This window comes from Hydractinia symbiolongicarpus, chromosome 6 (genome assembly GCF_029227915.1).
Source record: "Hydractinia symbiolongicarpus strain clone_291-10 chromosome 6, HSymV2.1, whole genome shotgun sequence".
Classification (NCBI taxonomy): domain Eukaryota; kingdom Metazoa; phylum Cnidaria; class Hydrozoa; order Anthoathecata; family Hydractiniidae; genus Hydractinia; species Hydractinia symbiolongicarpus.
In genome coordinates this window covers 32039107-32111195 of record NC_079880.1, presented here as the reverse complement: position 1 = coordinate 32111195, position 72089 = coordinate 32039107, and the positions used below count along the sequence as shown (strand labels likewise).

Genomic DNA, 72089 nt, shown 5'->3' with positions numbered 1-72089 from the left:
ACGTAAGGCCTTCATTAGGCATGTAAGAAGCATATTGTAACCTTTAGAGGCCTATGCATGTAGTTGACGGCGTTGTAAAGCCATAGTGCCAAAGAAAACGACTTAGGACGCAGTAGTCCATTGAGAGTTGAAGGAGTAGTCCAATGGTAACCTGCACAGCCACGTAGAACCACGTGACTTACGTTTCAAGCCTTTATTAGGCATATAAAAAGCATAATGCAACCTTTAGGGGCCTGGGCATAAAGTTGACGATGTTCTAAACCCATGGCGCTGCGGAAAACGACTTAGGACGTCGCAGTCCATGGAGAGTGGAAGGACTAGACCATTGATAACCTGTGCAAGAGCGTGGAAACACGTGATTTACACGCAAGTCCTTTATTAGGCGGCAAAACGCCATATTATGGCTTTTAGAGGCCTGTGCATGTAGTTGACGGCGTTGTAAAGCCACGGTGCCAAGGAAAATGACTTAGGAGGCAGTAGTCCATTGAGAGTTGAAGGAGCAGACCAATGGTAACCTGCACATGCACGCGGAACCGGGAGATTTACGTGTAAGGCCTTTATTAGGCGGCAAAAGCCACATTACGGCCTTTAGAGGCCTGTGCATGTAGTTGACGGCGTTCTAAACCCATGGCTCTGGGGAAAATGACTTAAGACGTCGTAGTCCATTGAGAGTGGAAGGACTAGACCAATACTAACCTGTGCAAGAGCGTGGAAACACGTTATTTACGTGTAAGGCCTTTAATAGGCGGCGAAAGGCCATATTACGGCCTTTAGAGGTCTGTGCATGTAGTTGACGGAGTTCTAAAGCCAAGGTGCTAGGGAAAACGACTTATGACCTTGTAGTCCATTGAGAGTGGAAGGACTAGTCCAATGGTAACTTGTACAAGCACGCGGAACCAGGGGATTTACGTGTAAGGTTTTTATTAGGCGGCAAGAGGCCATATTACGGCCTTTAGAGGCCTGTGCATGTAGTTTACGGCGTTCTAAAGCCATGGTGCCAGGGAAAACGACTTATGACCTTGTAGTACATTGAGAATGGAAGGACTACACCAATGGTAACCTGCACAAGCACGCGGAACCGGGGGATTTACGTGCTAAGCCTTTATTGGGAACAAAAGGCCATATCACAACCTTTAGAGGCCTGTGCATGTAGTTGACGGCGTTCTAAAGCCATGGTGCCAAGGAAAATGACTTAAGACGTCGTAGTCCATGTAGGATGGAAGGACTAGACCAATGGTAACCTGCACATGCACGTAGAACCGGGGGATTTACACGTAAGGCCTTTATTAGGCAACAAAACGCCATACTACGGCTTTTAGAGGCCTGTGCATGTAGTTGACGATGTTCTAAAGCCATGGCGCTTGCGAAAACAACTTAGGACGTTGCAGTCCATTGAGAGTGGAAGGACTAGACCAATGATAACCAGCGCAAGAACGTGGGAGCACGTTATTTACGTGTAAGGCCTTTAATAGGCGGCGAAAGGCCATATTACGGCCTTTAGAGGTCTGTGCATGTAGTTGACGGAGTTCTAAAGCCAAGGTGCTAGGGAAAACGACTTATGACCTTGTAGTCCATTGAGAGTGGAAGGACTAGTCCAATGGTAACTTGCACAAGCACGCGGAACCGGGGGATTTACGTGTAAGGTTTTTATTAGGCGGCAAGAGGCCATATTACGGCCTTTAGAGGCCTGTGCATGTAGTTTACGGCGTTCTAAAGCCATGGTGCCAGGGAAAACGACTTATGACCTTGTAGTACATTGAGAATGGAAGGACTACACCAATGGTAACTTGCACAAGCACGCGGAACCGGGAGATTTACGTGCTAAGCCTTTATTGGGAAAAAAAGGCCATATCACAACCTTTAGAGGCCTGTGCATGTAGTTGACGGCGTTCTAAAGCCATAGCGCTGGCGAAAACAACTTAGAACGTCGCAGTCCATGGAGAGTGGAAGGACTAGACCAATGATAACCTGTGCAAGAGCGTGGAAACACGTGATTTACACGCAAGGCCTTTATTAGGCGGCAAAACGCCATATTATGGCTTTTAGAGGCCTGTGCATGTAGTTGACAGAGTTCTAAAGCCATGGTGCCAAGGAAAACGACTTATGACCTTGTAGTCCATTGAGAGTGGAAGGACTAGTCCAATGGTAACTTGTACAAGCACGCGGAACCAGGGGATTTACGTGTAAGGTTTTTATTAGGCGGCAAGAGGCCATATTACGGCCTTTAGAGGCCTGTGCATGTAGTTTACGGCGTTCTAAAGCCATGGTGCCAGGGAAAACGACTTATGACCTTGTAGTACATTGAGAATGGAAGGACTACACCAATGGTAACCTGCACAAGCACGCGGAACCGGGGGATTTACGTGCTAAGCCTTTATTGGGAACAAAAGGCCATATCACAACCTTTAGAGGCCTGTGCATGTAGTTGACGGCGTTCTAAAGCCATGGTGCCAAGGAAAATGACTTAAGACGTCGTAGTCCATGTAGGATGGAAGGACTAGACCAATGGTAACCTGCACATGCACGTAGAACCGGGGGATTTACACGTAAGGCCTTTATTAGGCAACAAAACGCCATACTACGGCTTTTAGAGGCCTGTGCATGTAGTTGACGATGTTCTAAAGCCATGGCGCTTGCGAAAACAACTTAGGACGTTGCAGTCCATTGAGAGTGGAAGGACTAGACCAATGATAACCAGCGCAAGAACGTGGGAGCACGTTATTTACGTGTAAGGCCTTTAATAGGCGGCGAAAGGCCATATTACGGCCTTTAGAGGTCTGTGCATGTAGTTGACGGAGTTCTAAAGCCAAGGTGATAGGGAAAACGACTTATGACCTTGTAGTCCATTGAGAGTGGAAGGACTAGTCCAATGGTAACTTGCACAAGCACGCGGAACCGGGGGATTTACGTGCTAAGCCTTTATTGGGAAAAAAAGGCCATATCACAACCTTTAGAGGCCTGTGCATGTAGTTGACAGAGTTCTAAAGCCATGGTGCCAAGGAAAACGACTTATGACCTTGTAGTCCATTGAGAGTAGAAGGACTAGACCAATGGTAACCTGCACAAGCACGTGGAACCAGGGGATTTACGTGTAAGGCCTTTAATAGGCGGCAAAAGGCCATATTACGGCTTTTAGAGGCCTGTGCATGTAGTTGATGGCGTTCTAAAGCCATGGTGCCAGGGAAAGCGACGTACGACCTTGTAGTCCATTAAGAGTGGAAGGACTAGACCAATAGTAACCTGCACAAACCCGTGGAACCGGGGGATTTACGTTTAAGGCCTTTATTAGGCAGCAAAAGCCATATTACGGCCTTTAGAGTCCTGTACATGTAGTTGACGGCGTTCCAAATCCATGGCTCTGGGGAAAAAGACTTAAGACGTCGTAGTATAGTGAGAGTAGAAGGACTAGACCAATGGTACCCTGTTCAAGAGCGTGGAAACACGTGATTTACACGTAAGGCCTTTATTAGGCAACAAAACGCCATACTACGGCTTTTAGAGGCCTGTGCATGTAGTTGACGATGTTCTAAAGCCATGGTGCCAAGGAAAACGACTTAAGACGTCGCAGTCCGTGGAGAGTGGAAGGACTAGACCAATGATAACCTGCGCAAGAACGTGGGAGCACGTTATTTACGTGTAAGGCCTTTAATAGGCGGCGAAAGGCCATATTACGGCCTTTAGAGGTCTGTGCATGTAGTTGACGGAGTTCTAAAGCCAAGGTGCTAGGGAAAAAGACTTAAGACGTCGTAGTCCAGTGAGAGTAGAAGGACTAGACCAATGGTAACCTGTTCAAGAGCGTGGAAACACGTGATTTACACGTAAGGCTTTTATTAGGCACGTAAGAAGCATATTGTAACCTTTAGAGGCCTGTGCATGTAGTTGACGGGGTTCTAAAGCCATGGTGCCAAGGAAAACGACTTAAGACGTCGTAGTCCATGTAGGATGGATGGACTAGAAAAATGGTAACCTGCGCAAGAACGTGGGAGCACGTAATATACGCGTATGGCCTTTAGTGGCCGGCAAAAGTCCATATTACGGCCTTTAGAGGACTGTGCATGTAGTTGACGGAGATCTAAAGCCATGATGCCACGGAAGGCGACGTACCACCTTGTAGTCCATTGAGAGTGAAGGGGATAGACCAATGGTAACCTGCACAAGCACGTGAAACCGGGGGATTTACGTCTAAGGCCTTTATTAGGCGGCAAAAGCCACATAACGGCCTTTAGAGGCCTGTGCATGTAGTTGACGGCGTTCTAAACCCATGGCACTGGGGAAAATGACTTAAGACGTCGTAGTCCATTGAGAGTGGAAGGACTAGACCAATACTAACCTGTGCAAGAGCGTGGAAACACGTGATTTACACGTAAGGCCTTTATTAGGCAACAAAACGCCATACTACGGCTTTTAGAGGCCTGTGCATATAGTTGACGATGTTCTAAAGCCATGGCGCTTGCGAAAACAACTTAGGACGTCGCAGTCCGTGGAGAGTGGAAGGACTAGACCAATGATAACCTGTGCAAGAGCGTGGAAACACGTGATTTTTACGTAAGACCTTTATTAGGCGGCAAAACACCATATTATGGCTTTTAGAGGCCTGTGCATGTAGTTGACGGCGTTGTAAAGCCATGGTGCCAAGGAAAAAGACTTAGGAGGCATTGTCCATTGAGAGATGAAGGAGTAGACCAATGGTAACCTGCACATGCACGCGGAACCGGGGGATTTACGTGTAAGGCCTTTATTAGGCGGCAAAAGCCACATTACGGCCTTTAGAGGCCTGTGCATGTAGTTTACGGCGTTCTAAAGCCATGGTGCCATGGAAAACGACTTATGACCTTGTAGTACATTGAGAATGGAAGGACTACGCCAATGGTAACCTGCACAAGCACGCGGAACCGGGGGATTTACGTGCTAAGCCTTTATTGGGAACAAAAGGCCATATCACAACCTTTAGAGGCCTGTGCATGTAGTTGACGGCGTTATAAAGCCATGGTGCCAAGGAAAATGACTTAAGACGTCGTAGTCCATGTAGGATGGAAGGACTAGACCAATGGTAACCTGCACATGCACGTAGAACCGGGGGATTTACACGTAAGGCCTTTATTAGGCAACAAAACGCCATACTACGGCTTTTAGAGGCCTGTGCATGTAGTTGACGATGTTCTAAAGCCATGGCGCTTGCGAAAACAACTTAGGACGTCGCAGTCCATTGAGAGTGGAAGGACTAGACCAATGATTACCAGCGCAAGAGCGTGGGAGCACGTTATTTACGTGTAAGGCCTTTAATAGGCGGCGAAAGGCCATATTACGGCCTTTAGAGGTCTGTGCATGTAGTTGACGGAGTTCTAAAGCCAAGGTGCCAGGGAAAACGACTTATGACCTTGTAGTCCATTGAGAGTGAAAGGACTAGTTCAATGGTAACTTGCACAAGCACGCGGAACCGGGGGATTTACGTGTAAGGTTTTTATTAGGCGGCAAGAGGCCATATTACGGCCTTTAGAGGCCTGTGCATGTAGTTTACGGCGTTCTAAAGCCATGGTGCCAGGGAAAACGACTTATGACCTTGTAGTACATTGAGAATGGAAGGACTACACCAATGGTAACTTGCACAAGCACGCGGAACCGGGGGATTTACGTGCTAAGCCTTTATTGGGAAAAAAAGGCCATATCACAACCTTTGGAGGCCTGTGCATGTAGTTGACGGCGTTCTAAAGCCATGGCGCTGGCGAAAACAACTTAGGACGTCGCAGTCCATGGAGAGTGGAAGGACTAGACCAATGATAACCTGTGCAAGAGCGTGGAAACACGTGATTTACACGCAAGGCCTTTATTAGGCGGCCAAACACCATATTATGGCTTTTAGAGGCCTGTGCATGTAGTTGACGGCGTTGTAAAGCCATGGTGCCAAGGAAAATGACTTAGGAAGCAGTAGTCCATTGAGAGTTGAAGGAGTAGACCAATGGTAACCTGCACATGCACGTAGAACCGGGGGATTTACGTGCAAGGCCTTTATTAGGCGGCAAAAGCTACATTACGGCCTTTAGAGGCCTGTGCATGTAGTTGACGGCGTTCTAAACCCATGGCTCTGAGGAAAATGACTTAAGACGTCGTAGTCCATTGAGAGTAGAAGGACTAGACCAATGGTAACCTGTGCAAGAGCGTGGAAACAAGTGATTTACACGTAAGGCCTTCATTAGGCATGTAAGAAGCATATTGTAACCTTTAGAGGCCTGTGCATGTAGTTGACGGCGTTGTGAAGCCATAGTGCCAAAGAAAACGACTTAGGACGCAGTAGTCCATTGAGAGTTGAAGGAGTAGACCAATGGTAACCTGCACAGCCACGTAGAACCACGTGACTTACTTTTCAAGCCTTTATTAGGCATATAAAAAGCATAATGCAACCTTTAGAGGCCTGGGCATAAAGTTGACGATGTTCTAAAGCCATGGCGCTGGGAAAACGACTTAGGACGTCGCACTCCATGGAGAGTGGAAGGACTAGACCAATGGTAACCTGCGCAAGAACCTGGGAGCACCTAATTTACGCGTAAGGCCTTTATTAGCTAGGAAAAAGCAATATTACAGCCTTTAGAGGTGTGTGCATGTAGTTGACGGCGTTGTAAAGCCATGGTGCCAAGGAAAATGACTTAGGAGGCAGTAGTCCATTGAGAGTTGAAGGAGTAGACCAATGGTAACCTGCACATGCACGTAGAACAGGGGAATTTACGTGTAAGGCCTTTATTAGGCGGCAAAAGCTACATTACGGCCTTTAGAGGCCTGTGCATGTAGTTGACGATGTTCTAAAGCCATGGCGCTTGCGAAAACAACTTAGGACGTCGCAATCCATTGAGAGTGGAAGGACTAGACCAATGATAACCAGCGCAAGAACGTGGGAGCACGTTATTTACGTGTAAGGCCTTTAATAGGCGGCGAAAGGCCATATTACGGCCTTTAGAGGTCTGTGCATGTAGTTGACGGAGTTCTAAAGCCAAGGTGCTAGGGAAAACGACTTATGACCTTGTAGTCCATTGAGAGTGGAAGGACTAGTCCAATGGTAACTTGCACAAGCACGCGGAACCGGGGGATTTACGTGTAAGGTTTTTATTAGGCGGCAAGAGGCCATATTACGGGCTTTAGAGGCCTGTGCATGTAGTTTACGGCGTTCTAAAGCCATGGTTCCAGGGAAAACGACTTATGACCTTGTAGTACATTGAGAATGGAAGGACTACACCAATGGTAACTTGCACAAGCACGCGGAACCGGGGGATTTACGTGCTAAGCCATTATTGGGAAAAAAAGGCCATATCACAACCTTTAGAGGCCTGTGCATGTAGTTGACGGCGTTCTAAAGCCATTGCGCTGGCGAAAACAACTTAGGACGTCGCAGTCCATGGAGAGTGGAAGGACTAGACCAATGATAACCTGTGCAAGAGCGTGGAAACACGTGATTTACACGCAAGGCCTTTATTAGGCGGCAAAACGCCATATTATGGCTTTTAGAGGCCTGTGCATGTAGTTGACAGAGTTATAAAGCCATGGTGCCAAGGAAAACGACTTATGACCTTGTAGTCCATTGAAAGTGGAAGGACTAGACAAATGGTAACCTGCACAAGCACGTGGAACCAGGGGATTTACGTGTAAGGCCTTTAATAGGCGGCAAAAGGCCATATTACGGCTTTTAGAGGCCTGTGCATGTAGTTGATGGCGTTCTAAAGCCATGGTGCCAGGGAAAGCGACGTACGACCTTGTAATCCATTAAGAATGGAAGGACTAGACCAATAGTAACCTGCACAAACCCGTGGAACCGGGGGATTTACGTTTAAGGCCTTTATTCGGCAGCAAAATCCATATTACGGCCTTTAGAGGCCTGTACATGTAGTTGACGGCGTTCCAAATCCATAGGTCTGGGGAAAAAGACTTAAGACGTCGTAGTCCAGTGAGAGTAGAAGGACTAGACCAATGGTACCCTGTTCAAGAGCGTGGAAACACGTGATTTACACGTAAGGCCTTCATTAGGCATGTAAGAAGCATATTGTAACCTTTAGAGGCCTGTGCATGTAGTTGACGGCGTTGTGAAGCCATAGTGCCAAAGAAAACGACTTAGGACGCAGTAGTCCATTGAGAGTTGAAGGAGTAGACCAATGGTAACCTGCACAGCCACGTAGAACCACGTGACTTACTTTTCAAGCCTTTATTAGGCATATAAAAAGCATAATGCAACCTTTAGAGGCCTGGGCATAAAGTTGACGATGTTCTAAAGCCATGGCGCTGGGAAAACGACTTAGGACGTCGCACTCCATGGAGAGTGGAAGGACTAGACCAATGGTAACCTGCGCAAGAACCTGGGAGCACCTAATTTACGCGTAAGGCCTTTATTAGCTAGCAAAAAGCCATATTACAGCCTTTAGAGGTGTGTGCATGTAGTTGACGGCGTTGTAAAGCCATGGTGCCAAGGAAAATGACTTAGGAGGCAGTAGTCCATTGAGAGTTGAAGGAGTAGACCAATGGTAACCTGCACATGCACGTAGAACAGGGGAATTTACGTGTAAGGCCTTTATTAGGCGGCAAAAGCTACATTACGGCCTTTAGAGGCCTGTTCATGTAGTTTACGGCGTTCTAAGGCCATGGTACCAGGGAAAACGACTTATGACCTTGTAGTACATTGAGAATAGAAGGACTACACCAATGGTAACTTGCACAAGCACGCGGAGCCGGGGGGTTTACGTGCTAAGCCATTATTGGGAACAAAAGGCCATATCACAACCTTTAGAGTCCTGTGCATGTAGTTGACGGCGTTCTAAAGCCATGGCGCTGGCGAAAACAACTTAGGACGTCGCAGTCCATGGAGAGTGGAAGGACTAGACCATTGATAACCTGTGCAAGAGCGTGGAAACACGTGATTTACACGCAAGGCCTTTATTAGGCGGCAAAACGCCATATTATGGCTTTTAGAGGCCTGTGCATGTAGTTGACAGAGTTCTAAAGCCATGGTGCCAAGGAAAACGACTTAAGACGTCGTAGTCCATGTAGGATGGATGGACTAGAAAAATGGTAACCTGCGTAAGAACGTGGGAGTACGTAATATACGCGTAAGGCCTTTAGTGGCCGGCAAAAGTCCATATTACGGTCTTTAGAGGCCTGTGCATGTAGTTGACGGAGATCTAAACTCATGACTCTGGGGAAAAAGACTTAAGACGTCGTAGTCCATTGAGAGTAGAAGGACTAGACCAATGGTAACCTGTGCAAGAGCGTGGAAACACGTGATTTTCACGTAAGACCTTCATTAGGCGGTAAAATGCTATATTATGGCTTTTAGAGGCCTGTGCATGTAGTTGACAGAGTTCTAAAGCCATGGCGCTGGGGAAAACGACTTAGAACGTCGCAGTCTATGCAGAGTGGAAGGAGTTGACCAATGGTAACCAGCACACACACGTGGAACCACGTTATTTTCGTGTATCGCCCTTATTAGGGGGCAAAAGGCCATATTACGGTCTCTAGATTCATGTGCATGTAGTTGACGGCGTTCTAAACCCATGGCTCTGGGGAAAAAGACTTAAGACGTCGTAGTCCAGTGAGAGTAGAAGGACTAGACCAATGGTACCCTGTTCAAGAGCGTGGAAACACGTGATTTACACGTAAGGCCTTTATTAGGCAACAAAACGCCATACTACGGCTTTTAGAGGACTGTGCATGTAGTTGACAGAGTTCTAAAGCCATGGTGCCAGGGAAAGCGACGTACGACCTTGTAATCCATTAAGAATGGAAGGACTAGACCAATGATAACCTGCGCAAGAACGTGGGAGCACGTTATTTACGTGTAAGGCCTTTAATAGGCGGCGAAAGGCCATATTACGGCCTTTAGAGGTCTGTGCATGTATTTGACGGAGTTCTAAAGCCAAGGTGCTAGGGAAAAAGACTTAAGACGTCGTAGTCCAGTGAGAGTAGAAGGACTAGACCAATGGTAACCTGTTCAAGAGCGTGGAAACACGTGATTTACACGTAAGGCTTTTATTAGGCACGTAAGAAGCATATTGTAACCTTTAGAGGCCTGTGCATGTAGTTGACGGCGTTCTAAAGCCATGGTTCCAAGGAAAACGACTTAAAACGTCGTAGTCCATGTAGGATGGAAGGACTAGACCAATGATAACCTGCGCAAGAACGTGGGAGCACGTTATTTACGTGTAAGGCCTTTAATAGGCGGCAAAAGTCCATATTACGCCTTTAGAGGCCTGTGCATGTAGTTGACGGAGATCTAAAGCCATGATGCCACGGAAGGCGACGTACGACCTTGTAGTCCATTGAGAGTGAAGGGGATAGACCAATGGTAACCTGCACAAGCACGTGGAACCGGGGGATTTACGTGTAAGGCCTTTATTAGGCGGCAAAAGCCACATTACGGCCTTTAGAGGCCTGTGCATGTAGTTGACGGCGTTCTAAACCCATGGCACTGGGGAAAATGACTTAACCCTATTCGGTCCGGGGGGGGGCGGATTCCGCCCCCCCTGACGGTTTTTTTTTAATAACTCCTGATTGCTTTGTTACATGGCTATAATACTTACTGAGTTTCAACATTTATCTATTAGACACCTGCATGCTAATTTTTTAGGTCCCATACCTTTCAGAGGCTTTGATATTGGCCATTACTCGAAACTACCCTTAAAAATCTCTATGAAATCCTTATAATGGAGAAAATATAATAACTCCTGTTAGGATTATCCTTAGAATTTGAAACTTGCAACACAACTTTGTTTCATTAGGAAGAATCATTTTGAATAATTTGAACACGTGACTAATCCGATTTCCCGATTTTGTCGGATTTTACCCGAAAATCGGAAAAAAACGGATTTTCGGGCAATTTTTGGCAATTTTTTATCCGATCCATGTAAAAACCGGAAGATATGTTAAATAACTTTTATTTAGCTTTCAGAAACTTCAAACAGAATGTAAAAATTCGCTCTAGAACAAAAGTAATTATATTTTAAGCAGATAGTGGCATTTTTAACAATTTTTAAGCTTTTGATGACGTCACAGAAAATGTGCTGACGCAAGCAAATTTTTTTTGGCGCCATTTTGTTCCTCTTATGACGTACTATAAGTGTGCCAAGTTTGATTCAATTTGAACAACCCTATGAAAAGTTATTGAGGGGGGGCGGAATCCGCCCCCCCCCGGTCATAGTATGTTCGAAAAACCCCGGACCGAATAGGGTTAAGACGTCGTAGTCCATTGAGAGTGGAAGGATTAGACCAATACTAACCTGTGCAAGAGCGTGGAAACACGTGATTTACACGTAAGGCCTTTAATAGGCGGCGAAAGGCCATATTACGGCCTTTAGAGGTCTGTGCATGCATTTGACGGAGTTCTAAAGCTAAGGTGCTAGGGAAAACGACTTATGACCTTGTTGTCCATTGACAGTGGAAGGACTAGTCCAATGGTAACTTGCACAAGCACGCGGAACCGGGGGATTTACGTGTAAGGTTTTTATTAGGCGGCAAGAGGCCATATTACGGCCTTTAGAGGCCTGTGCATTTAGTTTACAGCGTTCTAAAGCCATGGTGCCAGGGAAAACGACTTATGACCTTGTAGTACATTGAGAATGAAAGGACTACACCTATGGTAACTTGAACAAGCACGCGGAACCGGGGTATTTACGTGCTAAGCCTTTAATGGGAACAAAAGGCCATATTATGGCTTTTAGAGGCCTGTGCATGTAGTTGACGGCGTTCTAAAGCCATGGTGCCAAGGAAAACGACGTATGACCTTGCAGTCCATTGAGAGTGGAAGGACTAGACCAATGGTAACCTGCACAAGCACGTGGAACCAGAGGATTTACGTGTAAGGCCTTTATAAGGCGGCAAAAGGCCATATTACGGCTTTTAGAGGCCTGTGCATGTAGTTGATGCCGTTCTAAAGCCATGGTGCCAGGGAAAGCGACGTACGACCTTGTAGTCCATTAAGAGTGGAAGGACTAGACCAATAGTAACCTGCACAAACCCGTGGAACCGGGGGATTTACGTGTAAGGCCTTTATTAGGCAGCAAAAGCCATATTACGGCCTTTAGAGGCCTGTACATGTAGTTGACGGAGTTCCAAATCCATGGCTCTGGGGAAAAAGACTTAAGACGTCGTAGTCCAGTGAGAGTAGAAGGACTAGACCAATGGTACCCTGTTCAAGAGCGTGGAAACACGTGATTTACACGTAAGGCTTTTATTAGGCATGTAAAAAGCATATTGTAACATTTAGAGGCCTGTGCATGTAGTTGACGGCGTTCTAAAGCCATGGTGCCAAGGAAAACGACTTAAGACGTCGTAGTCCATGTAGGATGGATGGACTAGAAAAATGGTAACCTGCGCAAGAACGTGGGAGCGCGTAATATACGCGTAAGGCCTTTAGTGGCCGGCAAAAGTCCATATTACGGCCTTTAGAGGCCTGTGCATGTAGTTGACGGAGTTCTAAAGCCATGATGCCAGGGAAGGCGACGTACGACCTTGTAGTCCATTGAGAGTGAAGGGGATAGACCAATGGTAACCTGCACAAGCACGTGGAACCGGGGGATTTACGTGCTAAGCCTTTATTGGGAAAAAAAGGCCATATCACAACCTTTAGAGGCCTGTGCATGTAGTTGACGGCGTTCTAAAGCCATGGCGCTGGCGAAAACAACTTAGGACGTCGCAGTCCGTGGAGAGTGGAAGGACTAGACCAATAGCAACCTGCACAAACCCGTGGAACCGGGGGATTTACGTGTAAGGCCTTTAATAGGCGGCAAAAGGCCATATTACGGCTTTTAGAGGCCTGTACATGTAGTTGACGGGGTTCCAAATCCATGTCTTTGGGGAAAATGACTTAAGACGTCGTAGTCCATTGAGAGTGGAAGGACTAGACCAATACTAACCTGTGCAAGAGCGTGGAAACACGTGATTTACACGTAAGGCCTTTATTAGGCAACAAAACGCCATACTACGGCCTTTAGAGGCCTGTGCATGTAGTTGACGATGTTCTAAAGCCATGGCGCTTGCGAAAACAACTTAGGACGTCGCAGTCCGTGGAGAGTGGAAGGACTAGACCAATGGTAACCCGCACAAGCACGTGGAACCGGGCGATTTACGTGTAAGGCCTTTAATAGGCGGCAAAAGGCCATATTACGGCTTTTAGAGGCCTGTGCATGTAGTTGACGGAGTTCTAAAGCCAAGGTGCTAGGGAAAACGACTTATGACCTTGTAGTCCATTGAGAGTGGAAGTACTAGTCCAATGGTAACTTGCACAAGCACGCGGAACCGGGGGATTTACGTGTAAGGTTTTTATTAGGCGGCAAGAGGCCATATTACGGCCTTTAGAGGCCTGTGCATGTAGTTTACGGCGTTCTAAAGCCATGGTGCCAGGGAAAACGACTTATGACCTTGTAGTACATTGAGAATGGAAGGACTACACCAATGGTAACTTGCACAAGCACGCGGAACCGGGGGATTTACGTGCTAAGCCTTTATTGGGAAAAAAAGGCCATATCACAACCTTTAGAGGCCTGTGCATGTAGTTGACGGCGTTCTAAAGCCATGGCGCTGGCGAAAACAACTTAGGACGTCGCAGTCCATGGAGAGTGGAAGGACTAGACCAATGATAACCTGTGCAAGAGCGTGGAAACACGTGATTTACACGCAAGGCCTTTATTAGGCAGCGAAACGCCATATTATGGCTTTTAGAGGCCTGTGCATGTAGTTGACAGAGTTCTAAAGCCATGGTGCCAAGGAAAATGACTTATGACATTGTAGTCCATTGAGAGTGGAAGGACTAGACCAATGGTAACCTGCACAAGCACGTGGAACCAGGGGATTTACGTGTAAGGCCTTTAATGGGCGGCAAAAGGCCATATTACGGCTTTTAGAGGCCTGTGCATGTAGTTGATGGCGTTCTAAAGCCATGGTGCCAGGGAAAGCGACGTAGGACCTTGTAGTCCATTAAGAGTGGAAGGACTAGACCAATAGTAACCTGCACAAACCCGTGTAACCGGGGGATTTACGTGTAAGGCCTTTATTAGGCAGCAAAAGTCCATATTACGGCCTTTAGAGGCCTGTGCATGTAGTTGACGGAGATCTAAAGCCATGATGCCACGGAAGGCGACGTACGACCTTGTAGTCCATTGAGAGTGAAGGGGATAGACCAATGGTAACCTGCACAAGCACGTGGAACCGGGGGATTTACGTGTAAGGCCTTTAATAGGCGGTGAAAGGCCATATTACGGCCTTTAGAGGTCTGTGCATGTAGTTGACGGAGTTCTAAAGCCAAGGTGCTAGGGAAAAAGACTTAAGACGTCGTAGTCCAGTGAGAGTAGAAGGACTAGACCAATGGTAACCTGTTCAAGAGCGTGGAAACACGTGATTTACACGTGAGGCTTTTATTAGGCACGTAAGAAGCATATTGTAACCTTTAGAGGCCTGTGCATGTAGTTGACGGCGTTCTAAAGCCATGGTTCCAAGGAAAACGACTTAAGACGTCGTAGTCCATGTAGGATGGATGGACTAGAAAAATGGTAACCTGCGCAAGAACGTGGGAGCACGTAATATACGCGTAAGGCCTTTAGTGGCCGGCAAAAGTCCATATTACGGCCTTTAGAGGCCTGTACATGTAGTTGACAGGGTTCCAAATCCATGTCTTTGGGGAAAATGACTTAAGACGTCGTAGTCCATTGAGAGTGGAAGGACTAGACCAATACTAACCTGTGCAAGAGCGTGGAAACACGCGATTTACACGCAAGGCCTTTATTAGGCGGCAAAACGCCATATTATGGCTTTTAGAGGCCTGTGCATGTAGTTGACAGAGTTCTAAAGTCATGGTGCCAAGGAAAACGACTTATGACCTTGTAGTCCTATGAGAGTGGAAGGACTAGACCAATGGTAACCTGCACAAGCACGTGGAACCGGGGGATTTACGTGTAAGGCCTTTAATAGGCGGCAAAAGGCCATATTACGGCTTTTAGAGGCCTGTGCATGTAGTTGATGGCGTTCTAAAGCCATGGTGCCAGGGAGAGCGACGTACGACCTTGTAGTCCTTTAAGAGTGGAAGGACTAGACCAATAGTAACCTGCACAAACCCGTGGAACCGGGGGATTTACGTGTAAGGCCTTTATTAGGCAGCAAAAGCCATATTACGGCCTTTAGAGGCCTGTACATGTAGTTGACGGCGTTGTAAAGCCACGGTGCTAAGGAAAATGACTTAGGAGGCAGTAGATTATTGAGAGTTGAAGGAGTAGACCAATGGTAACCTGCACATGCACGCGGAACCGGGGGATTTACGTGTAAGACCTTTATTAGGCGGCAAAAGCCACATTACGGCCTTTAGAGGCCTGTGCATGTAGTTGACGGCGTTCTAAACCCATGGCTCTGGGGAAAATGACTTAAGACGTCGTAGTCCATTGAGAGTGGAAGGACTAGACCAATACTAACCTGTGCAAGAGCGTGGAAACACGTGATTTACACGTAAGGCCTTTATTAGGCAACAAAACGCCATACTACGGCTTTTACAGGCCTGTGCATGTAGTTGACGATGTTCTAAAGCCATGGCGCTTGCGAAATCAACTTAGGACGTCGCAGTCCGTGAAGAGTGGAAGGACTAGACCAATGATAACCTGCGCAAGAACGTGGGAGCACGTTATTTACGTGTAAGGCCTTTAATAGGCGGCGAAAGGCCATATTACGGCCTTTAGAGGTCTGTGCATGTAGTTGACGGAGTTCTAAAGTCAAGGTGCTAGGGAAAACGACTTATGACCTTGTAGTCCATTGAGAGTGGAAGGACTAGTCCAATGGTAACTTGCACAAGCACGCGGAACCGGGGGATTTACGTGTAAGGTTTTTATTAGGCGGCAAGAGGCCATATTACGGCCTTTAGAGGCCTGTGCATGTAGTTTACGGCGTTCTAAAGCCATGGTGCCAGGGAAAACGACTTATGACCTTGTAGTACATTGAGAATGGAAGGACTACACCAATGGTTACCTGCACAAGCACGCGGAACCGGGGGATTTACGTGCTAAGCCTTTATTGGGAACAAAATGCCATATCACAACCTTTAGAGGCCTGTGCATGTAGTTGACGGCGTTCTAAAGCCATGGTGCCAGGGAAAATGACTTAAGACGTCGTAGTCCATGTAGGATGGAAGGACTAGACCAATGGTAACCTGCACAAGCACGTGGAACCAGGGGATTTACGTGTAAGGCCTTTAGTGGCCGGCAAAAGTCCATATTACGGCCTTTAGAGGCCTGTGCATGTAGTTGACGGGGTTCTAAAGCCATGATGGTAGGGAAGGCGACGTACAACCTTGTAGTCCATTAAGAGTGAAGGGGATAGACCAATGGTGACCTGCACAAGCACGTGGAACCGGGGGATTTACGTGTAAGGCTTTTATTGGGCGGCAAAAACCACATTACGGCCTTTAGAGGCCTGTGCATGTAGTTGACGGCGTTCTAAACCCATGGCTCTGGGGAAAATGACTTAAGACGTCGTACTCCATTGGGAGTGGAAGGACAAGACCAATACTAACCTGTGCAAGAGCGTGGAAACACGTGATTTACACGTAAGGCCTTTATTAGGCAACAAAACGCCATACTACGGCTTTTAGAGGCCTGTGCATGTAGTTGACGATGTTCTAAAGCCATGGCGCTTGCGAAAACAACTTAGGAGGTCGCAGTCCGTGGAGAGTGGAAGGATTAGACCAATGATAACCTGCGCAAGAACGTGGGAGCACGTTATTTACGTGTAAGGCCTTTAATAGGCGGCAAAATGCCATATTATGGCTTTTAGAGGCCTGTGCATGTAGTTGACAGAGTTATAAAGCCATGGTGCCAAGGAAAACGACTTATGACCTTGTAGTCCATTGAGAGTGGAAGGACTAGACCAATGGTAACCTGCACAAGCACGTGGAACCAGGGGATTTACGTGTAAGGCCTTTAATAGGCGGCAAAAGGCCATATTGCGGCTTTTAGAGCCCTGTGCATGTAGTTGATGGCGTTCTAAAGCCATGGTGCCAGGGAAAGCGACGTACGACCTTGTAATCCATTAAGAATGGAAGGACTAGACCAATAGTAACCTGCACAAACCCGTGGAACCGGGGGATTTACGTTTAAGGCCTTTATTCGGCAGCAAAAGCCATATTACGGCCTTTAGAGGCCTGTACATGTAGTTGACGGCGTTCCAAATCCATGGCGCTGGCGAAAACAACTTAGGACGTCGTAGTCCAGTGAGAGTAGAAGGACTAGACCAATGGTACCCTGTTCAAGAGCGTGGAAACACGTGATTTACACGTAAGGCCTTTATTAGGCAACAAAACGCCATACTACGGCTTTTAGAGGCCTGTGCATGTAGTTGACGATGTTCTAAAGCCATGGCGCTTGCGAAAACAACATAGGACGTCGCAGTCCGTGGAGAGTGGAAGGACTAGACCAATGATAACCTGCGCAAGAACGTGGGAGCACGTTATTTACGTGTAAGGCCTTTAATAGGCGGCGAAAGGCCATATTACGGCCTTTAGAGGTCTGTGCATGTAGTTGACGGAGTTCTAAAGCCAAGGTGCTAGGGAAAACGACATATGACCTTGTAGTCCATTGAGAGTGGAAGGACTAGTCCAATGGTAACTTGCACAAGCACGCGGAACCGGGGGATTTACGTGTAAGGTTTTTATTAGGCGGCAAGAGGCCATATTACGGCATTTAGAGGCCTGTGCATGTAGTTTACAGCGTTCTAAAGCCATGGTGCCAGGGAAAACGACTTATGACCTTGTAGTACATTGAGAATGAAAGGACTACACCTATGGTAACTTGAACAAGCACGCGGAACCGGGGTATTTACGTGCTAAGCCTTTAATGGGAACAAAAGGCCATATTATGGCTTTTAGAGGCCTGTGCATGTAGTTGACGGCGTTCTAAAGCCATGGTGCCAAGGAAAACGACGTATGACCTTGTAGTCCATTGAGAGTGGAAGGACTAGACCAATGGTAACCTGCACAAGCACGTGGAACCAGAGGATTTACGTGTAAGGCCTTTAATAGGCGGCAAAAGGCCATATTACGGCTTTTAGAGGCCTGTGCATGTAGTTGATGCCGTTCTAAAGCCATGGTGCCAGGGAAAGCGACGTACGACCTTGTAGTACATTAAGAGTGGAAGGACTAGACCAATAGTAACCTGCACAAGCACGTGGAACCAGGGGATTTACGTGTAAGGCCTTTAATAGGCGGCAAAAGGCCATATTACGGCTTTTAGAGGCCTGTGCATGTAGTTGATGGCGTTCTAAAGCCATGGCTCTGGGGAAAAAGACTTAAGACGTCGTAGTCCAGTGAGAGTAGAAGGACTAGACCAATGGTACCCTGTTCAAGAGCGTGGAAACACGTGATTTACACGTAAGGCCTTTATTAGGCAACAAAACGCCATACTACGGCTTTTAGAGGACTGTGCATGTAGTTGACGATGTTCTAAAGCCATGGTGCCAAGGAAAACGACTTAAGACGTCGCAGTCCGTGGAGAGTGGAAGGACTAGACCAATGATAACCTGCGCAAGAACGTGGGAGCACGTTATTTATGTGTAAGGCCTTTAATAGGCGGCGAAAGGCCATATTACGGCCTTTAGAGGTCTGTGCATGTAGTTGACGGAGTTCTAAAGCCAAGGTGCTAGGGAAAAAGACTTAAGACGTCGTAGTCCAGTGAGAGTAGAAGGACTAGACCAATGGTAACCTGTTCAAGAGCGTGGAAACACGTGATTTACACGTAAGGCTTTTATTAGGCACGTAAGAAGCATATTGTAACCTTTAGAGGCCTGTGCATGTAGTTGACGGCGTTCTAAAGCCATGGTTCCAAGGAAAACGACTTAAGACGTCGTAGTCCATGTAGGATGGATGGACTAGAAAAATGGTAACCTGCGCAAGAACGTGGGAGCACGTAATATACGCGTATGGCCTTTAGTGGCCGGCAAAAGTCCATATTACGCCTTTAGAGGCGTGTGCATGTAGTTGACGGAGATCTAAAGCCATAATGCCACGGAAGGCGACGTACGACCTTGTAGTCCATTGAGAGTGAAGGGGATAGACCAATGGTAACCTGCACAAGCACGTGGAACCGGGGGATTTACGTGTAAGGCCTTTATTAGGCGGCAAAAGCCACATTACGGCCTTTAGAGGCCTGTGCATGTAGTTGACGGCGTTCTAAACCCATGGCACTGGGGAAAATGACTTAAGACGTCGTAGTCCATTGAGAGTGGAAGGATTAGACCAATACTAACCTGTGCAAGAGCGTGGAAACACGTGATTTACACATAAGGCCTTTATTAGGCAACAAAACGCCATACTACGGCTTTTAGAGGCCTGTGCATGTAGTTGACGATGTTCTAAAGCCATGGCGCTTGCAAAAACAACTTAGGACGTCGCAGTCCGTGGAGAGTGGAAGGACTAGACCAATGATAACCTGCGTAAGAACGTGGGAGCACGTTATTTACGTGTAAGGCCTTTAATAGGCGGCGAAAGGCCATATTACGGCCTTTAGAGGTCTGTGCATGTAGTTGACGGAGTTCTAAAGCCAAGGTGCTAGGGAAAACGACATATGACCTTGTAGTCCATTGAGAGTGGAAGGACTAGTCCAATGGTAACTTGCACAACAACGCGGAACCGGGGGATTTACGTGTAAGGTTTTTATTAGGCGGCAAGAGGCCATATTACGGCCTTTAGAGGCCTGTGCATTTAGTTTACAGCGTTCTAAAGCCATGGTGCCAGGGAAAACGACTTATGACCTTGTAGTACATTGAGAATGAAAGGACTACACCTATGGTAACTTGAACAAGCACGCGGAACCGGGGTATTTACGTGCTAAGCCTTTAATGGCAACAAAACGCCATACTACGGCTTTTAGAGGCCTGTGCATGTAGTTGACGATGTTCTAAAGCCATGGCGCTTGCGAAAACAACTTAGGAGGTCGCAGTCCGTGGAGAGTGGAAGGATTAGACCAATGATAACCTGCGCAAGAACGTGGGAGCACGTTATTTACGTGTAAGGCCTTTAATAGGCGGCGAAAGGCCATATTACGGCCTTTAGAGGTCTGTGCATGTAGTTGACGGAGTTCTAAAGCCAAAGTGCTAGGGAAAACGACTTATGACCTTGTAGTCCATTGAGAGTGGAAGGACAAATCCAATGGTAACTTGCACAAGCACGCGGAACCGGGGGATTTACGTGCTAAGCCATTATTGGAAAAAAAAGGCCATATCACAACCTTTAGAGGCCTGTGCATGTAGTTGACGGCGTTCTAAAGCCATGGCGCTGGCGAAAACAACTTAGGACGTCGCAGTCCATGGAGAGTGGAAGGACTAGACCAATGATAACCTGTGCAAGAGCGTGGAAACACGTGATTTACACGCAAGGCCTTTATTAGGCGGCAAAACGCCATATTATGGCTTTTAGAGGCCTGTGCATGTAGTTGACAGAGTTATAACGCCATGGTGCCAAGGAAAACGACTTATGACCTTGTAGTCCATTGAGAGTGGAAGGACTAGACCAATGGTAACCTGCACAAGCACGTGGAACCAGGGGATTTACGTGTAAGGCCTTTAATAGGCGGCAAAAGGCCATATTACGGCTTTTAGAGCCCTGTGCATGTAGTTGATGGCGTTCTAAAGCCATGGTGCCAGGGAAAGCGACGTACGACCTTGTAATCCATTAAGAATGGAAGGACTAGACCAATAGTAACCTGCACAAACCCGTGGAACCGGGGGATTTACGTTTAAGGCCTTTATTCGGCAGCAAAAGCCATATTACGGCCTTTAGAGGCCTGTACATGTAGTTGACGGCGTTCCAAATCCATGGCTCAGGGGAAAAAGACTTAAGACGTCGTAGTCCAGTGAGAGTAGAAGGACTAGACCAATGGTACCCTGTTCAAGAGCGTGGAAACACGTGATTTACACGTAAGGCCTTTATTAGGCAACAAAACGCCATACTACGGCTTTTAGAGGCCTGTGCATGAAGTTGACGGAGTTCTAAAGCCAAGGTGCTAGGGAAAAGGACTTAAGACGTCGTAGTCCAGTGAGAGTAGAAGGACTAGACCAATGGTAACCTGTTCAAGAGCGTGGAAACACGTGATTTACACGTAAGGCTTTTATTAGGCACGTAAGAAGCATATTGTAACCTTTAGAGGCCTGTGCATGTAGTTGACGGGGTTCTAAAGCCATGGTTCCAAGGAAAACGACTTAAGACGTCGTAGTCCATGTAGGATGGATGGACTAGAAAAATGGTAACCTGCGCAAGAACGTGGGAGCACGTAATATACGCGTATGGCCTTTAGTGGCCGGCAAAAGTCCATATTACGGTCTTTAGAGGCCTGTGCATGTAGTTGACGGAGATCTAAAGCCATGATGCCACGGAAGGCGACGTACGACCTTGTAGTCCATTGAGAGTGAAGGGGATAGACCAATGGTAACCTGCACAAGCACGCGGAACCTGGGGATTTACGTGCTAAGCCTTTATTGGGAACAAAAGGCCATATCACAACCTTTAGAGGCCTGTGCATGTAGTTGACGGGGTTCTAAAGCCATGGTTCCAAGGAAAACGACTTAAGACGTCGTAGTCCATGTAGGATTGATGGACTAGAAAAATGGTAACATGCGCAAGAACGTGGGAGCACGTAATATACGCGTAAGGCCTTTAGTGGCCGGCAAAAGTCCATATTACGGCCTTTAGAGGCCTGTGCATGTAGTTTACGGCGTTCTAAAGCCATGGTGCCAGGGAAAACGACTTATGACCTTGTAGTACATTGAGAGTGGAAGGACTAGACCAATGGTAACCTGCACAAGCACGTGGAACCAGAGGATTTACGTGTAAGGCCTTTAATAGGCGGCAAAAGGCCATATTACGGCTTTTAGAGGCCTGTGCATGTAGTTGATGCCGTTCTAAAGCCATGGTGGCAGGGAAAGCGACGTACGACCTTGTAGTCCATTAAGAGTGGAAGGACTAGACCAATAGTAACCTGCACAAACCCGTGGAACCGGGGGATTTACGTGTAAGGCCTTTATTAGGCAGCAAAAGCCATATTACGGCCTTTAGAGGCCTGTACATGTAGTTGACGGAGTTCCAAATCCATGGCTCTGGGGAAAAAGACTTAAGACGTCGTAGTCCAATGAGAGTAGAAGGACTAGAGCAATGGTACCCTGTTCAAGAGCGTGGAAACACGTGATTTACACGTAAGGCTTTTATTAGGCATGTAAAAAGCATATTGTAACCTTTAGAGGCCTGTGCATGTAGTTGACGGCGTTCTAAAGCCATGGTGCCAAGGAAAACGACTTAAGACGTCGTAGTCCATGTAGGATGGCTGGACTAGAAAAATGGTAACCTGCGCAAGAACGTGGGAGCGCGTAATATACGCGTAAGGCCTTTAGTGGCCGGCAAAAGTCCATATTACGGCCTTTAGAGGCCTGTGCATGTAGTTTACGGCGTTCTAAAGCCATGGTGCCAGGGAAAACGACTTATGACCTTGTAGTACATTGAGAGTGGAAGGACTAGACCAATGGTAACCTGCACAAGCACGTGGAACCAGAGGATTTACGTGTAAGGCCTTTAATAGGCGGCAAAAGGCCATATTACGGCTTTTAGAGGCCTGTGCATGTAGTTGACGGAGTTCTAAAGCCATGATGCCAGGGAAGGCGACGTACGACCTTGTAGTCCATTGAGAGTGAAGGGGATAGACCAATGGTAACCTGCACAAGCACGTGGAACCGGGGGATTTACGTGTAAGGCCTTCATTAGGCGGCAAAAGCCACATTACGGCCTTTAGAGGCCTGTGCATGTAGTTGACGGCGTTCTAAACCCATGGCTCTGGAGAAAATGACTTAAGACGTCGTAGTCCATTGACAGTGGAAGGACTAGACCAATGGTACCCTGTTCAAGAGCGTGGAAACACGTGATTTACACGTAAGGCCTTTATTAGGCAACAAAACGCCATACTACGGCTTTTAGAGGCCTGTGCATGTAGTTGATGGCGTTCTAAAGCCATGGTGCCAGGGAAAGCGACGTACGACCTTGTAGTCCATTAAGAGTGGAAGGACTAGACCAATAGCAACCTGCACAAACCCGTGGAACCGGGGGATTTACGTGTAAGGCCTTTATTAGGCAGCAAAAGCCATATTACGGCCTTTAGAGGCCTGTACATGTAGTTGACGGGGTTCCAAATCCATGTCTTTGGGGAAAATGACTTAAGACGTCGTAGTCCGTTGAGAGTGGAAGGACTAGACCAATACTAACCTGTGCAAGAGCGTGGAAACACGTGATTTACACGTAAGGCCTTTATTAGGCAACAAAACGCCATACTACGGCCTTTAGAGGCCTGTGCATGTAGTTGACGATGTTCTAAAGCCATGGCGCTTGCGAAAACAACTTAGGACGTCGCAGTCCGTGGAGAGTGGAAGGACTAGACCAATAGCAACCTGCACAAACCCGTGGAACCAGAGGATTTACGTGTAAGGCCTTTAATAGGCGGCAAAAGGCCATATTACGGCTTTTAGAGGCCTGTGCATGTAGTTGACGGAGTTCTAAAGCCATGGTGCCAGGGAAAGCGACGTACGACCTTGTAGTCCATTAAGAGTGGAAGGACTAGACCAATAGCAACCTGCACAAACCCGTGGAACCGGGGGATTTACGTGTAAGGCCTTTATTAGGCAGCAAAAGCCATATTACGGCCTTTAGAGGCCTGTACATGTAGTTGACGGGGTTCCAAATCCATGTCTTTGGGGAAAATGACTTAAGACGTCGTAGTCCGTTGAGAGTGGAAGGACTAGACCAATACTAACCTGTGCAAGAGCGTGGAAACACGTGATTTACACGTAAGGCCTTTATTAGGCAACAAAACGCCATACTACGGCCTTTAGAGGCCTGTGCATGTAGTTGACGATGTTCTAAAGCCATGGCGCTTGCGAAAACAACTTAGGACGTCGCAGTCCGTGGAGAGTGGAAGGACTAGACCAATAGCAACCTGCACAAACCCGTGGAACCAGAGGATTTACGTGTAAGGCCTTTAATAGGCGGCAAAAGGCCATATTACGGCTTTTAGAGGCCTGTGCATGTAGTTGACGGAGTTCTAAAGCCATGATGCCAGGGAAGGCGACGTACGACCTTGTAGTCCATTGAGAGTGAAGGGGATAGACCAATGGTAACCTGCACAAGCACGTGGAACCGGGGGATTTACGTGTAAGGCCTTCATTAGGCGGCAAAAGCCACATTACGGCCTTTAGAGGCCTGTGCATGTAGTTGACGGCGTTCTAAACCCATGGCTCTGGAGAAAATGACTTAAGACGTCGTAGTCCATTGACAGTGGAAGGACTAGACCAATGGTACCCTGTTCAAGAGCGTGGAAACACGTGATTTACACGTAAGGCCTTTATTAGGCAACAAAACGCCATACTACGGCTTTTAGAGGCCTGTGCATGTAGTTGATGGCGTTCTAAAGCCATGGTGCCAGGGAAAGCGACGTACGACCTTGTAGTCCATTAAGAGTGGAAGGACTAGACCAATAGCAACCTGCACAAACCCGTGGAACCGGGGGATTTACGTGTAAGGCCTTTATTAGGCAGCAAAAGCCATATTACGGCCTTTAGAGGCCTGTACATGTAGTTGACGGGGTTCCAAATCCATGTCTTTGGGGAAAATGACTTAAGACGTCGTAGTCCGTTGAGAGTGGAAGGACTAGACCAATACTAACCTGTGCAAGAGCGTGGAAACACGTGATTTACACGTAAGGCCTTTATTAGGCAACAAAACGCCATACTACGGCCTTTAGAGGCCTGTGCATGTAGTTGACGATGTTCTAAAGCCATGGCGCTTGCGAAAACAACTTAGGACGTCGCAGTCCGTGGAGAGTGGAAGGACTAGACCAATAGCAACCTGCACAAACCCGTGGAACCGGGGGATTTACGTGTAAGGCCTTTAATAGGCGGCAAAAGGGCATATTACGGCTTTTAGAGGCCTGTACATGTAGTTGACGGGGTTCCAAATCCATGTCTTTGGGGAAAATGACTTAAGACGTCGTAGTCCATTGAGAGTGGAAGGACTAGACCAATACTAACCTGTGCAAGAGCGTGGAAACACGTGATTTACACGTAAGGCCTTTAATAGGCGGCAAAAGGCCATATTACGGCTTTTAGAGGCCTGTGCATGTAGTTGACGGAGTTCTAAAGCCAAGGTGCTAGGGAAAACGACTTATGACCTTGTAGTCCATTGAGAGTGGAAGTACTAGTCCAATGGTAACTTGCACAAGCACGCGGAACCGGGGGATTTACGTGTAAGGTTTTTATTAGGCGGCAAGAGGCCATATTACGGCCTTTAGAGGCCTGTGCATGTAGTTTACGGCGTTCTAAAGCCATGGTGCCAGGGAAAACGACTTTTGACCTTGTAGTACATTGAGAATGGAAGGACTACACCAATGGTAACTTGCACAAGCACGCGGAACCGGGGGATTTACGTGCTAAGCCTTTATTGGGAAAAAAAGGCCATATCACAACCTTTAGAGGCCTGTGCATGTAGTTGACGGCGTTCTAAAGCCATGGCGCTGGCGAAAACAACTTAGGACGTTGCAGTCCATGGAGAGTGGAAGGACTAGACCAATGATAACCTGTGCAAGAGCGTGGAAACACGTGATTTACACGCAAGGCCTTTATTAGGCAGCGAAACGCCATATTATGGCTTTTAGAGGCCTGTGCATGTAGTTGACAGAGTTCTAAAGCCATGGTGCCAAGGAAAATGACTTATGACATTGTAGTCTATTGTGAGTGGAAGGACTAGACCAATGGTAACCTGCACAAGCACGTGGAACCAGGGGATTTACGTGTAAGGCCTTTAATAGGCGGCAAAAGGCCATATTACGGCTTTTAGAGGCCTGTGCATGTAGTTGATGCCGTTCTAAAGCCATGGTGCCAGGGAAAGCGACGTAAGACCTTGTAGTCCATTAAGAGTGGAAGGACTAGACCAATAGTAACCTGCACAAACCCGTGGAACCGGGGGATTTACGTGTAAGGCCTTTATTAGGCAGCAAAAGCCATATTACGGCCTTTAGAGGCCCGTACATGTAGTTGACGGCGTTCCAAATCCATAGCTCTGGGGAAAAAGACTTAAGACGTCGTAGTCCAGTGAGAGTAGAAGGACTAGACCAATGGTACCCTGTTCAAGAGCGTGGAAACACGTGATTTACACGTAAGGCCTTTATTAGGCAACAAAACCCCATACTACGGCTTTTAGAGGCCTGTGCATGTAATTGACGATGTTCTAAAGCCATGGTGCCAAGGAAAACGACTGAAGACGTCGCAGTCCGTGGAGAGTGGAAGGACTAGACCAATGATAACCTGCGCAAGAACGTGGGAGCACGTTATTTACGTGTAAGGCCTTTAATAGGCGGCGAAAGGCCATATTACGGCCTTCAGAGGTCTGTGCATGTAGTTGACGGAGTTCTAAAGCCAAGGTGCTAGGGAAAAAGACTTAAGACGTCGTAGTCCAGTGAGAGTAGAAGGACTAGACCAATGGTAACCTGTTAAAGAGCGTGGAAACACGTGATTTACAAGTAAGGCTTTTATTAGGCACGTAAGAAGCATATTGTAACCTTTAGAGGCCTGTGCATGTAGTTGACGGCGTTCTAAAGCCATGGTTCCAAGGAAAACGACTTAAGACGTCGTAGTCCATGTAGGATGGATGGACTAGAAAAATGGTAACCTGCGCAAGAACGTGGGAGCACGTAATATACGCGTATGGCCTTTAGTGGCCGGCAAAAGTCCATATTACGGTCTTTAGAGGCCTGTGCATGTAGTTGACGGAGATCTAAAGCCATGATGCCACGGAAGGCGACGTACGACCTTGTAGTCCATTGAGAGTGAAGGGGATAGACCAATGGTAACCTGCACAAGCACGCGGAACCTGGGGATTTACGTGCTAAGCCTTTATTGGGAACAAAAGGCCATATCACAACCTTTAGAGGCCTGTGCATGTAGTTGACGGGGTTCTAAAGCCATGGTTCCAAGGAAAACGACTTAAGACGTCGTAGTCCATGTAGGATGGATGGACTAGAAAAATGGTAACATGCGCAAGAACGTGGGAGCACGTAATATACGCGTAAGGCCTTTAGTGGCCGGCAAAAGTCCATATTACGGCCTTTAGAGGCCTGTGCATGTAGTTTACGGCGTTCTAAAGCCATGGTGCCAGGGAACACGACTTATGACCTTGTAGTACATTGAGAGTGGAAGGACTAGACCAATGGTAACCTGCACAAGCACGTGGAACCAGAGGATTTACGTGTAAGGCCTTTAATAGGCGGCAAAAGGCCATATTACGGCTTTTAGAGGCCTGTGCATGTAGTTGATGCCGTTCTAAAGCCATGGTGCCAGGGAAAGCGACGTACGACCTTGTAGTCCATTAAGAGTGGAAGGACTAGACCAATAGTAACCTGCACAAGCACGTGGAACCGGGGGATTTACGTGTAAACCTTCATTAGGCGGCAAAAGCCACATTACGGCCTTTAGAGGCCTGTGCATGTAGTTGACGGCGTTCTAAACCCATGGCTCTGGGGAAAATGACTTAAAACGTCGTAGTCCATTGACAGTGGAAGGACTAGACCAATACTAACCTGTGCAAGAGCGTGGAAACACGTGATTTACACGTAAGGCCTTTATTAGGCAACAAAACGCCATACTACGGCTTTTAGAGGCCTGTGCATGTAGTTGATGGCGTTCTAAAGCCATGGTGCCAGGGAAAGCGACGTACGACCTTGTAGTCCATTAAGAGTGGAAGGACTAGACCAATAGCAACCTGCACAAACCCGTGGAACCGGGGGATTTACGTGTAAGGCCTTTAATAGGCGGCAAAAGGCCATATTACGGCTTTTAGAGGCCTGTACATGTAGTTGACGGGGTTCCAAATCCATGTCTTTGGGGAAAACGACTTAAAACGTCGTAGTCCATTGAGAGTGGAAGGACTAGACCAATACTAACCTGTGCAAGAGCGTGGAAACACGTGATTTACACGTAAGGCCTTTATTAGGCAACAAAACGCCATACTACGGCCTTTAGAGGCCTGTGCATGTAGTTGACGATGTTCTAAAGCCATGGCGCTTGCGAAAACAACTTAGGACGTCGCAGTCCGTGGAGAGTGGAAGGACTAGACCAATGGTAACCCGCACATGCACGTGGAACCGGGCGATTTACGTGTAAGGCCTTTAATAGGCGGCAAAAGGCCATATTACGGCTTTTAGAGGCCTGTGCATGTAGTTGACGGAGTTCTAAAGCCAAGGTGCTAGGGAAAACGACTTATGACCTTGTAGTCCATTGAGAGTGGAAGTACTAGTCCAATGGTAACTTGCACAAGCACGCGGAACCGGGGGATTTACGTGTAAGGTTTTTATTAGGCGGCAAGAGGCCATATTACGGCCTTTAGAGGCCTGTGCATGTAGTTTACGGCGTTCTAAAGCCATGGTGCCAGGGAAAACGACTTATGACCTTGTAGTACATTGAGAATGGAAGGACTACACCAATGGTAACTTGCACAAGCACGCGGAACCGGGGGATTTACGTGCTAAGCCTTTATTGGGAAAAAAAGGCCATATCACAACCTTTAGAGGCCTGTGCATGTAGTTGACGGCGTTCTAAAGCCATGGCGCTGGCGAAAACAACTTAGGACGTCGCAGTCCATGGAGAGTGGAAGGACTAGACCAATGATAACCTGTGCAAGAGCGTGGAAACACGTGATTTACACGCAAGGCTTTTATTAGGCATGTAAAAAGCATATTGTAACCTTTAGAGGCCTGTGCATGTAGTTGACGGCGTTCTAAAGCTATGGTGCCAAGGAAAACGACTTAAGACGTCGTAGTCCATGTAGGATGGATGGACTAGAAAAATGGTAACCTGCGCAAGAACGTGGGAGCGCGTAATATACGCGTAAGGCCTTTAGTGGCCGGCAAAAGTCCATATTACGGCCTTTAGAGGCCTGTGCATGTAGTTGACGGAGTTCTAAAGCCATGATGCCAGGGAAGGCGACGTACGACCTTGTAGTCCATTGAGAGTAAAGGGGATAGACCAATGGTAACCTGCACAAGCACGTGGAACCGGGGGATTTACGTGTAAGGCCTTCATTAGGCGGCAAAAGCCACATTACGGCCTTTAGAGGCCTGTGCATGTAGTTGACGGCGTTCTAAACCCATGGCTCTGGGGAAAATGACTTAAGACGTCGTAGTCCATTGACAGTGGAAGGACTAGACCAATACTAACCTGTGCAAGAGCGTGGAAACACGTGATTTACACGTAAGGCCTTTATTAGGCAACAAAACGCCATACTACGGCTTTTAGAGGCCTGTGCATGTAGTTGATGGCGTTCTAAAGCCATGGTGCCAGGGAAAGCGACGTACGACCTTGTAGTCCATTAAGAGTGGAAGGACTAGACCAATAGCAACCTGCACAAACCCGTGGAACCGGGGGATTTACGTGTAAGGCCTTTAATAGGCGGCAAAAGGCCATATTACGGCTTTTAGAGGCCTGTGCATGTAGTTGACGGGGTTCCAAATCCATGTCTTTGGGGAAAATGACTTAAGACGTCGTAGTCCATTGAGAATGGAAGGACTAGACCAATACTAACCTGTGCAAGAGCGTGGAAACACGTGATTTACACGTAAGGCCTTTATTAGGCAACAAAACGCCATACTACGGCCTTTAGAGGCCTGTGCATGTAGTTGACGATGTTCTAAAGCCATGGCGCTTGCGAAAACAACTTAGGACGTCGCAGTCCGTGGAGAGTGGAAGGACTAGACCAATGGTAACCCGCACAAGCACGTGGAACCGGGCGATTTACGTGTAAGGCCTTTAATAGGCGGCAAAAGGCCATATTACGGCTTTTAGAGGCCTGTGCATGTAGTTGACGGAGTTCTAAAGCCAAGGTGCTAGGGAAAACGACTTATGACCTTGTAGTCCATTGAGAGTGGAAGTACTAGTCCAATGGTAACTTGCACAAGCACGCGGAACCGGGGCATTTACGTGTAAGGTTTTTATTAGGCGGCAAGAGGCCATATTACGGCCTTTAGAGGCCTGTGCATGTAGTTTACGGCGTTCTAAAGCCATGGTGCCAGGGAAAACGACTTATGACCTTGTAGTACATTGAGAATGGAAGGACTACACCAATGGTAACTTGCACAAGCACGCGGAACCGGGGGATTTACGTGCTAAGCCTTTATTGGGAAAAAAAGGCCATATCACAACCTTTAGAGGCCTGTGCATGTAGTTGACGGCGTTCTAAAGCCATGGCGCTGGCGAAAACAACTTAGGACGTCGCAGTCCATGGAGAGTGGAAGGACTAGACCAATGATAACCTGTGCAAGAGCGTGGAAACACGTGATTTACACGCAAGGCCTTTATTAGGCAGCGAAACGCCATATTATGGCTTTTAGAGGCCTGTGCATGTAGTTGACAGAGTTCTCAAGCCATGGTGCCAAGGAAAACGACTTAAGACGTCGTAGTCCATGTAGGATGGATGGACTAGAAAAATGGTAACCTGCGCAAGAACGTGGGAGCGCGTAATATACGCGTAAGGCCTTTAGTGGCCGGCAAAAGTCCATATTACGGCCTTTAGAGGCCTGTGCATGTAGTTGACGGAGTTCTAAAGCCATGATGCCAGGGAAGGCGACGTACGACCTTGTAGTCCATTGAGAGTGAAGGGGATAGACCAATGGTAACCTGCACAAGCACGTGGAACCGGGGGATTTACGTGTAAGGCCTTCATTAGGCGGCAAAAGCCACATTACGGCCTTTAGAGGCCTGTGCATGTAGTTGACGGCGTTCTAAACCCATGACTCTGGGGAAAATGACTTAAGACGTCGTAGTCCATTGACAGTGGAAGGACTAGACCAATACTAACCTGTGCAAGAGCGTGGAAACACGTGATTTACACGTAAGGCCTTTATTAGGCAACAAAACGCCATACTACGGCTTTTAGAGGCCTGTGCATGTAGTTGATGGCGTTCTAAAGCCATGGTGCCAGGGAAAGCGACGTACGACCTTGTATCCATTAAGAGTGGAAGGACTAGACCAATAGCAACCTGCACAAACCCGTGGAACCGGGGGATTTACGTGTAAGGCCTTTATTAGGCAGCAAAAGCCATATTACGGCCTTTAGAGGCCTGTACATGTAGTTGACGGGGTTCCAAATCCATGTCTTTGGGGAAAATGACTTAAGACGTCGTAGTCCATTGAGAGTGGAAGGACTAGACCAATACTAACCTGTGCAAGAGCGTGGAAACACGTGATTTACACGTAAGGCCTTTATTAGGCAACAAAACGCCATACTACGGCCTTTAGAGGCCTGTGCATGTAGTTGACGATGTTCTAAAGCCATGGCGCTTGCGAAAACAACTTAGGACGTCGCAGTCCGTGGAGAGTGGAAGGATTAGACCAATAGCAACCTGCACAAACCCGTGGAACCGGGGGATTTACGTGTAAGGCCTTTAATAGGCGGCAAAAGGCCATATTACGGCTTTTAGAGGCCTGTACATGTAGTTGACGGGGTTCCAAATCCATGTCTTTGGGGAAAATGACTTAAGACGTCGTAGTCCATTGAGAGTGGAAGGACTAGACCAATACTAACCTGTGCAAGAGCGTGGAAACACGTGATTTACACGTAAGGCCTTTATTAGGCAACAAAACGCCATACTACGGCCTTTAGAGGCCTGTGCATGTAGTTGACGATGTTCTAAAGCCATGGCGCTTGCGAAAACAACTTAGGACGTCGCAGTCCGTGGAGAGTGGAAGGACTAGACCAATGGTAACCCGCACAAGCACGTGGAACCGGGCGATTTACGTGTAAGGCCTTTAATAGGCGGCAAAAGGCCATATTACGGCTTTTAGAGGCCTGTGCATGTAATTGACGGAGTTCTAAAGCCAAGGTGCTAGGGAAAACGACTTATGACCTTGTAGTCCATTGAGAGTGGAAGTACTAGTCCAATGGTAACTTGCACAAGCACGCGGAACCGGGGGATTTACGTGTAAGGTTTTTATTAGGCGGCAAGAGGCCATATTACGGCCTTTAGAGGCCTGTGCATGTAGTTTACGGCGTTCTAAAGCCATGGTGCCAGGGAAAACGACTTATGACCTTGTAGTACATTGAGAATGGAAGGACTACACCAATGGTAACTTGCACAAGCACGCGGAACCGGGGGATTTACGTGCTAAGCCTTTATTGGGAAAAAAAGGCCATATCACAACCTTTAGAGGCCTGTGCATGTAGTTGACGGCGTTCTAAAGCCATGGCGCTGGCGAAAACAACTTAGGACGTCGCAGTCCATGGAGAGTGGAAGGACTAGACCAATGATAACCTGTGCAAGAGCGTGGAAACACGTGATTTACACGCAAGGCCTTTATTAGGCAGCGAAACGCCATATTATGGCTTTTAGAGGCCTGTGCATGTAGTTGACAGAGTTCTAAAGCCATGGTGCCAAGGAAAATGACTTATGACATTGTAGTCTATTGTGAGTGGAAGGACTAGACCAATGGTAACCTGCACAAGCACGTGGAACCAGGGGATTTACGTGTAAGGCCTTTAATAGGCGGCAAAAGGCCATATTACGGCTTTTAGAGGCCTGTGCATGTAGTTGATGGCGTTCTAAAGCCATGGTGCCAGGGAAAGCGACGTAGGACCTTGTAGTCCATTAAGAGTGGAAGGACTAGACCAATAGTAACCTGCACAAACCCGTGGAACCGGGGGATTTACGTGTAAGGCCTTTATTAGGCAGCAAAAGCCATATTACGGCCTTTAGTCCTATTTGTACCGGGAGTGCGCTGAATGAGCGCACCCTTTCACATTTTTATGCGGCTTTTCATGAAAAATTAAGCGACCCGCATGAGCTTCGCAGACTTTTAATATTTTTTTAGGGCGGTTAAGACCGGCAAATTTTTTTTCTGAAAAATTTATGTTTTGCGGCCATTATGGGGCCAATGTCAAAAAAGGCGCAAAAGCGAAAAATGAAATATTTCGAATTGTGTTATATTTTCAGTCTTATTGATGTTAATTAGATAAATAGGATAGATGGTATAGCAAAGAGGGCTTATATATAATAAAAAATATAATTATTGCGTTTGTGACATAAATTACCCCTTTATATATTATTAGTCTAATAAAAAAATTACAAAATGGGACCGAAAAAGGCTAGAATTTCATCTGAGGAAGCCATTCAAAATATATTGAGATTTATTGAAGAAGATAACGTAGACGAAGCTATGGATGAAGAACTTGATGATGAAGATGATTTGGAAGAATTGTGCGGTGAAATTGGTAATATATATAGCTATATTATATATACATATATATAATCTCTCTGTCTAACTTCGCGTATATATATGGCGCATTGGTTGCGAGAAGCAAAATATGTTTCAAAATGTGTGATAATTTATTTTTAGTATTTTTGTTTGTCTCATAGATAAAGAAATAGTTGAAGAAGAGGATCATCAACATGATAACGATGACCGTGTAGGTGATGCTGACAATGATGCGTCCGAAAGTGAAGAGGAAGCCGGAGCAAACCATTTGAGGAGACGTCGACTTACGAAATATCGCTTAGTAAACAGTATTGCTGCCGCTACAAATTTAGAAAATTATAACGTTTTTCCAATACCACCAGAATCAAAGTCTATCCAAAGCATTTTCAAAATAGATAATAAGAAGAAAAATGACATAATTCGTACTTTCCAGAATCAGCCACAAGCTGGAAATGTTGGTCGAAATAATCGTGCAAATGTTATTACTGGACGACAAGGCCCACAACCAAAAGCTTGTGAAACTGCATCACCCCGTTCTGCTTTTGAGCTCTACTTCACTCCTGAAATTGTGAATAACATTTTGTTGTGCACCAACAGAAAGATTAGACGCACTCTGTCCAAACTACCCGATAATTTCTTGACGCAAAATAGTAGGTATTCGTACATGAAAGAAACCTCTGTTGAAGAAATTTATGCATTTATTGGATTGTACCTATATCGAGGACTATACAAACTAAACTGTATATCTGCTCATAGATTATTCTCAAACCAATATGGTCCGCCAATATTCAGCGCCACTATGTCGAGAAATAGGTTTTTTTTTATACGTACAAACCTTTGTTTTGACGACGAGACAACAAGAGATGAAAGATGGAAACATGACCGTTTTGCGGCAATGCGTGAAGTTTTTGAATCTTTCAATTATGAATGCATGTCATGCCTTGTACCGGGCGACTATCTATCACTTGATGAAACCCTGTATCCAATGAGGACACAGATAAGTTTCAAACAGTACAATCCCAACAAACCCGCCAAATACGGTTTATTACTGAAAGCCATAAATGCAGCACGATATCCGTATACATTCCTTGCAGCTCCATATAGCGGCAAACCACAGGGAGATCCAGGAATTTATTATGTACCAGGCACTGAGGAAATAGTAAAATACATGATAAAACAACTATCAAATGTTGTCTCGCTGGCCGGACGTAATATATCTTTCGACAGATTATATACATCAATCCCGCTTGCGCTTTGGTTGTATGAAAGGGATATCACTTGTGTTGGTACAATGCAGATCAACAGGAAAGGAATTCCAATTGAAATGAAAGATTTCAAACAAAGAGAGCCACTGTCCAGTGAAGTGTATTGGCAAAAAGATGGGCCGCTGTCCTTATCTTCATATGTAGTGAAAACTTCAAACGGAAAGAAAAATGTACTCATGTTGTCAACACTAGAACCAATCCTAGGTACAACCAAGGATGATAATTGCCACAAATTGGGGTTATATAAACTATATGACTTTACAAAGGGGGGTACTGATATTGTGGATCAGAGGATGGGGTTTCACACGACGAAGACAAAGTCAAGAAAGTGGACGTTTGTTATGTTTTCTTACATGTTGGATACCGCTCGAGTAAATTCTTCGACGATATATTCACTGAATAAAGGTATTGATCCGCTACAACAAAAGTCTTTTGAATACGCCTTTCAATTAGTCATGGAATTGGTGAAACCAACCATACAAAAAAGAAGTCAAAATGGTATGTTGTCCATCACAAAACAAAAAATAAATCTTGTCTTGGGTAATGCGCAATGTAATCCGGAACCGCGTGCAGCTATTGGTCCTGCATTTGCAGAAACAAGGAAACGGTGTACTGTTTGTCAGGCTGAGAATGCAGGAGAAAATTATTCCCAAAAGAAAAAATCTATTCCGTGTGTCAAATCACTTTGTCAATCATGTGGCAATACAACGTGTCAGGCCCATATGATACAAAAATGTATGTCGTGTTCAAAGAAATGAACGTTCTGGTTTCAGCTGATGATATGAACCTTACTGACATTATTTTACTTCTTTTTGTTTATTTTTGTCATGTTTTATACTAATAGCAGGGTTTTGGTGTAAAAAAACTAATTCATGTCAAAAAACCTTCTTTAGGGACATTTTTTTGAAAAATCCTTATTTTTCGCCCTTTTTTTTCAGCCGCTCATGTTGATTGGGGCAGTGAGAATGTAATTTAGCTTGAAAACATCCAAAGTAGGTGTTTTTTGGTACAATATAGATACATAATGTTACTGTAAAAAAATCAGGTTCACCGCTTTTATGCGAAAGATTTTCTTGGGGGTGCGCTCAATCAGCGCGCCCCTGGGATTTGAACGTCAAAAAAGCCCCGGTACGAATAGGGTTAGAGGCCCGTACATGTAGTTGACGGCGTTCCAAATCCATAGCTCTGGGGAAAAAGACTTAAGACCTCGTAGTCCAGTGAGAGTAGAAGGACTAGACCAATGGTACCCTGTTCAAGAGCGTGGAAACACGTGATTTACACGTAAGGCCTTTATTAGGCAACAAAACGCCATACTACGGCTTTTAGAGGCCTGTGCATGTAATTGACGATGTTCTAAAGCCATGGTGCCAAGGAAAACGACTTAAGACGTCGCAGTCCGTGGAGAGTGGAAGGACTAGACCAATGATAACCTGCGCAAGAACGTGGGAGCACGTTATTTACGTGTAAGGCCTTTAATAGGCGGCGAAAGGCCATATTACGGCCTTCAGAGGTCTGTGCATGTAGTTGACGGAGTTCTAAAGCCAAGGTGCTAGGGAAAAAGACTTAAGACGTCGTAGTCCAGTGAGAGTAGAAGGACTAGACCAATGGTAACCTGTTAAAGAGCGTGGAAACACGTGATTTACAAGTAAGGCTTTTATTAGGCACGTAAGAAGCATATTGTAACCTTTAGAGGCCTGTGCATGTAGTTGACGGCGTTCTAAAGCCATGGTTCCAAGGAAAACGACTTAAGACGTCGTAGTCCATGTAGGATGGATGGACTAGAAAAATGGTAACCTGCGCAAGAACGTGGGAGCACGTAATATACGCGTATGGCCTTTAGTGGCCGGCAAAAGTCCATATTACGGTCTTTAGAGGCCTGTGCATGTAGTTGACGGAGATCTAAAGCCATGATGCCACGGAAGGCGACGTACGACCTTGTAGTCCATTGAGAGTGAAGGGGATAGACCAATGGTAACCTGCACAAGCACGCGCAACCGGGGGATTTACGTGCTAAGCCTTTATTGGGAACAAAAGGCCATATCACAACCTTTAGAGGCCTGTGCATGTAGTTGACGGGGTTCTAAAGCCATGGTTCCAAGGAAAACGACTTAAGACGTCGTAGTCCATGTAGGATGGATGGACTAGAAAAATGGTAACATGCGCAAGAACGTGGGAGCACGTAATATACGCGTAAGGCCTTTAGTGGCCGGCAAAAGTCCATATTACGGCCTTTAGAGGCCTGTGCATGTAGTTTACGGCGTTCTAAAGCCATGGTGCCAGGGAAAACGACTTATGACCTTGTAGTACATTGAGAGTGGAAGGACTAGACCAATGGTAACCTGCACAAGCACGTGGAACCTGAGGATTTACGTGTAAGGCCTTTAATAGGCGGCAAAAGGCCATATTACGGCTTTTAGAGGCCTGTGCATGTAGTTGATGCCGTTCTAAAGCCATGGTGCCAGGGAAAGCGACGTACGACCTTGTAGTCCATTAAGAGTGGAAGGACTAGACCAATAGTAACCTGCACAAACCCGTGGAACCGGGGGATTTACGTGTAAGGCCTTTATTAGGCAGCAAAAGCCATATTACGGCCTTTAGAGGCCTGTACATGTAGTTGACGGAGTTCCAAATCCATGGCTCTGGGGAAAAAGACTTAAGACGTCGTAGTCCAATGAGAGTAGAAGGACTAGACCAATGGTACCCTGTTCAAGAGCGTGGAAACACGTGATTTACACGTAAGGCTTTTATTAGGCATGTAAAAAGCATATTGTAACCTTTAGAGGCCTGTGCATGTAGTTGACGGCGTTCTAAAGCCATGGTGCCAAGGAAAACGACTTAAGACGTCGTAGTCCATGTAGGATGGATGGACTAGAAAAATGGTAACCTGCGCAAGAACGTGGGAGCGCGTAACATACGCGTAAGGCCTTTAGTGGCCGGCAAAAGTCCATATTACGGCCTTTAGAGGCCTGTGCATGTAGTTGACGGAGATCTAAAGCCATGATGCCACGGAAGGCGACGTACGACCTTGTAGTCCATTGAGAGTGAAGGGGATAGACCAATGGTAACCTGCACAAGCACGCGCAACCGGGGGATTTACGTGCTAAGCCTTTATTGGGAACAAAAGGCCATATCACAACCTTTAGAGGCCTGTGCATGTAGTTGACGGGGTTCTAAAGCCATGGTTCCAAGGAAAACGACTTAAGACGTCGTAGTCCATGTAGGATGGATGGACTAGAAAAATGGTAACATGCGCAAGAACGTGGGAGCACGTAATATACGCGTAAGGCCTTTAGTGGCCGGCAAAAGTCCATATTACGGCCTTTAGAGGCCTGTGCATGTAGTTTACGGCGTTCTAAAGCCATGGTGCCAGGGAAAACGACTTATGACCTTGTAGTACATTGAGAGTGGAAGGACTAGACCAATGGTAACCTGCACAAGCACGTGGAACCTGAGGATTTACGTGTAAGGCCTTTAATAGGCGGCAAAAGGCCATATTACGGCTTTTAGAGGCCTGTGCATGTAGTTGATGCCGTTCTAAAGCCATGGTGCCAGGGAAAGCGACGTACGACCTTGTAGTCCATTAAGAGTGGAAGGACTAGACCAATAGTAACCTGCACAAACCCGTGGAACCGGGGGATTTACGTGTAAGGCCTTTATTAGGCAGCAAAAGCCATATTACGGCCTTTAGAGGCCTGTACATGTAGTTGACGGAGTTCCAAATCCATGGCTCTGGGGAAAAAGACTTAAGACGTCGTAGTCCAATGAGAGTAGAAGGACTAGACCAATGGTACCCTGTTCAAGAGCGTGGAAACACGTGATTTACACGTAAGGCTTTTATTAGGCATGTAAAAAGCATATTGTAACCTTTAGAGGCCTGTGCATGTAGTTGACGGCGTTCTAAAGCCATGGTGCCAAGGAAAACGACTTAAGACGTCGTAGTCCATGTAGGATGGATGGACTAGAAAAATGGTAACCTGCGCAAGAACGTGGGAGCGCGTAACATACGCGTAAGGCCTTTAGTGGCCGGCAAAAGTCCATATTACGGCCTTTAGAGGCCTGTGCATGTAGTTGACGGAGTTCTAAAGCCATGATGCCAGGGAAGGCGACGTACGACCTTGTAGTCCATTGAGAGTGAAGGGGATAGACCAATGGTAACCTGCACAAGCACGTGGAACCGGGGGATTTACGTGTAAGGCCTTCATTAGGCGGCAAAAGCCACATTACGGCCTTTAGAGGCCTGTGCATGTAGTTGACGGCGTTCTAAACCCATGGCTCTGTGGAAAATGACTTAAAACGTCGTAGTCCATTGACAGTGGAAGGACTAGACCAATACTAACCTGTGCAAGAGCGTGGAAACACGTGATTTACACGTAAGGCCTTTATTAGGCAACAAAACGCCATACTACGGCTTTTAGAGGCCTGTGCATGTAGTTGATGGCGTTCTAAAGCCATGGTGCCAGGAAAAGCGACGTACGACCTTGTAGTCCATTAAGAGTGGAAGGACTAGACCAATAGCAACCTGCACAAACCCGTGGAACCGGGGGATTTACGTGTAAGGCCTTTAATAGGCGGCAAAAGGCCATATTACGGATTTTAGAGGCCTGTACATGTAGTTGACGGGGTTCCAAATCCATGTCTTTGGGGAAAATGACTTAAAACGTCGTAGTCCATTGAGAGTAGAAGGACTAGACCAATACTAACCTGTGCAAGAGCGTGGAAACACGTGATTTACACGTAAGGCCTTTATTAGGCAACAAAACGCCATACTACGGCCTTTAGAGGCCTGTGCATGTAGTTGACGATGTTCTAAAGCCATGGCGCTTGCGAAAACAACTTAGGACGTCGCAGTCCGTGGAGAGTGGAAGGACTAGACCAATAGTAACCCGCACAAGCACGTGGAACCGGGCGATTTACGTGTAAGGCCTTTAATAGGCGGCAAAAGGCCATATTACGGCTTTTAGAGGCCTGTGCATGTAGTTGACGGAGTTCTAAAGCCAAGGTGCTAGGGAAAACGACTTATGACCTTGTAGTCCATTGAGAGTTGAAGTACTAGTCCAATGGTAACTTGCACAAGCACGCAGAACCGGGGGATTTACGTGTAAGGTTTTTATTAGGCGGCAAGAGGCCATATTACGGCCTTTAGAGGCCTGTGCATGTAGTTTACGGCGTTCTAAAGCCATGGTGCCAGGGAAAACGACTTATGACCTTGTAGTACATTGAGAATGGAAGGACTACACCAATGGTAACTTGCACAAGCACGCGGAACCGGGGGATTTACGTGCTAAGCCTTTATTGGGAAAAAAAGGCCATATCACAACCTTTAGAGGCCTGTGCATGTAGTTGACGGCGTTCTAAAGCCATGGCGCTGGCGAAAACAACTTAGGACGTCGCAGTCCATGGAGAGTGGAAGGACTAGACCAATGATAACCTGTGCAAGAGCGTGGAAACACGTGATTTACACGCAAGGCCTTTATTAGGCAGCGAAACGCCATATTATGGCTTTTAGAGGCCTGTGCATGTAGTTGACAGAGTTCTAAAGCCATGGTGCCAAGGAAAATGACTTATGACATTGTAGTCTATTGTGAGTGGAAGGACTAGACCAATGGTAACCTGCACAAGCACGTGGAACCAGGGGATTTACGTGTAAGGCCTTTAATAGGCGGCAAAAGGCCATATTACGGCTTTTCGAGGCCTGTGCATGTAGTTGATGGCGTTCTAAAGCCATGGTGCCAGGGAAAGCGACGTAGGACCTTGTAGTCCATTAAGAGTGGAAGGACTAGACCAATAGTAACCTGCACAAACCCGTGGAACCGGGGGATTTACGTGTAAGGCCTTTATTAGGCAGCAAAAGCCATATTACGGCCTTTAGAGGCCCGTACATGTAGTTGACGGCGTTCCAAATCCATAGCTCTGGGGAAAAAGACTTAAGACGTCGTAGTCCAGTGAGAGTAGAAGGACTAGACCAATGGTACCCTGTTCAAGAGCGTGGAAACACGTGATTTACACGTAAGGCCTTTATTAGGCAACAAAACGCCATACTACGGCTTTTAGAGGCCTGTGCATGTAGTTGACGATGTTCTAAAGCCATGGTGCCAAGGAAAACGACTTAAGACGTCGCAGTCCGTGGAGAGTGGAAGGACTAGACCAATGATAACCTGCGCAAGAACGTGGGAGCACGTTATTTACGTGTAAGGCCTTTAATAGGCGGCGAAAGGCCATATTACGGCCTTCAGAGGTCTGTGCATGTAGTTGACGGAGTTCTAAAGCCAAGGTGCTAGGGAAAAAGACTTAAGACGTCGTAGTCCAGTGAGAGTAGAAGGACTAGACCAATGGTAACCTGTTAAAGAGCGTGGAAACACGTGATTTACAAGTAAGGCTTTTATTAGGCACGTAAGAAGCATATTGTAACCTTTAGAGGCCTGTGCATGTAGTTGACGGCGTTCTAAAGCCATGGTTCCAAGAAAAACGACTTAAGACGTCGTAGTCCATGTAGGATGGATGGACTAGAAAAATGGTAACCTGCGTAAGAACGTGGGAGCACGTAATATACGCGTAAGGCCTTTAGTGGCCGGCAAAAGTCCATATTACGGCCTTTAGAGGCCTGTGCATGTAGTTGACGGAGATCTAAAGCCATGATGCCACGGAAGGCGACGTACGACCTTGTAGTCCATTGAGAGTGAAGGGGATAGACCAATGGTAACCTGCACAAGCACGTGGAACCGGGGGATTTACGTGTAAGGCCTTTAATAGGCGGCGAAAGGCCATATTACGGCTTTTAGAGGTCTGTGCATGTAGTTGACGGAGTTCTAAAGCCAAGGTGCTAGGGAAAAAGACTTAAGACGTCGTAGTCCAGTGAGAGTAGAAGGACTAGACCAATGGTAACCTGTTCAAGAGCGTGGAAACACGTGATTTACACGTAAGGCTTTTATTAGGCACGTAAGAAGCATATTGTAACCTTTAGAGGCCTGTGCATGTAGTTGACGGCGTTCTAAAGCCATGGTTCCAAGGAAAACGACTTAAGACGTCGTATTCCATGTAGGATGGATGGACTAGAAAAATGGTAACCTGCGCAAGAACGTGGGAGCACGTAATATACGCGTAAGGCCTTTAGTGGCCGGCAAAAGTCCATATTACGGCCTTTAGAGGCCTGTGCATGTAGTTGACGGAGATCTAAAGCCATGATGCCACGGAAGGCGACGTACGACCTTGTAGTCCATTGAGAGTGAAGGGGATAGACCAATGGTAACCTGCACAAGCACGTGGAACCGGGGGATTTACGTGTAAGGCCTTTATTAGGCGGCAAAAGCCACATTACGGCCTTTAGAGGCCTGTGCATGTAGTTGACGGCGTTCTAAACCCATGGCTCTGGGGAAAATGACTTAAGACGTCGTAGTCCATTGAGAGTGGAAGGACTAGACCAATACTAACCTGTGCAAGAGCGTGGAAACACGTGATTTACACGTAAGGCCTTTATTAGGCAACAAAACGCCATACTACGGCTTTTAGAAGCCTGTGCATGTAGTTGACGATGTTCTAAAGCCATGGCGCTTAGGAAAACAACTTAGGACGTCGCAGTCCGTGGAGAGTGGAAGGACTAGACCAATGATAACCTGCGCAAGAACGTGGGAGCACGTTATTTACGTGTAAGGCCTTTAATAGGCGGCGAAAGGCCATATTACGGCCTTTAGAGGTCTGTGCATGTAGTTGACAGAGTTCTAAAGCCAAGGTGCTAGGGAAAACGACTTAAGACGTCGTAGTCCATTGACAGTGGAATGACTAGACCAATACTAAACTGTGCAAGAGCGTGGAAACACGTGATTTACACGTAAGGCCTTTATTAGGCAACAAAACGCCATACTACGGCTTTTAGAGGCCTGTGCATGTAGTTGATGGCGTTCTAAAGCCATGGTGCCAGGGAAAGCGACGTACGACCTTGTAGTCCATTAAGAGTGGAAGGACTAGACCAATAGCAACCTGCACAAGCCCGTGGAACCGGAGGATTTACGTGTAAGGCCTTTATTAGGCAGCAAAAGCCATATTACGGCCTTTAGAGGCCTGTACATGTAGTTGACGGGGTTCCAAATCCATGTCTTTGGGGAAAATGACTTAAGACGTCGTAGTCCATTGAGAGTGGAAGGACTAGACCAATACTAACCTGTGCAAGAGCGTGGAAACACGTGATTTACACGTAAGGCCTTTATTAGGCAACAAAACGCCATACTACGGCCTTTAGAGGCCTGTGCATGTAGTTGACGATGTTCTAAAGCCATGGCGCTTGCGAAAACAACTTAGGACGTCGCAGTCCGTGGAGAGTGGAAGGACTAGACCAATGGTAACCTGCACAAGCACGTGGAACCGGGCGATTTACGTGTAAGGCCTTTAATAGGCGGCAAAAGGCCATATTACGGCTTTTAGAGGCCTGTGCATGTAGTTGACGGAGTTCTAAAGCCAAGGTGCTAGGGAAAACGACTTATGACCTTGTAGTCCATTGAGAGTGGAAGGACTAGTCCAATGGTAACTTGCACAAGCACGCGGAACCGGGAGATTTACGTGTAAGGTTTTTATTAGGCGGCAAGAGGCCATATTACGGCCTTTAGACGACTGTGCATGTAGTTTACGGCGTTCTAAAGCCATGGTGCCAGGGAAAACGACTTATGACCTTGTAGTACATTGAAAATGAAAGGACTACACCAATGGTAACTTGAACAAGCACGCGGAACCGGGGTATTTACGTGCTAAGCCATTATTGGGAACAAAAGGCCATATCACAACCTTTAGAGGCCTGTGCATGTAGTTGACGGCGTTCTAAAGCCATGGCGCTGGCGAAAACAACTTAGGACGTCGCAGTCCATGGAGAGTGGAAGGACTAGACCAATGATAACCTGTGCAAGAGCGTGGAAACACGTGATTTACACGCAAGGCCTTTATTAGGCGGCAAAACGCCATATTATGGCTTTTAGAGGCCTGTGCATGTAGTTGACAGAGTTCTAAAGCCACGGTGCCAAGGAAAATGACTTATGACATTGTAGTCCATTGAGAGTGGAAGGACTAGACCAATGGTAACCTGCACAAGCACGTGGAACCGGGGGATTTACGTGTAAGGCCTTTAATAGGCGGCGAAAGGCCATATTACGGCCTTTAGAGGTCTGTGCATGTAGTTGACGGAGTTCTAAAGCCAAGGTGCTAGGGAAAAAGACTTAAGACGTCGTAGTCCAGTGAGAGTAGAAGGACTAGACCAATGGTAACCTGTTCAAGAGCGTGGAAACACGTGATTTACACGTAAGGCTTTTATTAGGCACGTAAGAAGCATATTGTAACCTTTAGAGGCCTGTGCATGTAGTTGACGGCGTTCTAAAGCCATGGTTCCAAGGAAAACGACTTAAGACGTCGTAGTCCATGTAGGATGGATGGACTAGAATAATGGTAACCTGCGCAAGAACGTGGGAGCACGTAATATACGCGTAAGGCCTTTAGTGGCCGGCAAAAGTCCATATTACGGCCTTTAGAGGCCTGTGCATGTAGTTGACGGAGATCTAAAGCCATGATGCCACGGAAGGCGACGTACGACCTTGTAGTCCATTGAGAGTGAAGGGGATAGACCAATGGTAACCTGCACAAGCACGTGGAACCGGGGGATTTACGTGTAAGGCCTTTATTAGGCGGCAAAAGCCACATTACGGCCTTTAGAGGGCTGTGCATGTAGTTGACGGCGTTCTAAACCCATGGCTCTGGGGAAAATGACTTAAGACGTCGTAGTCCATTGAGAGTGGAAGGACTAGACCAATACTAACCTGTGCAAGAGCGTGGAAACACGTGATTTACACGTAAGGCCTTTATTAGGCAACAAAACGCCATACTACGGCTTTTAGAAGCCTGTGCATGTAGTTGACCATGTTCTAAAGCCATGGCGCTTGCGAAAACAACTTAGGACGTCGCAGTCCGTGGAGAGTGGAAGGACTAGACCAATGATAACCTGCGCAAGAACGTGGGAGCACGTTATTTACGTGTAAGGCCTTTAATAGGCGGCGAAAGGCCATATTACGGCCTTTAGAGGTCTGTGCATGTAGTTCACGGAGTTCGAAAACCAAAGTGCTAGGGAAAACGACTTATGACCTTGTAGTCCATTGAGAGTGGAAGGACTAGTCCAATGGTAACTTGCACAAGCACGCGGAACCGGGGGATTTACGTGTAAGGTTTTTATTAGGCGGCAAGAGGCCATATTACGGCCTTTAGAGGCCTGTGCATGTAGTTTACGGCGTTCTAAAGCCATGGTGCCAGGGAAAACGACTTATGACCTTGTAGTACATTGAGAATGAAAGGACTACACCAATGGTAACTTGAACAAGCACGCGGAACCGGGGTATTTACGTGCTAAGCCTTTATTGGGAACAAAAGGCCATATCACAACCTTTAGAGGCCTGTGCATGTAGTTGACGGCGTTCTAAAGCCATGGCGCTGGCGAAAACAACTTAGGACGTCGCAGTCCATGGAGAGTGGAAGGACTAGACCAATGATAACCTGTGCAAGAGCGTGGAAACACGTGATTTACACGCAAGGCCTTTATTAGGCGGCAAAACGCCATATTATGGCTTTTAGAGGCCTGTGCATGTAGTTGACAGAGTTCTAATGCCATGGTGCCAATGAAAACGACTTATGACCTTGTAGTCCATTGAGAGTGGAAGGACTAGACCAATGGTAACCTGCACAAGCACGTGGAACCAGGGGATTTACGTGTAAGGCCTTTAATAGGCGGCAAAAGGCCATATTACGGCTTTTAGAGGCCTGTGCATGTAGTTGATGCCGTTCTAAAGCCATGGTGCCAGGGAAAGCGACGTACGACCTTGTAGTCCATTAAGAGTGGAAGAACTAGACCAATAGTAACCTGCACAAACCCGTGGAACCGGGGGATTTACGTGTAAGGCCTTTATTAGGCAGCAAAAGCCATATTACGGCCTTTAGAGGCCTGTACATGTAGTTGACAGCGTTCCAAATCCATGGCTCTGGGGAAAAAGACTTAAGACGTCGTAGTCCAGTGAGAGTAGAAGGACTAGACCAATGGTACCCTGTTCAAGAGCGTGGAAACACGTGATTTACACGTAAGGCTTTTATTAGGCATGTAAGAAGCATATTGTAACCTTTAGAGGCCTGTGCATGTAGTTGACGGCGTTCTAAAGCCATGGTGCCAAGGAAAACGACTTAAGACGTCGTAGTCCATGTAGGATGGATGGACTAGAAAAATGGTAACCTGCGCAAGAACGTGGGAGCGCGTAATATACGCGTAAGGCCTTTAGTGGCCGGCAAAAGTCCATATTACGGCCTTTAGAGGCCTGTGCATGCAGTTGACGGAGTTCTAAAGCCATTATGCCAGGGAAGGCGACGTACGACCTTGTAGTCTATTGAGAGTGAAGGGGATAGACCAATGGTAACCTACACAAGAACGTGGAACCGGGGGATTTACGTGTAAGGCCTTTATTAGGCGGCAAAAGCCACATTACGGCCTTTAGAGGCCTGTGCATGTAGTTGACGGCGTTCTAAACCCATGGCCCCGGGGAAAATGACTTAAGACGTCGTAGTCCATTGAGAGTGGAAGGACTAGACCAATACTAACCTGTGCAAGAGCGTGGAAACACGTGATTTACACGTAAGGCCTTTATTAGGCAACAAAACGCCATACTACGGCTTTTAGAAGCCTGTGCATGTAGTTGACGATGTTCTAAAGCCATGGCGCTTACGAAAACAACTTAGGACGTCGCAGTCCGTGGAGAGTGGAAGGACTAGACCAATGATAACCTGCGCAAGAACGTGGGAGCACGTTATTTACGTGTAAGGCCTTTAATAGGCGGCGAAAGGCCATATTACGGCCTTTAGAGGTCTGTGCATGTAGTTGACGGAGTTCTAAAGCCAAGGTGCTAGGGAAAACGACTTATGACCTTGTAGTCCATTGAGAGTGGAAGGACTAGTCCAATGGTAACTTGCACAAGCACGCGGAACCGGGGGATTTACGTGTAAGGTTTTTATTAGGCGGCAAGAGGCCATATTACGGCCTTTAGAGGCCTGTGCATGTAGTTTACGGCGTTCTAAAGCCATGGTGCCAGGGAAAACGACTTATGACCTTGTAGTACATTGAGAATGAAAGGACTACACCAATGGTAACTTAAACAAGCACGCAGAACCGGGGTATTTACGTGCTAAGCCTTTATTGGGAACAAAAGGCCATATCACAACCTTTAGAGGCCTGTGCATGTAGTTGACGGCGTTCTAAAGCCATGGCGCTGGCGAAAACAACTTAGGACGTCGCAGTCCATGGAGAGTGGAAGGACTAGACCAATGATAACCTGTGCAAGAGCGTGGAAACACGTGATTTACACGCAAGGCCTTTATTAGGCGGCAAAACGCCATATTATGGCTTTTAGAGGCCTGTGCATGTAGTTGACAGAGTTCTAAAGCCATGGTGCCAAGGAAAACGACTTATGACCTTGTAGTCCATTGAGAGTGGAAGGACTAGACCAATGGTAACCTGCACAAGCACGTGGAACCAGGGGATTTACGTGTAAGGCCTTTAATAGGCGGCAAAAGGCCATATTACGGCTTTTAGAGGCCTGTGCATGTAGTTGATGCCGTTCTAAAGCCATGGTGCCAGGGAAAGCGACGTACGACCTTGTAGTCCATTAAGAGTGGAAGAACTAGACCAATAGTAACCTGCACAAACCCGTGGAACCGGGGGATTTACGTGTAAGGCCTTTTTTAGGCAGCAAAAGCCATATTACGGCCTTTAGAGGCCTGTACATGTAGTTGACAGCGTTCCAAATCCATGGCTCTGGGGAAAAAGACTTAAGACGTCGTAGTCCAGTGAGAGTAGAAGGACTAGACCAATGGTACCCTGTTCAAGAGCGTGGAAACACGTGATTTACACGTAAGGCTTTTATTAGGCATGTAAGAAGCATATTGTAACCTTTAGAGGCCTGTGCATGTAGTTGACGGCGTTCTAAAGCCATGGTGCCAAGGAAAACGACTTAAGACGTCGTAGTCCATGTAGGATGGATGGACTAGAAAAATGGTAACCTGCGCAAGAACGTGGGAGCGCGTAATATACGCGTAAGGCCTTTAGTGGCCGGCAAAAGTCCATATTACGGCCTTTAGAGGCCTGTGCATGCAGTTGACGGAGTTCTAAAGCCATTATGCCAGGGAAGGCGACGTACGACCTTGTAGTCCATTGAGAGTGAAGGGGATAGACCAATGGTAACCTACACAAGAACGTGGAACCGGGGGATTTACGTGTAAGGCCTTTATTAGGCGGCAAAAGCCACATTACGGCCTTTAGAGGCCTGTGCATGTAGTTGACGGCGTTCTAAACCCATGGCTCTGGGGAAAATGACTTAAGACGTCGTAGTCCATTGAGAGTGGAAGGACTAGACCAATACTAACCTGTGCAAGAGCGTGGAAACACGTGATTTACACGTAAGGCCTTTATTAGGCAACAAAACGCCATACTACGGCTTTTAGAAGCCTGTGCATGTAGTTGACGATGTTCTAAAGCCATGGCGCTTACGAAAACAACTTAGGACGTCGCAGTCCGTGGAGAGTGGAAGGACTAGACCAATGATAACCTGCGCAAGAACGTGGGAGCACGTTATTTACGTGTAAGGCCTTTATTAGGCAGCAAAAGCCATATTACGGCCTTTAGAGGCCTGTACATGTAGTTGACGGGGTTCCAAATCCATGTCTTTGGGGAAAATGACTTAAGACGTCGTAGTCCATTGAGAGTGGAAGGACTAGACCAATGGTAACCTACACAAGAACGTGGAACCGGGGGATTTACGTGTAAGGCCTTCATTAGGCGGCAAAAGCCACATTACGGCCTTTAGAGGCCTGTGCATGTAGTTGACGGAGTTCTAAAGCCAAGGTGCTAGGGAAAAAGACTTAAGACGTCGTAGTCCAGTGAGAGTAGAAGGACTAGACCAATGGTAACCTGTTCAAGAGCGAGGAAACACGTGATTTACACGTAAGGCTTTTATTAGGCACGTAAGAAGCATATTGTAACCTTTAGAGGCCTGTGCATGTAGTTGACGGCGTTCTAAAGCCATGGTTCCAAGGAAAACGACTTAAGACGTCGTAGTCCATGTAGGATGGATGGACTAGAAAAATGGTAACCTGCGCAAGAACGTGGGAGCACGTAATATACGCGTAAGGCCTTTAGTGGCCGGCAAAAGTCCATATTACGGCCTTTAGAGGCCTGTGCATGTAGTTGACGGGGTTCTAAAGCCATGGTGCCAGGGAAAACGACTTATGACCTTGTAGTACATTGAGAATGAAAGGACTACACCAATGGTAACTTGAACAAGCACGCGGAACCGGGGTATTTACGTGCTAAGCCTTTATTGGGAACAAAAGGCCATATCACAACCTTTAGAGGCCTGTGCATGTAGTTGACGGCGTTGTAAAGCCATGGCGCTGGCGAAAACAACTTAGGACGTCGCAGTCCATGGAGAGTGGAAGGATTAGACCAATGATAACCTGTGCAAGAGCGTGGAAACACGTGATTTACACGCAAGGCCTTTATTAGGCGGCAAAACGCCATCATATGGCTTTTAGAGGCCTGTGCATGTAGTTGACAGAGTTCTAAAGCCATGGTGCCAAGGAAAACGACTTATGACCTTGTAGTCCATTGAGAGTGGAAGGACTAGACCAATGGTAACCTGCACAAGCACGTGGAACCAGGGGATTTACGTGTAAGGCCTTTAATAGGCGGCAAAAGGCCATATTACGGCTTTTAGAGGCCTGTGCATGTAGTTGATGCCGTTCTAAAGCCATGGTGCCAGGGAAAGCGACGTACGACCTTGTAGTCCATTAAGAGTGGAAGAACTAGACCAATAGTAACCTGCACAAACCCGTGGAACCGGGGGATTTACGTGTAAGGCCTTTATTAGGCAGCAAAAGCCATATTACGGCCTTTAGAGGCCTGTACATGTAGTTGACGGGGTTCCAAATCCAAGTCTTTGGGGAAAATGACTTAAGACGTCGTAGTCCATTGAGAGTGGAAGGACTAGACCAATACTAACCTGTGCAAGAGCGTGGAAACACGTGATTTACACGTAAGGCCTTTATTAGGCAACAAAACGCCATACTACGGCCTTTAGAGGCCTGTGCATGTAGTTGACATTGTTCTAAAGCCATGGCGCTAGGGAAAACGACTTATGACCTTGTAGTCCATTGAGAGTGGAAGGACTAGTCCAATGGTAACTTGCACAAGCACGCGGAACCGGGGGATTTACGTGTAAGGTTTTTATTAGGCGGCAAGAGGCCATATTACGGCCTTTAGAGGCCTGTGCATGTAGTTTACGGCGTTTTAAAGCCATGGTGCCAGGGAAAACGACTTATGACCTTGTAGTACATTGAGAATGGAAGGACTACACCAATGGTAACTTGCACAAGCACGCGGAACCGGGGGATTTACGTGCTAAGCCTTTATTGGGAACAAAAGGCCATATCACAACCTTTAGAGGCCTGTGCATGTAGTTGACGGCGTTCTAAAGCCATTGCGCTGGCGAAAACAACTTAGGACGTCGCAGTCCATGGAGAGTGGAAGGACTAGACCAATGGTAACCTGTTCAAGAGCGTGGAAACACGTGATTTACACGTAAGGCTTTTATTAGGCATGTAAGAAGCATATTGTAACCTTTAGAGGCCTGTGCATGTAGTTGACAGCGTTCTAAAGCCATGGTGCCAAGGAAAACGACTTAAGACGTCGTAGTCCATGTAGGATGGATGGACTAGAAAAATGGTAACCTGCGCAAGAACGTGGGAGCACGTAATATACGCGTATGGCCTTTAGTGGCCGGCAAAAGTCCATATTACGGCCTTTAGAGGCCTGTGAATGTAGTTGACGGAGTTCTAAAGCCATGGTGCCAGGGAAGGCGACGTACGACCATGTAGTCCATTGAGAGTGAAGGGGATAGACCAATGGTAACCTGCACAAGCACGTGGAACCGGGGGATTTACGTGTAAGGCCTTTATTAGGCGGCAAAAGCCACATTACGGCCTTTAGAGGCCTGTGCATGTAGTTGACGGCGTTCTAAACCCATGGCTCTGGGGAAAATGACTTAAGACGTCGTAGTCCATTGAGAGTGGAAGGACAAGACCAATACTAATCTGTGCAAGAGCGTGGAAACACGTGATTTACACGCAAGGCCTTTATTAACCGGCAAAACGCCATATTATGGCTTTTAGAGGCCTGTGCATGTAGTTGTCGGCGTTCTAAAGCTATGGTGCCAAGGAAAACGACTTAAGACGTCGTAGTCCATGTAGGATGGATGGACTAGAAAAATGGTAACCTGCGCAAGAACGTGGGAGCACGTAATATACGCGTAAGGCCTTTAGTGGCCGGCAAAAGTCCATATTACGGCCTTTAGAGGCCTGTGCATGTAGTTGACGGCGTTCTAAACCCATGGCTCTGGGGAAAATGACTTAAGACGTCGTAGTCCATTGAGAGTGGAAGGACAAGACCAATACTAATCTGTGCAAGACCGTGGAAACACGTGATTTACACGTAAGGCCTTTATTAGGCAACAAAACGCCATACTACGGCTTTTAGAGGCCTGTGCATGTAGTTGACGATGTTCTAAAGCCATGGCGCTTGCGAAAACAACTTAGGACGTCGCAGTACGTGGAGAGTGGAAGGATTAGACCAATAATAACCTGCCCAAGAACGTGGGAGCACGTTATTTACGTGTAAGGCCTTTAATAGGCGGCGAAAGGCCATATTACGGCCTTTAGAGGTCTGTGCATGTAGTTGACGGAGTTCTAAAGCCATGGTGCTAGGAAAAACGACTTATGACCTTGAAGTCCATTGAGAGTGAAGGGGATAGACCAATGGTAACCTGCACAAGAACGTGGAACCGGGGGATTTACGTGTAAGGTTTTTATTAGGCGGCAAGAGGCCATATTACGGCCTTTAGAGGCCTGTGCATGTAGTTTACGGCGTTCTAAAGCCATGGTGCCAGGGAAAACGACTTATGACCTTGTAGTACATTGAGAATGAAAGGACTACACCAATGGTAACTTAAACAAGCACGCAGAACCGGGGTATTTACGTGCTAAGCCTTTATTGGGAACAAAAGGCCATATCACAACCTTTAGAGGCCTGTGCATGTAGTTGACGGCGTTCTAAAGCCATGGCGCTGGCGAAAACAATTTAGGACGTCGCAGTCCATGGAGAGTGGAAGGACTAGACCAATGATAACCTGTGCAAGAGCGTGGAAACACGTGATTTACACGCAAGGCCTTTATTAGGCGGCAAAACGCCATATTATGGCTTTTAGAGGCCTGTGCATGTAGTTGACAGAGTTCTAAAGCCATGGTGCCAAGGAAAACGACTTATGACCTTGTAGTCCATTGAGAGTGGAAGGACTAGACCAATGGTAACCTGCACAAGCACGTGGAACCAGGGGATTTACGTGTAAGGCCTTTAATAGGCGGCAAAAGGCCATATTACGGCTTTTAGAAGCCTGTGCATGTAGTTGATGCCGTTCTAAAGCCATGGTGCCAGGGAAAGCGACGTACGACCTTGTAGTCCATTAAGAGTGGAAGAACTAGACCAATAGTAACCTGCACAAACCCGTGGAACCGGGGGATTTACGTGTAAGGCCTTTATTAGGCAGCAAAAGCCATATTACGGCCTTTAGAGGCCTGTACATGTAGTTGACAGCGTTCCAAATCCATGGCTCTGGGGAAAAAGACTTAAGACGTCGTAGTCCAGTGAGAGTAGAAGGACTAGACCAATGGTACCCTGTTCAAGAGCGTGGAAACACGTGATTTACACGTAAGGCCTTTATTAGGCATGTAAGAAGCATATTGTAACCTTTAGAGGCCTGTGCATGTAGTTGACGGCGTTCTAAAGCCATGGTGCCAAGGAAAACGACTTAAGACGTCGTAGTCCATGTAGGATGGATGGACTAGAAAAATGGTAACCTGCGCAAGAACGTGGGAGCGCGTAATATACGCGTAAGGCCTTTAGTGGCCGGCAAAAGTCCATATTACTGCCTTTAGAGGCCTGTGCATGTAGTTGACGGAGTTCTAAAGCCATGATGCCAGGGAAGGCGACGTACGACCTTGTAGTCCATTGAGAGTGAAGGGGATAGACCAATGGTAACCTGCACAAGCACGTGGAACCGGGGGATTTACGTGTAAGGCCTTTAATAGGCGGCGAAAGGCCATATTACGGCCTTTAGAGGTCTGTGCATGTAGTTGACGGAGTTCTAAAGCCAAGGTGCTAGGGAAAAAGACTTAAGACGTCGTAGTCCAGTGAGAGTAGAAGGACTAGACCAATGGTAACCTGTTCAAGAGTGAGGAAACACGTGATTTACACGTAAGGCTTTTATTAGGCACGTAAGAAGCATATTGTAACCTTTAGAGGCCTGTGCATGTAGTTGACGGCGTTCTAAAGCCATGGTTCCAAGGAAAACGACTTAAGACGTCGTAGTCCATGTAGGATGGATGGACTAGAAAAATGGTAACCTGCGCAAGAACGTGGGAGCACGTAATATACGCGTAAGGCCTTTAGTGGCCGGCAAAAGTCCATATTACGGCCTTTAGAGGCCTGTGCATGTAGTTGACGGAGATCTAAAGCCATGATGCCACGGAAGGCGACGTACGACCTTGTAGTCCATTGAGAGTGAAGGGGATAGACCAATGGTAACCTGCACAAGCACGTGGAACCGGGGGATTTACGTGTAAGGCCTTTATTAGGCGGCAAAAGCCACATTACGGCCTTTAGAGGCCTGTGCATGTAGTTGACGGCGTTCTAAACCCATGGCTCTGGGGAAAATGACTTAAGACGTCGTAGTCCATTGAGAGTGGAAGGACTAGACCAATGATAACCTGCGCAAGATCGTGGGAGCACGTTATTTACGTGTAAGGCCTTTAATAGGCGGCGAAAGGCCATATTACGGCCTTTAGAGGTCTGTGCATGTAGTTGACGGGGTTCTAAAGCCATGGTGCCAGGGAAAACGACTTATGACCTTGTAGTACATTGAGAATGAAAGGACTACACCAATGGTAACTTGAACAAGCACGCGGAACCGGGGTATTTACGTGCTAAGCCTTTATTGGGAACAAAAGGCCATATCACAACCTTTAGAGACCTGTGCATGTAGTTGACGGCGTTGTAAAGCCATGGCGCTGGCGAAAACAACTTAGGACGTCGCAGTCCATGGAGAGTGGAAGGACTAGACCAATGATAACCTGTGCAAGAGCGTGGAAACACGTGATTTACACGCAAGGCCTTTATTAGGCGGCAAAACGCCATCATATGGCTTTTAGAGGCCTGTGCATGTAGTTGACAGAGTTCTAAAGCCATGGTGCCAAGGAAAACGACTTATGACCTTGTAGTCCATTGAGAGTGGAAGGACTAGACCAATGGTAACCTGCACAAGCACGTGGAACCAGGGGATTTACGTGTAAGGCCTTTAATAGGCGGCAAAAGGCCATATTACGGCTTTTAGAGGCCTGTGCATGTAGTTGATGCCGTTCTAAAGCCATGGTGCCAGGGAAAGCGACGTACGACCTTGTAGTCCATTAAGAGTGGAAGAACTAGACCAATAGTAACCTGCACAAACCCGTGGAACCGGGGGATTTACGTGTAAGGCCTTTATTAGGCAGCAAAAGCCATATTACGGCCTTTAGAGGCCTGTACATGTAGTTGACGGGGTTCCAAATCCATGTCTTTGGGGAAAATGACTTAAGACGTCGTAGTCCATTGAGAGTGGAAGGACTAGACCAATACTAACCTGTGCAAGAGCGTGGAAACACGTGATTTACACGTAAGGCCTTTATTAGGCAACAAAACGCCATACTACGGCCTTTAGAGGCCTGTGCATGTAGTTGACATTGTTCTAAAGCCATGGCGCTAGGGAAAACGACTTATGACCTTGTAGTCCATTGAGAGTGGAAGGACTAGTCCAATGGTAACTTGCACAAGCACGCGGAACCGGGGGATTTACGTGTAAGGTTTTTATTAGGCGGCAAGAGGCCATATTACGGCCTTTAGAGGCCTGTGCATGTAGTTTACGGCGTTTTAAAGCCATGGTGCCAGGGAAAACGACTTATGACCTTGTAGTACATTGAGAATGGAAGGACTACACCAATGGTAACTTGCACAAGCACGCGGAACCGGGGGATTTACGTGCTAAGCCTTTATTGGGAACAAAAGGCCATATCACAACCTTTAGAGGCCTGTGCATGTAGTTGACAGCGTTCTAAAGCCATTGCGCTGGCGAAAACAACTTAGGACGTCGCAGTCCATGGAGAGTGGAAGGACTAGACCAATGGTAACCTGTTCAAGAGCGTGGAAACACGTGATTTACACGTAAGGCTTTTATTAGGCATGTAAGAAGCATATTGTAACCTTTAGAGGCCTGTGCATGTAGTTGACAGCGTTCTAAAGCCATGGTGCCAAGGAAAACGACTTAAGACGTCGTAGTCCATGTAGGATGGATGGACTAGAAAAATGGTAACCTGCGCAAGAACGTGGGAGCACGTAATATACGCGTATGGCCTTTAGTGGCCGGCAAAAGTCCATATTACGGCCTTTAGAGGCCTGTGAATGTAGTTGACGGAGTTCTAAAGCCATGGTGCCAGGGAAGGCGACGTACGACCATGTAGTCCATTGAGAGTGAAGGGGATAGACCAATGGTAACCTGCACAAGCACGTGGAACCGGGGGATTTACGTGTAAGGCCTTTATTAGGCGGCATAAGCCACATTACGGCCTTTAGAGGCCTGTGCATGTAGTTGACGGCGTTCTAAACCCATGGCTCTGGGGAAAATGACTTAAGACGTCGTAGTCCATTGAGAGTGGAAGGACAAGACCAATACTAATCTGTGCAAGAGCGTGGAAACACGTGATTTACACGCAAGGCCTTTATTAAGCGGCAAAACGCCATATTATGGCTTTTAGAGGCCTGTGCATGTAGTTGTCGGCGTTCTAAAGCTATGGTGCCAAGGAAAACGACTTAAGACGTCGTAGTCCATGTAGGATGGATGGACTAGAAAAATGGTAACCTGCGCAAGAACGTGGGAGCACGTAATATACGCGTAAGGCCTTTAGTGGCCGGCAAAAGTCCATATTACGGCCTTTAGAGGCCTGTGCATGTAGTTGACGGCGTTCTAAACCCATGGCTCTGGGGAAAATGACTTAAGACGTCGTAGTCCATTGAGAGTGGAAGGACAAGACCAATACTAATCTGTGCAAGACCGTGGAAACACGTGATTTACACGTAAGGCCTTTATTAGGCAACAAAACGCCATACTACGGCTTTTAGAGGCCTGTGCATGTAGTTGACGATGTTCTAAAGCCATGGCGCTTGCGAAAACAACTTAGGACGTCGCAGTACGTGGAGAGTGGAAGGATTAGACCAATAATAACCTGCCCAAGAACGTGGGAGCACGTTATTTACGTGTAAGGCCTTTAATAGGCGGCGAAAGGCCATATTACGGCCTTTAGAGGTCTGTGCATGTAGTTGACGGAGTTCTAAAGCCATGGTGCTAGGAAAAACGACTTATGACCTTGAAGTCCATTGAGAGAGAAGGGGATAGACCAATGGTAACCTGCACAAGAACGTGGAACCGGGGGATTTACGTGTAAGGTTTTTATTAGGCGGCAAGAGGCCATATTACGGCCTTTAGAGGCCTGTGCATGTAGTTTACGGCGTTCTAAAGCCATGGTGCCAGGGAAAACGACTTATGACCTTGTAGTACATTGAGAATGAAAGGACTACACCAATGGTAACTTAAACAAGCACGCAGAACCGGGGTATTTACGTGCTAAGCCTTTATTGGGAACAAAAGGCCATATCACAACCTTTAGAGGCCTGTGCATGTAGTTGACGGCGTTCTAAAGCCATGGCGCTGGCGAAAACAATTTAGGACGTCGCAGTCCATGGAGAGTGGAAGGACTAGACCAATGATAACCTGTGCAAGAGCGTGGAAACACGTGATTTACACGCAAGGCCTTTATTAGGCGGCAAAACGCCATATTATGGCTTTTAGAGGCCTGTGCATGTAGTTGACAGAGTTCTAAAGCCATGGTGCCAAGGAAAACGACTTATGACCTTGTAGTCCATTGAGAGTGAAGGGGATAGACCAATGGTAACCTGCACAAGCACGTGGAACCGGGGGATTTACGTGTAAGGCCTTTATTAGGCGGCATAAGCCACATTACGGCCTTTAGAGGCCTGTGCATGTAGTTGACGGCGTTCTAAACCCATGGCTCTGGGGAAAATGACTTAAGACGTCGTAGTCCATTGAGAGTGGAAGGACAAGACCAATACTAATCTGTGCAAGAGCGTGGAAACACGTGATTTACACGCAAGGCCTTTATTAAGCGGCAAAACGCCATATTATGGCTTTTAGAGGCCTGTGCATGTAGTTGTCGGCGTTCTAAAGCTATGGTGCCAAGGAAAACGACTTAAGACGTCGTAGTCCATGTAGGATGGATGGACTAGAAAAATGGTAACCTGCGCAAGAACGTGGGAGCACGTAATATACGCGTAAGGCCTTTAGTGGCCGGCAAAAGTCCATATTACGGCCTTTAGAGGCTTGTGCATGTAGTTGACGGCGTTCTAAACCCATGGCTCTGGGGAAAATGACTTAAGACGTCGTAGTCCATTGAGAGTGGAAGGACAAGACCAATACTAATCTGTGCAAGACCGTGGAAACACGTGATTTACACGTAAGGCCTTTATTAGGCAACAAAACGCCATACTACGGCTTTTAGAGGCCTGTGCATGTAGTTGACGATGTTCTAAAGCCATGGCGCTTGCGAAAACAACTTAGGACGTCGCAGTACGTGGAGAGTGGAAGGATTAGACCAATAATAACCTGCCCAAGAACGTGGGAGCACGTTATTTACGTGTAAGGCCTTTAATAGGCGGCGAAAGGCCATATTACGGCCTTTAGAGGTCTGTGCATGTAGTTGACGGAGTTCTAAAGCCATGGTGCTAGGAAAAACGACTTATGACCTTGAAGTCCATTGAGAGTGAAGGGGATAGACCAATGGTAACCTGCACAAGAACGTGGAACCGGGGGATTTACGTGTAAGGTTTTTATTAGGCGGCAAGAGGCCATATTACGGCCTTTAGAGGCCTGTGCATGTAGTTTACGGCGTTCTAAAGCCATGGTGCCAGGGAAAACGACTTATGACGTTGTAGTACATTGAGAATGAAAGGACTACACCAATGGTAACTTAAACAAGCACGCAGAACCGGGGTATTTACGTGCTAAGCCTTTATTGGGAACAAAAGGCCATATCACAACCTTTAGAGGCCTGTGCATGTAGTTGACGGCGTTCTAAAGCCATGGCGCTGGCGAAAACAATTTAGGACGTCGCAGTCCATGGAGAGTGGAAGGACTAGACCAATGATAACCTGTGCAAGAGCGTGGAAACACGTGATTTACACGCAAGGCCTTTATTAGGCGGCAAAACGCCATATTATGGCTTTTAGAGGCCTGTGCATGTAGTTGACAGAGTTCTAAAGCCATGGTGCCAAGGAAAACGACTTATGACCTTGTAGTCCATTGAGAGTGGAAGGACTAGACCAATGGTAACCTGCACAAGCACGTGGAACCAGGGGATTTACGTGTAAGGCCTTTAATAGGCGGCAAAAGGCCATATTACGGCTTGTAGAAGCCTGTGCATGTAGTTGATGCCGTTCTAAAGCCATGGTGCCAGGGAAAGCGACGTACGACCTTGTAGTCCATTAAGAGTGGAAGAACTAGACCAATAGTAACCTGCACAAACCCGTGGAACCGGGGGATTTACGTGTAAGGCCTTTATTAGGCAGCAAAAGCCATATTACGGCCTTTAGAGGCCTGTACATGTAGTTGACAGCGTTCCAAATCCATGGCTCTGGGGAAAAAGACTTAAGACGTCGTAGTCCAGTGAGAGTAGAAGGACTAGACCAATGGTACCCTGTTCAAGAGCGTGGAAACACGTGATTTACACGTAAGGCCTTTATTAGGCATGTAAGAAGCATATTGTAACCTTTAGAGGCCTGTGCATGTAGTTGACGGCGTTCTAAAGCCATGGTGCCAAGGAAAACGACTTAAGACGTCGTAGTCCATGTAGGATGGATGGACTAGAAAAATGGTAACCTGCGCAAGAACGTGGGAGCGCGTAATATACGCGTAAGGCCTTTAGTGGCCGGCAAAAGTCCATATTACTGCCTTTAGAGGCCTGTGCATGTAGTTGACGGAGTTCTAAAGCCATGATGCCAGGGAAGGCGACGTACGACCTTGTAGTCCATTGAGAGTGAAGGGGATAGACCAATGGTAACCTGCACAAGAATGTGGAACCGGGGGATTTACGTGCTAAGCCTTTATTGGGAACAAAAGTCCATATCACAACCTTTAGAGGCCTGTGCATGTAGTTCATGGCGTTCTAAAGCCATTGCGCTGGCGAAAACAACTTAGGACGTCGCAGTCCATGGAGAGTGGAAGGACTAGACCAATGATAACCTGTGCAAGAGCGTGGAAACACGTGATTTACACGCAAGGCCTTTATTAAGCGGCAAAACGCCATATTATGGCTTTTAGAGGCCTGTGCATGTAGTTGTCGGCGTTCTAAAGCCATGGTGCCAAGGAAAACGACTTAAGACGTCGTAGTCCATGTAGGATGGATGGACTAGAAAAATGGTAACCTGCGCAAGAACGTGGGAGCACGTAATATACGCGTAAGGCCTTTAGTGGCCGGCAAAAGTCCATATTACGGCCTTTAGAGGCCTGTGCATGTAGTTGACGGAGTTCTAAAGCCATGATGCCAGGGAAGGCGACGTACGACCTTGTAGTCCATTAAGAGTGGAAGGACTAGACTAATAGTAACCTGCACAAACTCGTGGAACCGAGGGATTTACGTGTAAGGCCTTTATTAGGCAGCAAAAGCCATATTACGGCCTTTAGAGGCCTGTACATGTAGTTGACGGCGTTCCAAATCCATGGCTCTAGGAAAAAAGACTTAAGACGTCATAGTCCAGTGAGCGTAGAAGGACTAGACCAATGGTAACCTGTTCAAGAGCGTGGAAACACGTGATTTACACGTAAGGCTTTTATTAGGCATGTAAGAAGCATATTGTAACATTTAGAGGCCTGTGCATGTAGTTGACAGCGTTCTAAAGCCATGGTGCCAAGGAAAACGACTTAAGACGTCGTAGTCCATGTAGGATGGATGGACTAGAAAAATGGTAACCTGCGCAAGAACGTGGGAGCGCGTAATATACGCGTAAGGCCTTTAGTGGCCGGCAAAAGTCCATATTACTGCCTTTAGAGGCCTGTGCATGTAGTTGACGGAGTTCTAAAGCCATGATGCCAGGGAAGGCGACGTACGACCTTGTAGTCCATTGAGAGTGAAGGGGATAGACCAATGGTAACCTGCACAAGAATGTGGAACCGGGGGATTTACGTGCTAAGCCTTTATTGGGAACAAAAGTCCATATCACAACCTTTAGAGGCCTGTGCATGTAGTTCATGGCGTTCTAAAGCCATTGCGCTGGCGAAAACAACTTAGGACGTCGCAGTCCATGGAGAGTGGAAGGACTAGACCAATGATAACCTGTGCAAGAGCGTGGAAACACGTGATTTACACGCAAGGCCTTTATTAAGCGGCAAAACGCCATATTATGGCTTTTAGAGGCCTGTGCATGTAGTTGTCGGCGTTCTAAAGCCATGGTGCCAAGGAAAACGACTTAAGACGTCGTAGTCCATGTAGGATGGATGGACTAGAAAAATGGTAACCTGCGCAAGAACGTGGGAGCACGTAATATACGCGTAAGGCCTTTAGTGGCCGGCAAAATTCCATATTACGGCCTTTAGAGGCCTGTGCATGTAGTTGACGGAGTTCTAAAGCCATGATGCCAGGGAAGGCGACGTACGACCTTGTAGTCCATTAAGAGTGGAAGGACTAGACCAATAGTAACCTGCACAAACCCGTGGAACCGAGGGATTTACGTGTAAGGCCTTTATTAGGCAGCAAAAGCCATATTACGGCCTTTAGAGGCCTGTACATGTAGTTGACGGCGTTCCAAATCCATGGCTCTAGGAAAAAAGACTTAAGACGTCATAGTCCAGTGAGCGTAGAAGGACTAGACCAATGGTAACCTGTTCAAGAGCGTGGAAACACGTGATTTACACGTAAGGCTTTTATTAGGCATGTAAGAAGCATATTGTAACATTTAGAGGCCTGTGCATGTAGTTGACAGCGTTCTAAAGCCATGGTGCCAAGGAAAACGACTTAAGACGTCGTAGTCCATGTAGGATGGATGGACTAGAAAAATGATAACCTGCGCAAGAACGTGGGAGCACGTAATATACGCGTATGGCCTTTAGTGGCCGGCAAAAGTCCATATTACGGCCTTTAGAGGCCTGTGCATGTAGTTGACGGAGTTCTAAAGCCATGATGCCAGGGAAGGCGACGTACGACCTTGTAGTCCATTGAGAGTGAAGGGGATAGACCAATGGTAACCTGCACAAGAACGTGGAACCGGGGGATTTACGTGTAAGGCCTTCATTAGGCGGCAAAAGTCCATATTACGGCCTTTAGAGGCCTGTGCATGTAGTTGACGGAGTTCTAAAGCCATGATGCCAGGGAAGGCGACGTACGACCTTGTAGTCCATTGAGAGTGGAAGGACTAGACCAATGGTAACCTGCACAAGCACGTGGAACCGGGGGATTTACGTGTAACGCCTTTAATAGGCGGCAAAAGGCCATATTACGGCTTTTAGAGGCCTGTGCATGTAGTTGATGGCGTTCTGAAGCCATGGTGCCAGGGAAAGCGACGTACAACCTTGTAGTTCATTAAGAGTGGAAGGACTAGACCAATAGTAACCTGCACAAACCCGTGGAACCGGGGGATTTACGTGTAAGGCCTTTATTAGGCAGCAAAAGCCATATTACGGCCTTTAGAGGCCTGTACATGTATTTGACGGGGTTCCAAATCCATGTCTTTGGGGAAAATGACTTAAGACGTCGTAGTCCATTGAGAGTGGAAGGACTAGACCAATACTAACCTGTGCAAGAGCGTGGAAACACGTGATTTACACGTAAGGCCTTTATTAGGCAACAAAACGCCATACTACGGCCTTTAGAGGCCTGTGCATGTAGTTGACATTGTTCTAAAGCCATGGCGCTTGCGAAAACAACTTAGGACGTCGCAGTCCGTGGAGAGTGGAAGGACTAGACCACTGATAACCTGCGCAAGAACGTGGGAGCCCGTTATTTACGTGTAAGGCCTTTAATAGGCGGCGAAAGGCCATATTACGGCCTTTAGAGGTCTGTGCATGTAGTTGACGGAGTTCTAAGGCCAAGGTGCTAGGAAAAACGACTTATGACGTTGTAGTCCATTGAGAGTGGAACGACTAGTCCAATGGAAACTTGCACAAGTACGCGGAACCGGGGGATTTACGTCTAAGGTTTTTATTAGGCGGCAATAGGCCATATTAGGTTACTGCAGTGCAGGTTACTATTGGTCTAGTCCTTCCACTCTTAATGGACTACAAGGTCGTACGTCGCTTTCCCTGGCACCATGGCTTCAGAACGCCATCAACTACATGCACAGGCCTCTAAAAGCCGTAATATGGCCTTTTGCCGCCTATTAAAGGCGTTACACGTAAATCCCCCGGTTCCACGTGCTTGTGCAGGTTACCATTGGTCTAGTCCTTCCACTCTCAATGGACTACAAGGTCGTACGTCGCCTTCCCTGGCATCATGGCTTTAGAACTCCGTCAACTACATGCACAGGCCTCTAAAGGCCGTAATATGGACTTTTGCCGCCTAATGAAGGCCTTACACGTAAATCCCCCGGTTCCACGTTCTTGTGCATGTTACCATTGGTCTATCCCCTTCACTCTCAATGGACTACAAGGTCGTACGTCGCCTACCCTGGCATCATGGCTTTAGAACTCCGTCAACTACATGCACAGGCCTCTAAAGGCCGTAATATGGACTTTTGCCGGCCACTAAAGGCCTTACGCGTATATTACGCGCTCCCACGTTCTTGCGCAGGTTACCATTTTTCTAGTCCATCCATCCTACATGGACTACGACGTCTTAAGTCGTTTTCCTTGGCACCATGGCTTTAGAACGCCGTCAACTACATGCACAGGTCTCTAAAGGCCGTAATATGGACTTTTGCCGCCTAATGAAGGCCTTACACGTAAATCCCCCGGTTCCACATTCTTGTGCAGGTTACCATTGGTCTAGTCCTTCCACTCTCAATGGACTACAAGGTCATAAGTCGTTTTCCTTGGCACCATGGCTTTAGAACTCTGTCAACTACATGCACAGGCCTCTAAAAGCCATAATATGGCGTTTTGCCGCCTAATAAAGGCCTTGCGTGTAAATCACGTGTTTCCACGTAAGGCCTTTATTAGGCAACAAAACGCCATACTACGGCCTTTAGAGGCCTGCGCATGTAGTTGACATTGTTCTAAAGCCATGGCGCTTGCGAAAACAACTTAGGACGTCGCAGTCCGTGGAGAGTGGAAGGACTAGACCACTGATAACCTGCGCAAGAACGTGGGAGCCCGTTATTTACGTGTAAGGCCTTTAATAGGCGGCAAAAGGCCATATTACGGCCTTTAGAGGTCTGTGCATGTAGTTGACGGAGTTCTAAAGCCAAGGTGCTAGGAAAAACGACTTATGACGTTGTAGTCCATTGAGAGTGGAAGGACTAGTCCAATGGTAACTTGCACAAGCATGCGGAACCGGGGGATTTACGTCTAAGGTTTTTATTAGGCGGCAAGAGGCCATATTACGGCCTTTAGAGGCCTGTGCATGTAGTTTACGGCGTTTTAAAGCCAAGGTGCCAGAGAAAACGACTTATGACCTTGTAGTACATTGAGAATGGAAGGACTACACCAATGGTAACTTGCACAAGCACACGGAACCGGGGGATTTACGTGCTAAGCCTTTATTGGGAACAAAAGGCCATATCACAACCTTTAGAGGCCTGTGCATGTAGTTGACGGCGTTCTAAAGCCATTGAGCTGGCGAAAACAACTTAGGACGTCGCAGTCCATGGAGAGTGGAAGGACTAGACCAATGATAACCTGTGCAAGAGCGTGGAAACACGTGATTTACACGCAAGGCCTTTATTAAGCGGCAAAACGCCATATTATGGCTTTTAGAGGCCTGTGCATGTAGTTGTCGGCGTTCTAAAACCATGGTGCCAAGGAAAACGACTTAAGACGTCGTAGTCCATGTAGGATGGATGGACTAGAAAAATAGTAACCTGCGCAAGAACGTGGGAGCACGTAATATACGCGTAAGGCCTTTAGTGGCCGGCAAAAGTCCATATTACGGCCTTTAGAGGCCTGTGCATGTAGTTGACGGAGTTCTAAAGCCATGATGCCAGGGAAGGCGACGTACGACCTTGTAGTCCATTAAGAGTGGAAGGACTAGACCAATAGTAACCTGCACAAACCCGTGGAACCGGGGGATTTACGTGTAAGGCCTTTATTAGGCAGCAAAAGCCATATTACGGCCTTTAGAGGCCTGTACATGTAGTTGACGGCGTTCCAAATCCATGGCTCTAGGAAAAAAGACTTAAGACGTCATAGTCCAGTGAGCGTAGAAGGACTAGACCAATGGTAACCTGTTCAAGAGCGTGGAAACACGTGATTTACACGTAAGGCTTTTATTAGGCATGTAAGAAGCATATTGTAACCTTTAGAGGCCTGTGCATGTAGTTGACAGCGTTCTAAAGCCATGGTGCCAAGGAAAACGACTTAAGACGTCGTAGTCCATGTAGGATAGATGGACTAGAAAAATGGTAACCTGCGCAAGAACGTGGGAGCACGTAATATACGCGTATGGCCTTTAGTGGCCGGCAAAAGTCCATATTACGGCCTTTAGAGGCCTGTGAATGTAGTTGACGGTGTTCTAAAGCAATGGTGCCAGGGAAGGCGACGTACGACCTTGTAGTCCATTGAGAGTGAAGGGGATAGACCAATGGTAACCTGCACAAGCACGTGGAACCGGGGGATTTACGTGTAAGGCCTTTATTAGGGGGCAAAAGCCACATTACGGCCTTTAGAGGCCTGTGCATGTAGTTGACGGCGTTCTAAACCCAAGGCTATGGGGAAAATGACTTAAGACGTCGTAGTCTATTGAGAGTGGAAGGACAAGACCAATACTAATCCGTGCAAGAGCGTGGAAACACGTGATTTACACGTAAGGCCTTTATCAGGCAACAAAACGCCATACTACGGCTTTTAGAGGCCTGTGCATGTAGTTGACGATGTTCTAAAGCCATGGCGCTTGCGAAAACAACTTAGGACGTCGCAGTCCGTGGAGAGTGGAAGGATTAGACCAATGATAACCTGCGCAAGAACGTGGGAGCACGTTATTTACGTGTAAGGCCTTTAATAGGCGGCGAAAGGCCATATTACGGCCTTTAGAGGTCTGTGCATGTAGTTGACGGAGTTCTAAAGCTATGGTGCTAGGGCAAACGACTTATGACCTTGTAGTCCATTGAGAGTGGAAGGACTAGTCCAATGGTAACTTGCACAAGCACGTGGAACCGGGGCATTTACGTGTAAGGTTTTTATTAGGCGGCAAGAGGCTATATTACGGCCTTTAGAGGCCTGAGCATGTAGTTTACGGCGTTCTAAACCCATGACTATGGGGAAAAAGACGTAAAACGTCGTAGTCTATTAAGAGTAGAAGGACTAGACCAATGGTAACCTGTGCAAGAGCGTGGAAACACGTGATTTTCACGTAAGACCTTTATTAGGCGGCAAAATGCTATGATATGGCTTTTAGAGGCCTGTGCATGTAGTTGACGATGTTCTAAACCCATGGCTCTGGCGAAAACGACTTAACACGTCGTAGTCCATGTAGGATGGATGGACTAGAAAAATGGTAACCTGTGCAAGCGCGTGGAAACACGTGATTTACGTGTAAAGCCTTTAATAGGCGGCAAAAGGCCATATTACGGCCTTTAGAGGCCTGTGCATGTAGTTGACGGCGTTCTAAACCATGGCTCTAGGGAAAACGACTTAAGACGTCGTAGTCCATTGAGAGTAGAGGGACTAGACCAATGGTAACCTGTTCAAGAGCGTGGAAACACGTGATTTACACGTAAGGCCTTTATTAGGCATGTAAGAAGCATATTGTAACCTTTAAAGGCCTGTGCATGTAGTTGACGATGTTCTAAAGCCATGGTGCTGGGGAAAACGACTTAGGACGTTGCAGTCCATAGATAGTGGAAGGATTAGACCAATGGTAACCTGCGCAAGAACGTGGAAACACGTGATTTACTCGTAAGGCCTTTATTAGGCATGTAAGAAGCATATTGTAACCTTTAGAGGCCTGTGCATGTAGTTGACGGCGTTGTAAAGCCATAGTGCCAAAGAAAACGACTTAGGATGCAGTAGTCCATTGAGAGTTGAAGGAGTAGACCAATAGTAACCTGCAGAAACATGTGGAACCGGAGGATTTACGTGTAAGGCCTTTATTAGGCGGCAAAAGCCATATTACGGTCTTTAGAGGCCTGTGCATGTAGTTGACGATGTTCTAAAGCCATGGCGCTGGGGAAAACGACTTAGGACGTCGCACTCCATGGAGAGTGGAAGGACTAGACCAATGGTAACCTGCGCAAGAACCTGGGAGCACCTAATTTACGCGTAAGGCTTTTATTAGTTGGCAAAAAGCCATATTACAGCCTTTAGAGGCCTGTGCATGTAGTTCACGGCGTTGTAAAGACATGGTGCCAAGGAAAATGACTTAGGACGCAGTAGTCCATTGAGAGTTGAAGGAGTAGACCAATGGTAACCTCCACATGCACGTAGAACCACGTGATTTACGTGCTAAGCCTTTATTAAGCAACAAAAGGTCATATTACGGTCTCTAGATTCATGTGCATGTAGTTGACGGCGTTCTAAACCCATGGCTCTGGCGAAAACGACTTAAGACGTCGTAGTACATTGAGAATGGAAGGACTACACCAATGGTAACTTGCACAACCACGTGGAACCGGGGGATTTACCTGCTAAGCCTTTATTAGGCGGCAAAAGGCCATATTACGGCCTTTAGAAGTCTGTGCATGTAGTTGACGGCGTTCTAAACCCATGGCTCTGGAGAAAAAGACTTAAGACGTCGTAGTCCATGTAGGATGGATGGACTAGAAAAATGGTAACCTGCGCAAGAACGTGGGAGCACGTAATTTACGCGTAAGGCCTTTATTGGCCGGCAAAAGTCCATATTACGGCCTTTAGAGACCTGTGCATGTAGTTGACGGCGTTCTAAACCCATGGCTCTGGGGAAAACGACTTAAGACGTCGTAGTCCATTGAGAGTGGAAGGACTAGACCAATAGTAACCTGTGCAAGCGCGTGGAAACACGTGATTTACGTGTAAGACCTTTAATAGGCGGCAAAAGGCCATATTACGGCCTTTAGAGGCCTGTGCATGTAGTTGTCGGCGTTCTAAAGCCATGGTGCCAAGGAAAACGACTTAAGACGTCGTAGTCCATGTAGGATGGATGGACTAGAAAAATGGTAACCTGCGCAAGAACGTGGGAGCACGTAATATACGCGTAAGGCCTTTAGTGGCCGGCAAAAGTCCATATTACGGCCTTTATAGGCCTGTGCATGTAGTTGACGGTGTTCTAAAGCCATGATGCCAGGGAAGGCGACGTACGACCTTGTAGTCCATTGAGAGTGGAAGGACTAGACCAATGGTAACCTGCACAAGCACGTGGAACCGGGGGATTTACGTGTAACGCCTTTAATAGGCGGCAAAAGGCCATATTACGGCTTTTAGAGGCCTGTGCATGTAGTTGATGGCGTTCTAAAGCCATGGTGCCAGGGAAAGCAACGTACGACCTTGTAGTCCATTAAGAGTGGAAGGACTAGACCAATAGTAACCTGCACAAACCCGTGGAACCGGGGGATTTACGTGTAAGGCCTTTATTAGGCAGCAAAAGCCATATTACGGCCTTTAGAGGCCTGTACATGTAGTTGACGGCGTTCCAAATCCATGGCTCTAGGAAAAAAGACTTAAGACGTCATAGTCCAGTGAGAGTAGAAGGACTAGACCAATGGTAACCTGTTCAAGAGCGTGGAATCACGTGATTTACACGTAAGGCTTTTATTGGGCATGTAAGAAGCATATTGTAACCTTTAGAGGCCTGTGCATGTAGTTGACAGCGTTCTAAAGCCATGGTGCCAAGGAAAACGACTTAAGACGTCGTAGTCCATGTAGGATGGATGGACTAGAAAAATGGTAACCTGCGCAAGAACGTGGGAGCACGTAATATACGCGTATGGCCTTTAGTGGCCAGCAAAAGTCCATATTACGGCCTTTAGAGGCCTGTGAATGTAGTTGACGGAGTTCTAAAGCAATGGTGCCAGGGAAGGCGACGTACGACCTTGTAGTCCATTGAGAGTGAAGGGGATAGACCAATGGTAACCTGCACAAGCACGTGGAACCGGGGGATTTACGTGTAAGGCCTTTATTAGGCGGCAAAAAACCACATTACGGCCTTTAGAGGCCTGTGCATGTAGTTGACGGCGTTCTAAACCCATGGCTCTGGGGAAAATGACTTAAGACGTCGTAGTCCATTAAGAGTGGAAGGACAAGACCAATACTAATCTGTGCAAGAGCGTGGAAACACGTGATTTACACGTAAGGCCTTTATTAGGCAACAAAACGCCATACTACGGCTTTTAGAGGCCTGTGCATGTAGTTGACGATGTTCTAAAGCCATGGCGCTTGCGAAAACAACTTAGGACGTCGCAGTCCGTGGAGAGTGGAAGGATTAGACCAATGATAACCTGCGCAAGAACGTGGGAGCACGTTATTTACGTGTAAGGCCTTTAATAGGCAGCGAAAGGCCATATTACGGCCTTTAGAGGTCTGTGCATGTAGTTGACGGAGTTCTAAAGCCATGGTGCTAGAGAAAACGACTTATGACCTTGTAGTCCATTGAGAGTGGAAGGACTAGTCCAATGGTAACTTGCACAAGCACGTGGAACCGGGGCATTTACGTGTAAGGTTTTTATTAGGCGGCAAGAGGCTATATTACGGTCTCTAGATTCATGTGCATGTAGTTGACAGCGTTCTAAACCCATGGCTCTGGAGAAAACGACTTAAGACGTCGTAGTACATTGAGAATGGAAGGACTACACCAATGGTAACTTGCACAACCACGTGGAACCGGGGGATTTACCTGCTAAGCCTTTATTAGGCGGCAAAAGTCCATATTACGGCCTTTAGAGACCTGTGCATGTAGTTGACGGCGTTCTAAACCCATGGCTCTGGGGAAAACGAATTAAGACGTCGTAGTCCATTGAGAGTGGAAGGACTAGACCAATAGTAACCTGTGCAAGCGCGTGGAAACACGTGATTTACGTGTAAGACCTTTAATAGGCGGCAAAAGGCCATATTACGGCCTTTAGAGGCCTGTGCATGTAGTTGACGGCGTTCTAAAGCCAAGGTGCTAGGGAAAACGACTTATGACCTTGTAGTCCATTGAGAGTGGAAGGACTAGACCAATGGTAACCTGCACAAGCACGTGGAAGCGGAGGAATTACGTGTAAGGGTTTTATTAGGCGGCAAGAGGCCATATTACGGCCTTTACAGGCCTGTGCATGTAGTTGACGGCGTTTTAAAGCCATAGTGCCAAAGAAAACGACTTAGGACGCAGTAGTCCATTGAGAGTTGAAGGAGTAGACCATTGGTAACCTGCACAGCCACGTAGAACCACGTGACTTACGTTTCAAGCCTTTATTAGGCATATAAAAAGCATAATGCAACCTTTAGAGGCCTGGGCATAAAGTTGACGATGTTCTAAAGCCATGGCGCTGCTGAAAACGACTTAGGACGTCGCACTCCATGGAGAGTGGAAGGACTAGACCAATGGTAACCTGCGCAAGAACCTGGGAGCACCTAATTTACGCGTAAGGCCTTTATTAGCTGGCAAAAAGCCATATTACAGCCTTTAGAGGTGTGTGCATGTAGTTGACGGCGTTGTAAAGCCATGGTGCCAAGGAAAGCGACTTAAGACAGCAGTAGTCCATTGAGAGTTGAAGGAGTAGACCAATGGTAACCTGCACATGCACGTAGAACAACGTGATTTACGTGCTAAGCCTTTATTAGGCAACAAAAGGCCATATTACGGTCTCTAGATTCATGTGCATGTAGTTGACGGCGTTCTAAACCCATGGCTCTGGCGAAAACGACTTAAGACATCGTAGTCCATGTAGGATGGATGGACTAGAAAAATGGTAACCTGTGCAAGCGCGTGGAAACACGTGATTTACGTGTAAGGCCTTTAATAGGCGGCAAAAGGCCATATTACGCCCTTTAGAGGCCTGTGCATGTAGTTGACGGCGTTCTAAACCCATGGCTCTGGGGCAAAAGACTTAAGACGTGGTAGTCCATTGAGAGTAGAAGGACTAGACCAATGGTAACCTGTGCAAGAGCGTGGAAACACGTGATTTACGTGTAAGACCTTTAATAGGCGGCAAAAGGCCATATTACGGCCTTTAGAGGCCTGTGCATGTAGTTGACAGAGTTCTAAAGCCAAGGTGCTAGTGAAAACGACTTATGACCTTGTAGTCCATTGAGAGTGGAATGACTAGACCGATTGTAACCTGCACAAACACGTGGAACCGGGGGATTTACGTGTAAGGCCTTTATTAAGTAGCAAAAGCCATATTACGGCCTTTAGAGGCCTGTGCATGTAGTTGACGGTGTTCTAAACCCATGGCTCTGGGGAAAAAGACTTAAGACGTCGTAGTCCATTGAGAGTAGAAGGACTAGACCAATGGTAACCTGTGCAAGAGCGTGGAAACACGTGATTTACACGTAAGGACTTCATTAGGCATGTAAGAAGCATATTGTAACCTTTAGAGGCCTGTGCATGTAGTTGACGGCGTTGTAAAGCCTTAGTGCCAAAGAAAGCGACTTAGGACGCAGTAGTCCATTGAGAGTTAAAGGAGTAGACCAATAGTAACCTGCACAAACACGTGGAACCGGAGGATTTACGTGTAAGGCCTTTATTAGGCGGCAAAAGCCATATTACGGTCTTTAGAGGCCTCTGCATGTAGTTGACGATGTTCTAAAGCCATGGCGCTGGGGAAAACGACTTATGACCTTGTAGTTCATTGAGAGTTGAAGGACTAGACCAATGGTAACCTGCGCAAGAACCTGGGAGCACCTAATTTACGCGTAAGGCCTTTATTAGCTGGCAAAAAGCCATATTACGGTCTTTAGAGGCCTGTGCATGTAGTTGACGATGTTCTAAACCCATGGCTCTGGCAAAAACGACTTAACACGTCGTAGTCCATGTAGGATGGATGGACTAGAAAAATGGTAACCTGTGCAAGCGCGTGGAAACACGTGATTTACGTGTAAAGCCTTTAATAGGCGGCAAAAGGCCATATTACGGCCTTTAGAGGCCTGTGCATGTAGTTGACGGCGTTCTAAACCATGGCTCTAGGGAAAACGTTTTAAGACGTCGTAGTCCATTGAGAGTAGAGGGACTAGACCAATGGTAACCTGTTCAAGAGCGTGGAAACACGTGATTTACACGTAAGGCCTTTATTAGGCATGTAAGAAGCATATTGTAACCTTTAAAGGCCTGTGCATGTAGTTGACGATGTTCTAAAGCCATGGCGTTGGGAAAAACGACTTAGGACGTTGCAGTCCATAGATAGTGGAAGGATTAGACCAATGGTAACCTGCGCAAGAACGTGGAAACACGTGATTTACTCGTAAGGCCTTTATTAGGCATGTAAGAAGCATATTGTAACCTTTAGAGGCCTGTGCATGTAGTTGACGGCGTTGTAAAGCCTTAGTGCCAAAGAAAGCGACTTAGGACGCAGTAGTCCATTGAGAGTTAAAGGAGTAGACCAATAGTAACCTGCACAAACACGTGGAACCGGAGGATTTACGTGTAAGGCCTTTATTAGGCGGCAAAAGCCATATTACGGTCTTTAGAGGCCTCTGCATGTAGTTGACGATGTTCTAAAGCCATGGCGCTGGGGAAAACGACTTATGACCTTGTAGTTCATTGAGAGTTGAAGGACTAGACCAATGGTAACCTGCGCAAGAACCTGGGAGCACCTAATTTACGCGTAAGGCCTTTATTAGCTGGCAAAAAGCCATATTACGGTCTTTAGAGGCCTGTGCATGTAGTTGACGATGTTCTAAACCCATGGCTCTGGCAAAAACGACTTAACACGTCGTAGTCCATGTAGGATGGATGGAATAGAAAAATGGTAACCTGTGCAAGCGCGTGGAAACACGTGATTTACGTGTAAAGCCTTTAATAGGCGGCAAAAGGCCATATTACGGCCTTTAGAGGCCTGTGCATGTAGTTGACGGCGTTCTAAACCATGGCTCTAGGGAAAACGTTTTAAGACGTCGTAGTCCATTGAGAGTAGAGGGACTAGACCAATGGTAACCTGTTCAAGAGCGTGGAAACACGTGATTTACACGTAAGGCCTTTATTAGGCATGTAAGAAGCATATTGTAACCTTTAAAGGCCTGTGCATGTAGTTGACGA

The 72089-nt window shown here is 46.9% G+C and overlaps 1 protein-coding gene across 1 annotated transcript; it reads left to right on the top strand.

The window, feature by feature from the left end:
• Positions 1 to 33141: 33141 nt before the first annotated feature.
• LOC130648281 (piggyBac transposable element-derived protein 1-like) lies at positions 33142 to 35508 on the top strand. Its single transcript, XM_057454322.1, has 3 exons — positions 33142 to 33283; positions 33429 to 35267; positions 35471 to 35508. The coding sequence occupies exons 1-3, from the start codon at positions 33142 to 33144 to the stop codon at positions 35506 to 35508; spliced, it is 2019 nt and encodes a 672-aa protein (XP_057310305.1).
• Positions 35509 to 72089: the final 36581 nt, after the last annotated feature.

Bases quoted from the DNA above. Each gene is read 5' to 3' on its own strand.
- LOC130648281 (XM_057454322.1), top strand. From the start codon at position 33,142: ATGGGACCGAAAAAGGCTAGAATTTCATCTGAGGAAGCCATTCAAAAT. The intron at 33,284-33,428 runs GTAATATATATA...TTTGTCTCATAG, and splicing joins AGAATTGTGCGGTGAAATTG to ATAAAGAAATAGTTGAAGAA. The intron at 35,268-35,470 runs GTATGTCGTGTT...CTTTTTTTTCAG, and splicing joins GGCCCATATGATACAAAAAT to CCGCTCATGTTGATTGGGGC.